The sequence below is a fragment of the Vigna unguiculata genome, chromosome 8 (assembly GCF_004118075.2).
Source record: "Vigna unguiculata cultivar IT97K-499-35 chromosome 8, ASM411807v1, whole genome shotgun sequence".
Classification (NCBI taxonomy): domain Eukaryota; kingdom Viridiplantae; phylum Streptophyta; class Magnoliopsida; order Fabales; family Fabaceae; genus Vigna; species Vigna unguiculata.
The window spans coordinates 10,715,378-10,787,466 of NC_040286.1; the positions used below are offsets into that span (position 1 = coordinate 10,715,378).

Genomic DNA, 72,089 nt, shown 5'->3' on the forward strand with positions numbered 1-72,089 from the left:
CAACTGAGGAGTGCAATCCATCTGGACCCATCCGTACTGGCCACAACCAGCACACTCACACCGGCAACACTCGTCAATCCGAGCCACAACTCCAGGGTTCCTCGTGTCCATCCGCCATCCCGAGCCACAACTCAAGAGATGCTATTCCGAGCCACAACTCAAGGAATACCACGTGCTTAACCCCTATCCCGAGCCACAACTCAAGGGATACGTTCCGAGCCACAACTCAAGGAACACCAGCAATCTCACCCTTAAAGCATCACTAGACGCACTGTAGATCACAATTTCCTAAGTAAAACTCAAAGCTACAGCAGTATAAATCGCCTGGCGGGGGACACGTGCCGCCAGGCGCTGCCAGCCTCCAGACCGCCTGGCGGGGAACACGTACCGCCAGGCGCCAAGCGCCTCAAAAAGAATTACAAAGTCTGCAACAACCGCCTGGCGGAAACGTTCACACGGCCAGGCGAACACGACCCCATATCGCCTCTGTTCGTTCTCTATCGCCTGGCGGGACCTCCCTCATCGCCAGGCGCCACCTGCATCATCCCCACTATTGCCTCGATATTGCCTGGCGGCCTAACCCCCACTGCCAGGCGCTGTATCAGTTACACCACTGGTTACTGTACTGTTCTGAATTACGTCACCGAAACTCATAACTAGACCAAATTAGTCTCTCAACCAAGTTTTCCACTCCCATCCATGTAACCTATCACCGTATGTTTTGATAAAATAAACAGATTTATCTTATGTTAACCTTCCTCACTTATCAATTCACAATTCACTCATTACCATTCCCAAGTTCATCTCTAGCTTTCCACTCTTAATCACCCAAGACCTGTCAACAAATTCTGCCACCTCAACCAATCCCTCGAACTGCTAAAATTCTCATTTTCCATCCTTAACCCTCCCAATTTCATTCGCTCTTCAACTTGACTTCAAGCTCCTCCCCACTTCCTCACTGTTCCGCGCAAACACCCAAGAACAGCACTGCCACGAAGGCGCCTGGCGGCAAGCCCGTGCCGCCAGGCGGCACATAGATTTCTGGGTAATTTCCCAGTTTTACAGCCCCTGCAAAAATTATTCTCATACCATATGGATGCCCGCTTTCCTTCCGAACCTCTCTAAGTACCTGATACGAGTGCCTTCAACCCGCGCTTAGTCTAATTCCAACACAGTAGTTTTATTATAATAAACTTTGTCCAGTTTAGTGCTACCAATTCGCCAATTCCCAAACCCTTCAACTCAATTTCACTGTTCCATCGGATTAACCTTTCATTACGATCAAAATCAATGGAAAACAATTTAGAACTTCCAGTAACCACTATCCTGTTGTTTTTCCCCGATCAACTCAATCCAACAACACCTAAAATCACCAGAAATCGAGCCCAACAGACTCGCATCGCCTGGCGGAAATTCATCACCGCCAGGTAATTCATCAGCGAAACCCAGAAAATATAAAAATTCACGCAGCGCCTGGCGACCGGGAACCCAAATCACATATATTTACATGCATCGCCTGGCGGCTATGAACAGCCTGCTAGGCGGTTTCTGGAAATTTTCCAGAAACACAAAGATTCAACCAGAAACGAACAATAATCACAATTATGCATATATCTATCAATTCAAATGCACTTACAAAAATTCTAACGTATAAAAGCTCCCCTAACCTGGATCCTTTTAAGCTTTTACCCTTGAAACTTTGGATAGTTCTCCTTCGCACCCTAGCCCTCCTTGGTTCCTCTCTTTTCAGCCTCTCAATCTCTCCCAAACCTCACCAAATTCTAGAATTTTTATGCTCTCTCTGTAAGTCAAATTTCCAGATTGCCAAACTACCTCACTATAGCCTTTTAAAGGTGCCCTAAAACTATGCCAATGTTTTAAAACGAAAATTACTTATTGAATGGAGTTTATTATCATTTACCAAACCATTATGGCTCCTTTCCAGCCGCCTCTCGGCTGCCATACCACTAGGGTTTCTTCCCAACCCTTTCATATTCAAGTCAAATCCAAAATGCCCAAAAATGTAAAATTAATGTAAGCTTTCCAAGGCTTAAACCCATAGCCATGCAATTGCCAAATCAATTTCAAACCATCATGCCAATTCATATTTCATGCTAGAAATCACAATTCAATTATCATAATATAGAAGAACCTGTTTTCATAGATTTAATAATAAAACCATAACATCAAAAGTTAACATACGTAGGACTCGAACCCAAGTCCTCTCGCACAATCAAAGTGCTCTCAACCACATGAGCTAGCACTTTTCCACGTCATACCAACCATAATTTAATGTCATAATTATTTCCCCTCCCGTATTTATTAATTAATTATTTATTTAATTAATTAAATTCTACGGGTCTTACAGACATCATGACCACCTTGAGAAAGACGGAAGCCATGTGCCTCAAGAAAAAGCCGAACAGTGGAAGCAAGCAGAGTTTCAATTGTGTGCCTTATTGTGGCAATCCATGGAGCCGAGACTGTTAATGTCTCTTAGGGCCTTCAAAACATGTCACTCGTTTTGGAAGAGGACTCAGAATATCTATGCCAACGATATCCAACGCCTATATGATTCGACGGACAAGTTGGCATCTCTGAAAATGACCAACCATGACATGATCTCCTTCATTAATGAAGCACAATCAGTCGTGGAAGACCTGCAGATGTTTCTCGAAGTCGACGCTTCAGATGAAATAAAGAAGAAGCTGGACAAATACTATATGGTGATGATTCTTCGCGCCATTCATCCAAACTTTAATCACATCAGAGATCAACTTCTGACCTCTCATGAGGTCCCTTCCATGGACACTCTGATCCAACGCATGATTCGTGTCCCGAAATTTCCAACACTTGAAATTCCAGAATCTCCTAGTCGAGTAGAATCATCTGTTATGGTCGCAACTCGATGAAGAGGAGGACGTGGACCTAGAGGAGGTGGACGTGGAGGTCGCAGGCATCCTCAATGCACGTATTGCAAGAGGATGGGTCACACTCAGGAAAACTGTTACTCCTTACATGGTTTTCCTTCTAAGATTGCCAATGTCTCTCAGGCTAACACTACTAAGTCCAAGTTCACTGAGGACGAGTATCGATAGTACCTGTCTCAAGTCTAACAGCTTGACACAATCATCTCAAGCTCCGATGATGAAGGCATGACCACCTCCTTAGAAGCTCCATCAAGAAGGATCACTAGAAGCATGTCTAGAGGGGAGTCTTCTATTCCATCACCTTTATCTTTGTGTTGCATTACTTTAGTTTGAATTCCCTAAGTTGGTTTCTAGTTGATTTATTTTGGTTGACTTGTTGACTTTGATCCAAAGTTGACCTTTGACCACGATTAGATTAACTTAAACCAACATGCTAATCCTTGTTTGTCTTGTTTTGTAGGTAATTAAGAGAAAGTAGAGCATGGCTAGGTGGCACTTGGTGATTGGAGCACTTGGATGAAGTGGAAGAGAGAGGAAAGTAAAAAGCATAAAGCAAAAGCAAAAGTAGACATGTACCTTGTTTCCTTTTGCCTTTGTGGTTTATGCCTTAGAAGGTCACTTGGTCTCCTTCCTCTTTTGGCCTAGAATCCTCATGGGAATGCCTCCACCAATCATCTCCCTTACTTGGCCAAGACTCACTCTCACATTAGGTTTAGGGTTTGCTAGTTAATCCTTTTTCATGTTTTTGTATTTGCTAAAGGACCCCTATGAACTCCTATTTAAAGGGTGCTCCTTGTCTTGTAAAAGGGTTGATCATTTTGTTTCTAAACTATTGTGTTTCAACCTTTAAATTTTCGTGAGCTCTCCTTCCTAGAAGTGAACTCACCTTTGCCTTATCTTGCTTGTAAGTGGCGGCACCATCACTCATCTCTAGGGCTTGGTTGGCTTAGATACCCCCTATGAGTGGCGTGCTTCTTCCATTCTTCATCTTCTATGCTTTCCATTTTTATTGTTTCTTCTTTCATTTTGCTCTTTAGTGTTGTTATTGCCGTGTGTGTTTAAGCTTGAATCCAACTCTCTTCTTCCTTTCATGAGCTTGAGAAATGAACCTTCACATCTAGATAGCATGCTATCTTAATGTCCAGTGGAAATTTTCAAAAAGCTTTCTTAAACAACTTCACCATATTCATAACTCTAAAAGGGAACAAGATAATCCTTCATCATCCGAGTACTTCAACAGCTTGCATTTCTCAATCTATTGAAAGTCACAATTCATGGGTAATTGATTCCGGTGCTTCTGACCACATCTCTGGTAATACCTCTTTGTTCTCAACCATTTCATTTCAAGACAAACCTCATTTTATAACCCTTGCAAATGGCTCTAAAACTTCCTCAAAGGGAGTCGGTCAAGTCATACTGTCTCCCTCCCTAACTCTAAAATCTGTCCTTTTTGTCCCTAATTGTCCCTTAAATTTAATTTCCTTAAGCTAGTTAACCAAATTGTTCAACTATTCAGTAACCTTTGATCACAAATCTTTTGTTATACATGAGCGTGGTTCAGGGAGACAGATTGGAGAAGGATATGAAGCCGATGGTTTATATCATTTTGGATCTCGTCCACGAGTGTCATGTGTTGCAGCCCCTAGTCCTAAAGTGTTACATGATCGGCTTGGTCACCCTCATCTGTCCAAGTTAAAAAAAATGTGTCCTGAACTTAGTGGTCTCCAGACCTTAGAATGTGAATAATGTCAACTAGGCAAACATGTTAGATCTGTTTTTCCTAAAAAGTCTTTATCACAATGTAATTCTAGTTTCTCTATCATTCATTCCGATATTTGGGGACCTAGTCGTATTTCGTCTTTTGGTTTTAGATATTTTGTTACTTTCATTGATGAATTTTCACGATGTACTTGGGTTTATCTTATGAAAGATCGTTTTGAATTGTTATCCATTTTCACATCTTTTTTACACGAAATCAAGAATCAATTCGGTCGAGTAATCAAAATCTTAAGAAGTGACAATGCCAAAGAGTACTTCTCATCTGCTTTGTCTGCAGTTTTAAGTTCACATGGTATCTTGCATCAGTCCACTTGTCCACACACACCACAGCAAAACGGTATAGCAGAAAGAAAAAATCGACACTTGATTGAAACTGGTCGTACACTTTTGCTTGGTGCTCATATTCTTGTCCATCATTGGAGAGAGGCCCTCTTAACTGCATGTTTTCTTATTAACCGGATGCCCTCCTTCTCTCTCAATCATAAAGTCCCTGTCTCCATCTTGTTTCCAGATAACCCTCTTTTTCACATTCCTCCTCGGGTTTTTGGTTGTGTATGTTTTGTTCACGACCTGTCTCTAGGTCTAGATAAGCTTTCTGCTCGTGCTCTCAAATGTGTCTTCTTGGGCTATTCCCGTCTTCAAAAAGGGTATCGGTGTTACTCTCCTAAAACTAAGAAATACTACATGTCTTCCAATGTCACATTCTTTGAACAAACCCCTTATTTCTCTTCCTATGTTCAAGACACTCATGTCATACAACAAGTCCTCCCTCTTCCTGTGGTTGAGTCCCCTATCTCAAATGTCTCTGTCAACCCGAGTCCTAATCAACGTCCTCCCGAGCCCCCATCCCCACCTACTGATACCTTTCCGAGTCCCGACCTCCAACACAGGACTCTGACGGATAGTCCACTTATCCAAGAATATGGTGAATCCTCGACTTCAGATCCTTCTCCTTCGTCTCTTGCTCTCATGCCTCCTGATGAAGGTAATTCTGGTTGGCCCATTGCTTTCAGAAAAGGTATTTGTTCCACTCGGAACCCCCATTCCATTTATAATTTTCTTAGTTATCACAGATTGTCACCTTCCTATTGTTCTCTTTTATCTTCAGTGTCTTCTATTCCTATTCCCAAAAATGTGAAGGAAGCACTTGATCATCCTGGATGGCGACAAGCCATGATTGCAGAAATGCAAGCTCTTGAACACAACAATACTTGGGAGCTCATGCCCCTCCCACCGGACAAGAAGGCGGTTGGTTGTCGATGGGTATATGCAGTTAAGGTTGGCTCCGACGGTCAGGTGGATAGGCTTAAAGCCCGATTAGTTGCCAAAGGATACACTCAAATTTATGGCCTTGATTATTGTGACACTTTCTCTCCTATGGCGAAAATGATTGCTATTCGACTCTTCTTTGCAATGGCCGCCATTCATCATTGGCCACTTCATCAATTGGATATCAAGAATGTTTTCCTTCATGGTGATCTTGAGGAGGAAGTCTACATGGAGCAACCTCCTTGATTTGTTGCTCAGGGGGAGTCTGGTATGGTGTGCAAATTGCATCGCTCTTTATTCGGCCTCAAACAATCACCACGTGCCTGGTTTGGAAAATTCAGCTCCATTGTTCAAATTTTTGGGTTAAGACGTAGTGAGGCAGATCACTCGGTCTTTTACTCACATACTTCTCCTGGGAAATGTATCTACCTAATAGTATATGTTGATGATATAGTCATTACAGGAAATGATATTGTTGGAATATCTCAATTAAAGGAGCACTTGTGTAGGCATTTTCAAACCAAGGATTTGGGAAGCCTTAAATACTTCTTAGGCATTGAAGTGGCACAGTCTAAACATGGCATTGTAATCTCTCAAAGGAAGTATGCTCTTGATATCCTACAAGAAACTGGTATGATTGATTGTAAACCAATAGAGAGTCCTATGGACCCAAATCAAAAGTTAACAACTAAAGAAGGTGAATTATTCTTGACCCTGAAAGATACAGGAGGCTGGTCGGAAAACTAATTTACCTCACCATAACAAGGCCAGATCTATCCTTTGCAGTTGGAGTGGTTAGTCAGTTTATGCAGTCTCCATGTGTTGGCCATTGGAATTCTATCATTCGCATTCTAAGGTACCTAAAAAAGGCTCCCAAGTAAGGGTTGTTATATGAAGATAGAGGAAGCTTTCATGTCTCTGGATATTGTGACGCGGATTGGGCAGGATCTCCTATGGACAGACCATCTACTACTAGATACTGTGTATTCCTTGGAGGTAATATTATTTCATGGAAAAGTAAGAAACAGAGTGTAGTAGCTAGATCGACAGTTGAAGCTGAATATAGAGCCATGGCATCACTAACATGTGAACTTATATGGGTGAAGCAATTTCTTTAAGAACTTAATTTTTGTGACATCAAGACTATGAAGATGTATTGCGATAATCAAGCTGCTCTCCACATTGCTTCAAATCCAGTGTTTCACGAGAGAACAAAACATATAGAAATAGACTGTCATTTTGTTCGTGAAAAGTTGTTGGTAAAGGAAATATGTACTGGGTTTGTGGGATTGAATGACCAACTCGCAGATATGTTGACCAAGTCATTAAGGGGACCTCGAATTGAGTTTATTTGTTCCAAGCTGGTTACATACAATTTGTATGCTCCAGCTTGAGGGGGAGTGTAGAAGTAATTAGTATATCTAGACAATCATGATGTGTAAGGTAGGAGGTTGAGTGTTAGATAACCTCTAAACTAGCACCTAGTTGTAGCCTTTAATGTTTCAACTTCCTTGTATCTCCTTTATCATTTATATAAATATCAGGAATAGTAGAGGGGACTAATTAAGCCCTCAAGCATATTTTTGTCTGTTTTAATCTCAACTTTATTATTATTGTTTTTATTATTATTGTTAGATACATATTTTACTTTTACTTACTATGTAGGAATCAAGTTTCAATTACTTGTTATTTTTATTTGTTTTGTTGTTCATTTATCTTTTCATTTGAACAATTATTTCAATTTTAAAAATAGTTACTAGAATTAGTAAAATAATAAAATTGAAAAATAATTTTTTTATTATAAATAATTATTTAAATTTAAAATATAATAATTAAGAGGATAAAATTTATAAAATAAAAAGGACACAAAAGATGTTTATCTCTTTATATATATAGTTGTATTAATATTAATATTAATATTATTATTATTATTAGTGGTATTAGTATTATTTTCTTTTATCACTACGTGATATTATTATAGTGGTATCATTATTATTATAGTTAGACACATATTTTACTTTTATTTACTAGAGAATCATATTTTAATTACTTGCTCTTTATATTTATTTTGTTATTCATTTTATCTTTATATCTTGATATTTTTTGAACTGAAAAAAAAATAGTTACTAAAACTAGTAGAATGATAAAACTAAAAAATAATTTTTATTATGAATAATTATTTAAATTTAATAAATAATAATTAAGATGATAAAATTGTAAAATCAAAAAAGGACATAAAAAATGTGTATCTCTTTATATATTTAGTTAGTGCATTATTATTATTATTATTATTATTATTATTATTATTATTATTATTATTATTATTATTATTATTATTATTATTATAGTTAGACACACATCTTAATTTTATTTATTACGATATCATATTTCAATTAGTTGTCCTTCTTAATTGTTTTGTTGCTCATTATATATCTTTATATATAATTATAGATTATTAGTATGTCAACTAGGGGTGGCAAAACGGGCCAGCCTGGCCCATTTTGGCCTGGCCCATATATGGCCCGACAAAAATGGGCTAGGCCGGGTCGGACTCGTCAACTAGAAACGGGCCAATAATCACAACCTGTCCTGTATAGAATGGGCTAATGGGCCGGGTCGGGCTGGCCCGTCCAATTTTTTTTTTCTTTTTTATTTTTTTAAAAGTTTTTTAATTTGTTTTCAAATTTTTCAAATTTTTTTACTTTTTAAATTTGTTTATATACATATAAATTATTATTAAAGTCATATTTAATCAAATAAATATGTTTTAAACTTTTAATTGATTAGTTAATGTTTTTAATTAGATAAGTTAAAATAATTATTAAATTTATATATTAAATTATTCAATTATAGTTAATAATTCAAACTTAAGTTGTAGGGGTTAATGATTTAAATTACAATACTATTATATATTTATACATTTAAAATATATAATATAAAAAATTAATCTTTTAAATTACTTTTATTTTATTTTATTTTAAAACGGGTCAACGGCTCAGTACAGGCTTACCCGTACTTTGGTCCGTCAAGTTGACGAACTATACGGGACGGACCAGAACGGGTTGACAGGTTGAAATCTTCAACCCAATCCGTTCCTTTTAACACAGGCTGACGGGCTGGCTTGTTGGGCCTAATCCGTTTTGCCACCCTTAATGTCAACATTAGCCTTAATATTTGCATTGACATTAATATTTATAGCATAAACATTATTATTATTATTATTATTATTATTATTTGTTTGTTGTTATTAATATCATTATCATTTTCATTATTATTATTACTATTCATAATAATGTTATTAGTATAAGTGTTTTTTTTTAATTATAAAAAACGTTATTATACTAAATACTTTTGTTAAATGGATTTTTAATCTTTTAAAAATTTTATTATTTATAATTTATATTAATATTATTATTATTATTAATAATGGTTAAATAAATATAATATTAATTATATTATTATTCTAAACAGATTTGAGATAAATAAAAAAATGTGCGTACATACACAGATCATATACTATTATAATTATTTTGTAAAATCAATTAACTGCACCATATTATGATATTAATTTTATTTATTATATTTAAAACCGAATTTACAACTTAATTTCATTTCATGATATTTATTATTTCATTTTTATGTTATTATTATTATTTATTAATTATAACTCTAATTATTATTATTATTATTATTATTATTATTATTATTATTATTATTATTATTATTATCAGCTCTAATAATAATAATTATTATTATTATTGTTATTAACTATAATTGTTGTTATCAACTATAATTATTATGATCAGTATTACTATCAATCAACTATAAGTATTATTATTATCATTATTAACTACAATTATTTTTATTATTATTACTATTATTATTAATTAGAACTATATTTATTATAATAGTTATTATTATTATTGTTGTTGTTGTTGTTTTTATTATTATGGTTATGTAGACATTTTACTTTTACTTATTATCTATGAATCATGTTTCAATTACGTTACCCTTTTATTTGTTTTGTTGTTTATTTATCTTTACATTTGAATAATTATTTCAATTCAAAAAAAAAATTACTAAAATTAGTAAAATAATAAAACTGAAAAATATTTTTTTTATTTTAAATAATTATTAAGTTTAAAATATAAAAATTAAGAGGTAAATTAAAAAAAAAAAGAACACCAAAGATCAAAGATGTTTATCTCTTTATATATGTAGTTGTATTATTATTATTACTATTATTATTATTATTTTTTATCACTCGCGATATTATTTTAGTGTTATTATTATTATTATCTATTATTATTATTGTTATTATTATTATTATTATTATTATTATTATTATTATAATCAAACACACATTTTACATTTATTTACTACGAGATCATATCTCAATTACTTACTTTTTATTTGTTTTGTTGTTCATTTTATTTTTATATCTGTGTAATTATTTGAATTAAAAAATAGTTATTAAAATTATTAAAATGATAAAATGCACAAATAATTTTTATTATGGATCATTATTTTAATTTAACAAATAATATTTAAGAGGATAAAATTGTATAAACAAAAGAGGACACAACAAATGTATATCTCTTTATTTATGTATTTATTGCATTATTATTATTATTATTTTTATCACTACGAGATATTATTATAATGGTATTATTATTATTATTATTATTATTATAGTTAGACACATCTTAAATTGATTTACTACGGGATTATGTTTAAATTACTTGTCATTTTTATTTGTTTTGTTGTTAATGTATATCTTTATATATAATTATGGATTATTATAATTGACATTAGCCTCAGTGTTAGCATTAATATTAATATTTATAGCATAAATATTATTATTATTGGTATCATAATTATTTTTATTGTTATTATTACTATTCATAATGGTATTATTATTATAAGTGTGCTTTTCTTTAATTATAGAAAAAGTTGTTATACTAAATACTTTTGCTAAATAGAGTTTTAATCTTTTAAAATTTTTATAATTTATATTAATATTATTATTAGTATTTTTAATGGTTAAATAAATATAATAACAATTATATTATTATTCTAAAAAAATGTAAAATAAAAAAAACAAAAAAAAAATGTTCGCATGGATTATAGGCTATTATAATTATTTCGTAAAATCAATTAACTGTATTATATTGTGATATCAATTCTATTTATTATATTTAAATTGAAATTATTATTGCATTACTTAGATTTACTATTTCATTACTTTAATAACAACATTTGTAAAAATAAAACTAGTTATTATTAAAATAATAAATAAAGTTAAAATAAACTAAAAAATTAACATACTTAAGACTTGAACCCATATCCTCTCAACACCACTCCATATGCTCAACCACTTGAGCTACCATTGCTCCTTATCATTAATTCCAGTATTAATTACCATAAAGGTTCCCATTACCCGTATTTATTAAATAATTATTTATTTAATTATTTAAATTTCTCAGGTCTTACACACACTATTACGAAGGCACTAGTTATGGTAAGCATTACTCATAATGATAGTGACAATTGATGATTGTGTGTCAACATGCATGTCTTGTGACTAACATTTGTATGGAGCCATTTGAACCACCCCATGCATATCAGGGTGGCCTCCTTCAAAGGGCATTTAACTTTAACGTACCTTCTGAATGACCTTGACAAATTGAGCTACATGAGAATGTACAAAACATAAATGTAATAACAAGTCAATGTTGACACATGTATAAAGTTTTTCCAACCACCTAATGCATGCCATTGTGGCATCCCATCAAAGGACATTTATGGTTACTATGTCTTTCAAGTGACATTAACAAGTTATGTACATGACATTGTGCACTAATCCATTATAGCACGTGTTTGTTAGTGTGACCTCCTATCAAAGGACATTTTCAGTACACTAGAACAATTCATATGAAACAATTTAAGATTATTTTCAATGAAGAATTCAATGCATATATTTCATTATTCACCATTATGGATTGTTAAGGTGGCATGCAATCATGTTATAGGCTTTTGAATATCATGACATTCAATTATTTGAAGATCATAATTGGCAACATATTATTAAGAATGGAGTTTTAACATATGTGCTCTATTGTTTCCTTAACCTTCGCTTTGGCGAAAGGCATGATAATGTTAGGATATCTAGTGACAAAGGTGTTATAAACATCATTGCTTGACATTCACAATTTCAGACGAAAAAGGTTGTGCTTTGTTTGTGAATCTTATGAAGGTTTAGTGAGAGGACATATACTACAAAGTTTCCACTAGTAATAGTAGTGGAGTAAAAAATTGATAACTCATTGTCAATCTATAATGGGGTGATATATGGCATGGAATGTGATCGTGATTGTAATTGTGATGCACAACAAGGGTTGGCTCAAGGGTTTGAGAGGCCTAAAGCAAACTTAAGAATGAAGTCTTTTATATAAAATTTATTTTTTGAGTTGTTTTTATGCAAAATTATCTATTGAATTGTAGTCATTAATTTCATATAGTGTTCATCACTTATTTCATTAAAGATTTAATCTCCATTATCCACCACCAAAAGGCTAAACCCTAACCTAGTTAATAGTTTTGTTATTCAATCCAAGCAAAAATTCCAGTTTCTCATCAAAATATATGTAGAAAAAATCTTGGAACTCAAATCGAAAAGTACTAAAAAATAAAACCGAACAAAAGAAACGAAATTCTAAGTTAATAGAGGAATATTGGGACAAATTTTTTTTTTTAGGCCTAAAGTGAGTGCTTTACATGCTTCACTCTTTATTAGTTATAGACTTTTGTTGACTTTATTTTAAGTTGACTAGGGTGTGATTTGTTATTTTGGTTCGCATATATTAGGGATACATTTTGTTCTTTCACTTAGATGTAAAAACATTTTCTCTAGTAATAATTTTTTTCTCCCGCTTCTGAACTCTAATATGGTATTAAAAGAATATTAACTTTTGTTATTCGGCTTGTTTCTTCGTTGATCTTTCTTTGTTCTTGTTTTACGTTCTTCCTTCTCTCTCACTTCTCCATGGCGAATCCCTCAAAGCTATCCACTCAAGATTTGAAGCATCTCCTCATCCAAGATCCAACACACCCGCTCTTCTTGCACCATTTTGATGGTCCTAGGCTCATTCTCTTGTGTCAACCGCTCCACAATCACAACTATTCCACCTGGAGTTACGCTATGGCAATGAGTCTCTTTGTGAAGATCCAAAGTAGGAAACTTTCTCTACCAGGTCTTGTGTCAACAATGTTTTCATCTCATGTTTCTACAATATGATGTCCAAGGAAATCCTCACTAGTATCCTCTTCGCCATAAGATTTTCAAGAAAGAATGATCCTTGTGTTTTTCATCTTCGTCGCCAATTAATGTCGCTTCAACAAGGAATGAATGATGTTAGCTCTTACTGCATTAAGCTTAAATCCATCTAGCAAGAATTGTTTGGATACAAACTAACCTTTCCACGTACTTGCGACGGTCTTCAACTTCTTCACCAACGCATGGAGTCTAAAATGTGTTGTCTTTCTTAGTAGGCTCAACGATTCTTTCTCCCAAATTCGTGGGCAGATCCTCCTTTAAGATCTCTTATCCATTATCAGTAATGTTTTCTTCCTTGTTCTTCAAAAGGAAGGATAACATGAATTTGTTTGTATACATAGCCTTTTACCTTTTTTCGACCGATAATGTTTCCTTTTCTATTGATAATGCATCTACTAAAATTGACACTCGTAGGCATACTTGTGTTAAGAAATCTAGGCCTAAGTGTGCTTATTGTCATATCTTGGGACACACTAAAGAGAAATGCTAGAAACTGGTTGGTTACCCCTCAAATTACTTTAAGAAATAACCTCAACCTTTTGTTAATAATGTTGATGATGCTTTTGAAAGCTAAACAAACACTCATGATCAAAATCTTACTCAATCAATGCCAACAACTTATTTCTTTTCTCACTAACAAATTGAATAACGATACTCATGTTGATGCTATTGCTACCAATGTCCTAGGTACAAGTTTAATTGTTGAGTCCTATAAAATTCCTAATTGTTGGATCATTGATTCCAGAGCTACTGCTCACATTTATTCTTTTTGAAGTTTATATGATTCTTATACTTCCATTTTCGATTCACATGTTATTGTACCTAACTCTATGAAAATGAAAGTGTTGAGTACTAATAGCATCAAACTTTTTGATGATATTCTCTTGCATAATGTTCTTCATATACCTACATTTGGTTTTAATCTTCAATCTCTTGTCACTTTATTTAAGGAACATGATTTTTAATTCATCATGCAACCTAATCAGTTTCTTTTGTAAGAAATGAAATCCTTAAGGATGATTGGCACTGCCAAAGCTCACCATGGATTACTAATTTTTTATTTTTCTTGCTAAAATCTCACATCTTTCCTCTATACATAGTAACATTCTTGCCTATGACATTTTGCATAGACATTTAAGGCATATACCATACAATGTTTACAAATCTATTGTTGCTAAAACCAATCTTTTGTTAATAAGTTTTTTAATTGCTCTATATGTCCTCTTGCTAAACAAAATAGATTACCGTTTCTGAATTCTAACAGTTTTAGACTAAATTCTTTTGATCTCATTCATTCTGACATATGGGGTCTTTGTCAACATCCCATATATGATGGTTTTCAATACTCTCTAACCTTGGTTGATGATAAAAGTAGGTTTACTTTTAATGTGTTGCATAATAAATATGATTGCATTCATATCATACCTCAATTTTTTTAATATGTTGAGACTCAACTTTAATATGAAATAAAAATGTTTCGATTAGACAATGCTAAAGAGTTTTTATTCAAAGACTTTTGTTTCTAAAACATGATGTTTTACATTATTTTCCTGTATTGAAAGACCTAAGCAAAACAATGTGGTTGAACACAAGCATTTGCATATTTTTAATGTGGCTTGCTCTTTATTTTTTTAGTTCAATATTCATATAAATTTTTGGAAGAATGTGTTAAAACGAATATTTTTATTATGAACAGAACCCCAAGCCCTGTTCTTAGCAATAAATCACCGTATGAAATCCTTTATGATAATATACTGTGTATTCTACTTTTAAAATATTTGGTTCTCTTTGCTATGCTTCTACTCTCATGTTTAACAAGCACAAATTTAGCCCTTGGGCCACTATAGATGTGTTCACAGGTTACCCCATTGGATAAAGAGGATATAAATATTTTAATATTTTCACTATAAGATTTTCATGTCCCATGATGTCAGGTTTTATGAACATATATTTCATTTCAAAACTAAAATTTCTATATCTCATGATACAATTTTTTTAGCACCCATGTTACATCAAATCTCCAGCCTCTTACTGGTTTTGTTGACTTTGCTCCACCTTCACCTACATCTATACCAAACCCTCAACCTTTTAATCCACCTAATCCACAAACACCTTCACCTAGCAAATCTGCTAGAACTTAAAAAGCTCCAAATTATCTCAATAACTATCACTATTATAACCTCACCAGTTAGCCTTCTACACCTTAACCTGTACAATATTACATGAGCTACTATTGACTTTCCCCTTCTCACATCTATTATGTTTGTCGGATTTCTGCCAATTGTGAACCTTTAACTTATTCCTAAGCCATCAGATTTTGCCATTGGAAACATGTTATTGACGATGAGCTGGTTTCCATTGAGATGAACAATACTTGGACTATCACAACCCTTCCTAGTGGTAAAATTAGTTGTAAATGGCTCTTCAAACTGAAACTTAACTCGGATGGCATTGTGGCTAAATATAAGGCTCACCTCGTGGCTTGTAGCTTCACTCAACAATACGGCCTTAATTTTCAAAAGACCTTATCCCTTGTTGCGAAAATCATAACCTCGCAGGTTCTTCTTTCTTTAGCTGTTTTAAAAAATGGCACATGGCTCAATTGGACATTAATAATGTTTTTCTCAATGGTGACCTCCAATGAGACATTTATATGCAACTTCCCTAAGGTTATAACCATAATTTTTCTCCTACTTCAAAAACATCTTTGGTATGCAAGCTCAACAAATCAATTTATGTTTTGAAGCAGTCTTCTCGCAATTAGTTTTCCAAGTTCAGTACCACTTTGTTGGCGTCGTGTTTAACCCAATCGAAGCATGACTACACTTTATTCACACAAAAAGTAACTCTACATTTTAACTATTCTCATTTATGTTGATGATATTGCTATTTCCAATCCTAACATAACCATTGTTACTAATGCTAAGCTTTTGTTTAAGGATCATTTTAAAGGATCTTAGAAACTTAAAGTTTTTCCTTGGGCTTGGAGTTCTCAAGATCTACAAGAGGTATATTTATGTTCCAAAGGCATTACATCGTGTCTCTTTTGTAAGACTATGGAATGCTTGCTTGCAAACCTTTAGCCATTCCTATGGAGCCTAAAACTTCATGCAACCTCTAATACCTTTCTCACTAATCCTATCATAAAATGCCAGTTTAATGATTGACTATTATACCTGACTATCTTTAAGCTAGACATCTCTTTCACCATTCATAAGTTAAGTTAATTTTGTATTTCATCCTCATTTTGATCATTTTAATGCTGCTTATACATTTCTACGTTACCTAAAACACATAATAGGTCAATGAATTATTTTTAAATCACAATCTGACCACAAACTTCATGCTTTTGTAGATGTAGATTGGGGGTCTTGTCCTGACACTAGAAGATCCATCTATGGTTCGTACATATTTTTAGTAAATTCTTTAATTTTATAAAAAGTCAAACGCCAACCTACTATCAACAAATCCTCAATCAAAGTTGAACATTTGTCATTGGCTTCGATTTTCACTAAACTTATTTGGATTCGAAATCTATTATCTGATTTTCACATATACCATATATTGTTGCTTATTGTGACAACAAAGCAGCCACAACATTGCTACAAACCCCATCTATCATGAAATGACCAAACACCTTGAGATTGACCTTCATTACATCCGTGAACAAGTTGATAAAGGCACTTTCAAGTTGTTCCATGTCCACAAACATCACCAACTTGCAAACATATTTACAAAAAGTCTATCCAAATCTACTTATCTCAACATCATCACTAAGTTGGGCAGCAAAACTATCTTCCTCCCATATTGAGAGGCGATATATTAATTATAGACATGGTAGTTATAATTGTATGATTCGTATCGCGATACGATTGAAATTTTTTGTCCCACGATACATATCAATAGATGAATTGTTTTCTCACTTGAATCGTGACATGAATCAGATGAATCATATTGGAATCGTATGATTCCCAATTCAGTTTCGTTTCACCCGATTCTGCCCACACTTACACTTCCCCAAAATATTCCCCAAAATGCACATCTCACGAAGTGACACATTGCCTACATGCTACTTAAACATGATACGCTTCATGCTGCATATAATACACATCGAAAATGAAAAAAACCAACAAATTGAAGAGTCACATTGGATGGATATTTGCTTATAAATTAAGAAGGGAATGAAATATGAGATGCATAAGAAGGTGGAGAAGAAGCGTAAAGTGGAAGAGAAAAGAAGAAGCAGAAAACCTAATTGCCCGAGAAGTTACTAGCACCATACAAGAAAGCAATCGTGAAGAACCATTTCCGTGAAGAAGAAAACACCATGAAAAATAAAACAACTCGAAACAAGTTTGCCTGTCCCACCTCTAAAATGGCTCAAATGTTTTCATTCTGAATCTATTTCAGCACTATTTTAATATCTTGCTTTTTGATGAAGTATCTAGATTTTGAATTTTAATAATATTTAATTTATTGTAAAATTAATTGTGTATCACATCAACCTTTTATTTCCCTTTTATTGAAATGTTCACGTGATCTTTCTTTACTTTTATATTACTTCTAGATTTCATGTGTTTCTTTTTCAAATGAAAAAAAGTTTCATATTTTATCCATAATGAATCTTTATGATCTCGTCACGTGAAATAAAACTTCATATTTTTATCCATGATCATGTCACGTGAAATTTTTCCAGCTTTATCCAGAATTATATTTTGACTTCAAAATTATATTTTGACTATTCTTTATACTTTTTTTATCCAAAATGTTAATTTATCTTTTTATATTTCTTTAGGAAGAAATATCAGTTTGAATTTATTCTTATTTGTAGAAGTAAAAAGAGTATAAGTCAAACAAAGAGAAAAAAAATAGATATTACATGGAATCATTGTGAGAGTGTTCCTCCTTATAGACTTGTAGTCAAGTGCAAATATTGTTCACATACTTGTTGGGGTGGTGTTACAAGAATGAAACATCATATTGCTGGAACAAATGAGAATGTCATTGCTTGTAGAGAAATGTTTTTGAAGTTGTTAGAAGATAAAAGAAATAAAAGAAGCAAATCGGGTAGACTCTTTTGAAGAAACATATATTCAATGTAGTAAGAAGGGGAAACAAGGAGTTACAAAATAGAAAACCATAAATGAAATGTTTAAAGATAGAGAGTTGGTGACTCAAGATATTTGCAATTGCATATATAGGAATGCTTTGCCATTTAATTTGATAAGAAACTCCTTATTTACCCAAATGTTGAAATTTGTTAGGGGAATATGGAAAGGGTTTAAAGCCTCCAACTTATCATGAAGTTAGAGTATCTTATCTGAAAAAAGAAATATACAATATTCAAGCTAGTTTGGAGAAATATAAGGTTGAATTGGAAAAATGGGGATGTACTTTGATGTGTGATGGTTGGACATATGGAAAAGGGAGGTCTGTTACAAAATTTTTAGTTAATAGTCCAAGCGGAACAATGTTCTTAAAATCTATTAATATTAGTAATGTGGTTAAGGATGCTAAACAAATGTTTGAACTGTTAGATTCTGTGATTGAAGAAATTGGGGAGGATAATGTCATGCAAGTTGTGACAGATGGTGCTACTAATTTTGTGGCAGCAGGAATGATGTTAGAAGAGAAGAGAACTAAATTATTTTGGTCTCCTTGTGCAGCTCATTGCCTTGACTTAATTCTTGAAGACATAAGTGAACTTCTAGGCTTTTACAATACGATGGCAAATGCCCAAAAAGTCACAACTTTCATTTATAAACACATATGAGACCTAAATTTATATAGAAAATATTCTAATGGAAAAGAATTAGCTCAACCAGTAGTCACAAGATTTGCAACTGCTTTGCTAACCCTTCAATGTATAGCACAATATAAAAATGCTCTTCGAGGTATGTTTGTTTCAAAAGAACGGACAACTAGTAAGCATGCTAGTAAGACTGAAGGTAAACAAGTAGTGGGCATTGTTTTATCTGATGATAGATTTTGGAAATCTATCCAATATTGCTTGAAGTGTGTCACTCCACTTGTGAAATTACTAAGGCTTGTGGATGGAGACTCAAAACCTACAATGTCATATATTTATGAAGCTATGGATAGAGCTAAAGAGCAAACAACTACAAATTTCAAGAATGAAGAATCTCGTTATATAAAGGTGTGGAAAATAATTGATACTCGTTGGAATTTGTAGCTGCTGCTTACTACCTCAATCATAAGTAAGTAACTATAACACTATACTTTCTTAGATTACAATTTCATAATGATAGATTTTAATACCTACTTTTTATTTTTATATTAGATTTCATTATGACAAAAACTTCAATCTGGATGAAGAGGTTTCATATGGTTTGTATGAGACCCTAGAAAAAATGATCCTTGATAGAAGGATTAGATTTAAACTTGATCAACAACTTGATAAATTTAAGAAAGCCCAAGGATTATTTGGAAGAAGCATGACAATTGACACTAGGGATAAGAAGCAACCTGGTATAATTTTTTTTTTTCAAGATTTTATTAAAAGCATAATTTCACAATTATAAATGTTAGTTTTTTATTTGACATTGCAGCTCTTTGGTGGGAAAGTTATGGTGTTGAGGGTAAAGAGTTGCAAAATCTAGCAATGAGGATTTTAAGTCTCACTTGTAGTGCTAATGGTTGTGAAAGAAACTAGAACATCTTTGATCAAGTCCATACCAAAAGAAGAAACCGCTTGGAACAATAAAGATTAAATGCTCTTGTCTTCGTTAAATATAATCTTCAACTTGAGATGAGACAAAAGGTTAAAGAAGAGAAAGGAGATACTTATGATCTTATATGTCTATCTAATATTGAATCAGATGATGAGTGGATTACTGAAAAAGAGGATCATTGTCTAGCAAACAATGTTTCATGGATGGATATACATGAATATTTTACTCTTGAAGAGGGAGCTCCAAGCAAGAAAAGGAAAAAGGGTCCAAGAAACTTAAACAAAAGGGAAAATATACTACAACAACAAATGATGATGGTTGAAGAAGTTGAGGAAGAGGATGAAGATGAAGATGAGTTGCCACAGAATGTTATATTAGATGAAGATGCTGATCTAAGTGACATTGATCTTGGAGATGATGAATGAAAGAATAAAATTAAGATGTAACATTTAAATCGAAGATCTTGACTTAATTATATTATATCATATTTTTAATGTTATTTTTTTCATATCACTTATTTTTACTTAAATATATTATATTTTATTTATCATGTATTTTACGATTCATAATAAAATTCGATTCACGATTCAAAAAAATTCACAATACAAATCTTGATTTGATAACCATGGTTATAGACCTTTTGTTGACTTTATTTTAACTTGACTAGGGTGTATTTTGTTATGGATAATGATATTTTGACCTACCTTTTTTGATTCACTTTTAAACTATCACTCCAATCACCCTTAGACTATCACATCATACCATTAAAACAAATTAAAATAGATGATCTAAGGGTAATTGAATTGATAGATTAAAAGAAGGTAAAAGAAAAAGTGATTAAAATATTATTATCCGTTTATTATATTGGTTCACATATATTAGGAACACATTTTTTTCTTTTGCTTAGATGTAAAAATACATTCTCTTGCAATAACCTTTTTTTTTCTTCCGCTTGTTATACTCTAATAAAATTCCAACTATAACTTTATATCCTATGAAGATTAATTAAAAACTGTAAATATATAACATATAATTTAATACTTATTTTGTCAAAGATGAAGAGATCTCCGATTAATCCTAATATACATATGTCCTAGCATTGTTATGGAGTCTCTCCTCCAAAGATTCTTCTCCTAGTGCCAAAATGTTTTAATCCAAATCCGAATTTATTTTTTCTTCTTTATTTTATACCACATTTAATTATATTTAAATCCTTATTTAAATTATTAATTTTATTAAACAACAAAATAATTAAAATTCGGTTTTTTCGTGTATTACATGTACAAGTTTTTTGAAATTAGAGTAATCTATCTTTTAATTTCTTCCATCATATTTAATAAACGTAAATTTTAGTTGTCCATATTTATCATATTTACAACACAAAAAACATGAACTTTTTACTCAATCAATTTTTCATTAACTTGCTACGTACACAATCTTTTTTAATTATTTACAAAATTTTAAATATCATCTACATATTTTACATTTTAATTACTTAATATCTTTATGAAAGTTTACATTTTATTATTTCAAAAATATTAAATATCAATTTTATTTTATGTTTCACTATAATTAAATCAATATTAATATTGAGTATTTTAATTCGTCACAAAAACTAATTAGTTACTTTCTAAAATAATTGTTACATTAATTTTATATTTTAATTTTAATATTTATTTAAATAAATAAAATTATGAGTGCACCATTTATACGTTAATACTTATTTCGTGAGATATAAGGCCCCTTCTTATTCCTCCCTTATAAATTTAGGGCTTGGCTTTTAGTGGACCCAAAGGTCAGCCCACACTTAGGGACTTTAGAACTCTAAGCTGTCTTTCACTTTTCATTATGCTCTCACTTTACAAACAGCTCACTTCTCAAACACCCTTTTTTCCTTACAAAAGTCATGCTAGGGTTTTGCTTCCACTTTTTGTTAAGCTAGAAGAACTTCATTTATTCCATGTAAGTTAACCTCCCAACTGATATTCCCTCAGTTCTAGCTATGTTGTCTTGGTTCCAACTAAGGTTCCTCATGATAACCTCGTTTCCTTTTTGTTTCACTGTTTTCCAGCTCATTAATCTGCTCCTAGAACTACTGTGCTTAACTGGTTAGGGTGTCTAAGTCGTTTCCTAGCCTTTTCCAGGTAAGGGAAGCTAAAGTTTCGTATTTTAAATTCATTTTGTCTAATTTTGGTTCTGTTTTGCATTTTTGGTGATTGTGTGGTGTTCACGATGAAATGAATATGCATTGTTTGCTGTTTTGGATGAATCTTTGGCTTTGCATGTGTGAAAATGTGAGGGACAACTATTATTTTCGCCAAGCCAGAAGTCTTGCCTAGGCGACCGTAGCAAAATCTTGCCTAGGGATTTTTGCTCGAGGACTCGCTCAAGCGGGAAAACTGAGTTTTGAGTGAAAAACCATCTCGCTCAAGCGAGATGGCCTCGTCTAAGCAAGCATTCACAAAACCTCCTAGGATCTTTGTTCGTAGTCTTGCCTAAGTAAGAGCATGCAGCTTGAGCGAGAGCACTCCTCTCGCCTGAGCGAGGGCTCCTAGCTTGAGCGAGACCTGACACAGGCCATTTTGTTTTCTTATATAATTATTTTTGGTTGAATGATTGGCTGGTTTGCTCTATTTGAAGTATGAAGTATGAAGTATGTGAATATGCATGTGATACCTAATTGGATAGTTAGTTATAAATGTTGGCATGGAATTGGTATGCCTGATAACTTTATGCTTGGTTGGCGAGACATGATTTTGGTGTGGTTTAGGACGTCATTCCACAAATCTCTAGGTGAGGTCTCATGGTGGTGTCTCATTGGTCAAGACATAATTCCACGATGGTTTCTTGGTGGTGCCTCATGGCCAGGATGTAATTCCATGACCCCTGTTAGTGGGAGCTCATGGTGGTACCTCATTGGTCAGGACGTAATTCTACGGGGTTTCGTGGTGGTGCCTCATTATATAATCTAGTAAGGATTCAAGTAAGGATTGCATCCTGACACTCTAGAGAATCAGTTAGTCTCACATAGAGGGTACTGACTCAAGTGGTAAGAGTAGCAGGAAGCCCTAGTCTTTGGCAGGATAATGGCCTTAGATGTTTGAAGGCTAACTTTGTGAGTGGTAGGGTAAAACCCACTGGAAATGGCTATGCAGAGCAGTAGAGGCCACCACAAGTGCAAGCATCCATTGAATCCGACTGATTATATGTATCCGGATAAAGTGTGTCTTTGAGTCTTAGTGTTTTGCTTGTCAGTCATTATATGTTTGGTTGATTTATGTACTCATGACTTTTGAATTGTATATTCAATTGTATGATAAAACATTTTTCCACTCTAGCTTAACCTTCCTGTTTTGCTTGTGTGTTTGTGTGTGATTTTCTTCTTTTGCGATGATCATCAATTTATTGATGTGAGTAGATGTGAGAACTCCTCGTGATCATCAGGGTGATAGAGATTCCGCTGCTTAGCTTATCTTGGGTCAGATCCCACTTCTTCTAGTTCTTCCTTTAGGGCTATAGCCTATGTATTACCTTGCTCTCTGAACATTTATTTTGAATACTGTTGAACTACTATTTTGTTTTGTTAATGGTATCGTGATGTGCCTTAGTTTTTCCTTCTAAGTATTCTTGGATAATTGTAAGGAGTGACATTATACTCCGTAACTCTGCTCTTTATATTATTCTGTGTGATCTTTCATTTAGTTATGTTATTTTTAAATGGAATGTTACATAAGACATTAAAACATCTTCGGTTAATCCTAGTATGTGTATGTTCTAACATCTGGCATAAAGGTTCTCCTCCTAGAGCCAACATGTTTTAATCCAAATCCAAATCGTTTTTCTTCTTCACCTTTTTGTTATATCATTTTCATTTTATGTTTTTACTATAATTAAATCAATATTAACATTGACTATTTTAATTCGTCACAGAACTAATTAATTAGTCTCTAAAACGATAATTATTACATTACTTTTATATTTTAGTCATAATATTCATTATATTTAAATCAGTAAATTTCGTTACTTTCGAAATAATTATTAAATTTATTTGTATTTTAATCATAATATCATACTGCTATACAATTTTTAATAATTATTATATTTACTTATTATATTATATTAATGTATAAAAAATCAAGTTAATTCATGGAAAATTGAATTCTAGTTGTTTTATGTGGAAAGTCAGATTTACAGTCAGAGTTCATTTTCAGGAAATAGATTTCTTTTACCAGAACAGTATATAATGCTACTTCTGAAAATAAAAAGACACAAATCACGGAACAGTACTCAAATAGCACGCTATAATCTAAAAATTACTTAAATAGTATATTATACTAAATCTTTATAGTATATTTTTTAAATAAAAATTCAGTTTGCAGAAAATTGAATTTTAAAATTTTTTATTTTTTACAATTTTTTTTTTCAAAAGTCTCTTCCTTCTTTCTTTTTATATGGAAAAGAAAAAAAAATCAAAATTCAGGTTTTCAAAAATTGAATTATGATTTCTTTTTTAATCATTTTTTTCTTAGAATTTGATTCCCGAAAATTTAATACTGATCTAAAAAAAAATACTATATATATATTCGGTGAAAAAGTCAGTCTGTGTATACCTCAAGAAATTAAGAAAAATATAGATATGATGAATAATTTAATATATCTAAATGGGCCTAGAAGGTTACGAACAAAAACTATTACTATTTCCATATATTCACATTTTCTTCAAACTTCATCCAAACACAAAATAGCTCTGTAACTGTTTCCATGGGAGAGAGAAAGAAAGAAAACGAAGATAACAAACAAAAAGAAACAGAAGCGACAATGGCTAACCTAACAAAACCATTATCAAAAGGAAAACTGTAAGAAGATCCAAATCATTGAGAAAACACAGAGACGACAACAAACAACAACAAAAGTATAAGCACTGTCGAAATCAAAGAGGTGGTCTTATATGTTCCTCTAGACGCGTTCCTCTTGAGGAGTTGTTCTATTGGAGTTGGTCTGGTTCTGGTTCGGCATCTCCACGGTTCCTTCTTCTTCTTCTGTTGCTGTTTCCTTCTTGGGATCACTTTTACTGTGACGGTATATAAAATAGAGTATGAGCTGCGTCGCTCCCAGCAGTGAACCCACGCCGTTAGGTACCTGCAGTACGTAACAAAACAGGGTTTGTCCAGTTACGAGTCTCCATCACCACAAAAAGGGTTTCTCTAAGAAAGTGATAAGAATCTGTGTGGTGTGCAACTTACAGCCACAAATGGGTCACGACCAATTAGACCGTAGATGAACCAGGAAGTGCCACACAGGAACACAAACAGTGACAGAAAGAAGGGCATAAACTCCACGCTCTTCGTTCTGATCACTAGCCTCTGCACCCACACATAATGCCAAACACAACAAAATTATGCTTTCAAATAATTGCAAACTTTTCAAATACAAAAATTATTTATATATACGCCAAAAATAATGACTAATACAGAAAAAATAATAATATAATGTGATAAGAAAAAAAATATTTAATAAATATATATATATATATATATATATATATATATATAAAATATGTATGTTTATTATTAGTCCTTAAAATAACGCTTGGTTCTTGATATTAGCCTTTGTGTGTGTGCGTGAAGAAAAAAACATTTTAGTATATATTTAACATTTACACAGAACTTTAGGTCTTATTCTCTGTTATTTTTGTAATTGTGTGCATCAAAAATATCTTATTGCTTCTTCTTGTCATCTTTATAAGAAAATAAAATGGAAATGAAGTCAATGATGTAATGAAAAGAAAGATAAAATTGTTACAAATTTTGAATAAAAACAGCTTTGTAAAACACAGTGCTAGGCCAAATTAAACCTAGTTATCTATAACTATTCTATTAATAGAAAAATGCCAATATTTGGTGCACATTTTTTTTTGACATTTTGTATCTTTCTACTTATTTTTTATCTTTCTTATTTATTTTTTACATAATAAATCTCAAGATATCCTCAAACCTTTTTATAACCAGAGAGGAAAGAATTGACGGTGAATTTATGAAATTGATTGTTTAAAATAACATTTATTTGTTGTTTTTGGCTGAATGAATGATTAAGAGTTACGAAATCCAATCAAGTGAGAGTGATGTTAGATTCAGTGAATTTAAGAAAAGGAGAAAAAAACAATGTAAAACACTCTTAAAATAATGATTAACAACAAAGACAACATGAGAAAAGGTAACTTGCCAAAAGAGGAAAAGGGAAAACGAAGAGACAGGGGCAAGCTGGCCATGCCATGATGACATGATAAGGATGTGATGAAATTATTCGATGTAGAAATTGAACTTTGCTTACCATGATGGAGAGAGGTGACCCATACATGATGATGGAAAATATTGCAGCAGCGAAACCACAGAAGAGTGTTCTGGTGTTTCCATGCAGAGCCAACAGAGACACCAGAACAACACCAGAAAACACCGCCACCACGAACGAGAAAAGACCAAGAATCTTTGCTTTCTCTCTCTTGGGTGCAAACAACACGAAGATGAAAACGTATATGATTTCAATCACTGCTCCTGTGCCATTGACTATTGATACTAGAATGTTGTGTGGGGACACAAAAGGTAAACCATACCTGTGTATTGCAGAATACGATCAAAAGAATTAATCAGACCATGGAATATCAAACTTTCATTTCTCAGATTGAACCTGCTAAAGAAAATATGCAGAAAGATAGAAAGAACAGGAATAACCTCTAAGAAACTTTCATTTCTCAGATTGAACTCACTGTTAGAAAATATGCAGAAAGATGTATCTTATTAGAAAGAACTAAGAAAAGATTTAGCCAACGAGAGGGAAAATTCAACCATGATTTGACAAAATTGTGCAACTTTTTTTGCCTTAACTGAAACTACTATCTGCGGATAAATATTATGTCCCTCTTCCCATATGAAATTTGATGCAAAATAGAATGAAAAAGCGGTTGATTCTGAGTGAGAAAGGTACCAAGTTGAAAGGAGACAGTTGAGAAGTGTCATAGGGTAAGGAACGCCAGAGAATTTCTCTGTGGATTTGTTCGCAATGACCCTCTTGAATGTTACCCTGCAAAAACCAAACTTGTCACGAATTTTGTCAAATGGGTAACCTACACACACAAAAAGATGATTTTTTTGTGTGCATAGATGATGAAAAAAACATGGGGTGGGGGAGATAAAGATAACAGTTATGAGAAGCATACGTTGGGGCCAAGAAGAGGAACAAACCAGAAGCATTCCCTGCACCACAGAAAAAAAAAGTTGAGAAACCAAGAACAAAGACAAGAAGGGTATGCAAATGATGCAAATGCAACCATTGTAAGAGAAACCCCTATGCGAGCAAACCTCACCAAATATGCCGAACAAGAAATGCGCAATATTCATGGTGTTGAAGCTTGGAAAAATGAGAGAAAACTCAATGGGGGTTGAAGAAGGGAAAGAAAGTGGTCTAAAGAACTAGTAGTTTCTTTAGAAACGGTAGGTAACTCATAACTGGCTACAATGAGGGGTAGTTTTGCAGAGGTTGTGGGATGATTATTTATATATGTGTGTGGAAATGGAAGAATTGAAAGGTAACTTCTTTGGGCACTAAAAAAAAGAAAAAGAAATTATTTGATCTTATCCATGGGGATTCAATGGAGAACCGTTTATGAACTTCAAAAGACAGTGTGTGTCTTTTATATATTAATTGCACCAAACCCAAATGAATGCAGGTGATAATGTAACATTCATGCGGTGGAGGCCAATATGCAAAGTGTTCAAGGTTCATCTCTCATTGTCTACAATAAATTTGTTTATTGAAGAAAAGGCAGAATAATTGAATCAGAAAAGTAAAAGATATTTGGGGTTATTTAAAATGATTTTTCACTTTGTTTTAATTACTCACATCAAACAACTGAATCAGCCATGATCACTAGCAGTCAAAACTTACCAATATTTTTTTTCTCTTCAATTTTGTCAAGTTTTTATTTATTTATCTTTACTTATAATAATGAAGTAAAGATATTTCAATTTCTTAATTATCGATTAATTTTATTTACTCTTTATATTTATGTATACTTTTTTTTCTTTCTTTTTTTCTGCCATGCAGACCCTGACAAGTGATTTTGTTTCGGAAAATTATAAACATATACACCTCTCAATTTTCCTACATCTACTTAATATTTAATAAAACTTAATTTTTTAACTTTTCTACTTTATTCATTTCAATTTGTTTTATATTTTAAAATAAAATATACATTTTTGGTGTTGAATAGATATAGAATAAAAAAATGTGATGTTTGTGTGTCACTCTTTTGTTTGTTCTTTAAATATATTACAAGTGTAGTATGAATTCTCTTTGAAATACTAGAGTCTATCCACTGGGGGATTAATTGGTATGTGTGAAAGGTAGTTTTGCCATTAGTAATACTAATACTTTTTTATCAAAAAAATATGATTGAATTATTTATAATAAAAAGAAGGTATAATTATTGGTATTTCGATTTTTTGTTAATTTCAATTTGGTACTCATACTTTTAATTTGTTTAATTTAGTATCTTAATTTTTTAAAGAGATTTAATTTGGTCATTTTCGTCAAGTTGGAGTTAATGCCGTGTTCCTACAGGACACGTGCCAAACCATGAATTTTTTTTTTAATTTTTAATTTTTAATTTTTTTTAAAAAAATTTAAAAAAGAAATTATTTCTTTTTCAAAAAAAATTTTAAAACTGCCACATGTCAGTTTATCATCGTGTCACGTGGCAGCTTACAATCATGACATGTGGTAGTGGTAATAGTTATTTTCAATTTAGTACCCCAATTTAAATTTTTGGTTCAATTTAATACCCTAATTTTTTAAAATGATCCAATTTCATCCTCTCCAATTTGAGACCAAATTAGTAAATAAGCTTAATTACAACTTATATATACATGTTACAATAAATTTTTCTAATATATACATCAAATCATTTCACCTAAATACTTAAATTATTTTATTTTTACATTTTAACCTTTGTAATTTTTTACACATGGAATTTTTTATACTTGTAAAAAATAAAATAATTTGAATGTTTAGGTGTAGTGATTTGATGTATAAATTCAAAACAATTATTTTAACATGTATATATAAGTTATAATTAAACTTAATTACTAATTTGGTCTCAAATTAGAGGGGACGAAATTGGATCATTTTAAAAAATTGGGATACTAAATTGAACCAAAAATTTAAATTGAGGTACCAAATTGAAAACAACTATTATCACTACCACGTGTCATGATGGTAAGCTGCCACGTGACATGATGATAAACTGACACGTGGCAATTTTTAAATTTTTTGAAAAAAGAATAAAGTTTTTTGAAAAAAAAAATATTTAAAAAAAAATTAATTTAAAAAAATTAAAAATTTCATGGCTTGACCCGTGTCCTGTACGGACACGGTGTTAACTTCAACTTAACGGAAAGAACCAAATTGAATCATTTTAGATAATTGGGGTACTAAATTTAACAAACTAAAAATATGGGTACCAAATTAAACTTAACCAAAAAGTTGGGATAAATAAGTAATTATACCTAAAAAGAATTTCTTTCGATACTTTTTTATACAAATGTTAGAGACTCATATGATAAAACATCACTTTATGTAACATTTTTTTAAATACTAGTATAATAGACCATGTGACAATGTATATAATAACGACAGTTTAGTATGTATTTTTGTCCAATATTTATTAAAATATGATTCTTTGATTTTTTTTTTCTTAATTTAATTTTATTTTAATTAAAATGAATCCGTGTGCTCTTTTTCGTTAAACTTGAATCACCTCTAGAAGATCTTAGTCTCATCTATTTTTGATGGGTTTATATATTTTTTCATATATGGTTGTAGTCATTGAGTTATGGTCATTGAGAAATTGTGATTATATATATATATATATATATATATATATGACATTTGTATTACACATATACAAGGCATTTGACATCACTTTTATCCCAAAACCTCAAGACAGTGATGTTATGAGTCTTTATTCTTATATAGTGTTTAATTTTGTCTATTCTATCCAATGTAGGACTTTTTGACTCGCACTTGGACTATTCTTGAACAACTATTTAATCATTCAAGAAGATTTTAGCCTTACCAACTCTTGTTGTAAACCACACAACCATTGCAAAACATTCCAGCCAAATAACAACATTTACACCATTGGAAACACTCTAGCAAAATAATAAAATGAGAGTTTAACAATGATTCAATACACAACAAAAGCACGACACTTAGACCTCTTGTAAATAGGACATTCTTTATTGAAAAAAGTTCTTAAAGATAAATATTAATTTTCTATTTATTAGATTTTGAAAACACAATTCAGAAAATTAACGTATTTAATTGATTATCTTAAGCATGTAATTATTTGTTTAACAAAATTTTTAGTTTTAAGTCTCTATGAAATAATCATTTATTACACCATTTAATTGGTTAAAATGCTCCTTATTAATTACAAAAAAACATATTTAATCTATTATAAAACATCCTAATCAATTATTTGGCTGGGAACATTAAAACTTGAAAAAGCACTATGTTTTAATCTATTATTTCTATGCATAATCCATTATTCCATTCTTAATTAGAACCTCTTAAAGAGAAAAGTTAATTGATTACTTAATCGATTAACAAGATTAATTTCCACTTTACAATTTATTTTAATTTTAAGAAAAAAAAATGTTTGACTCATTTTATCTAATTATTATAGGCTTTGTGTTGCATTTTAGACTCTAAAACTTGAATCTTAATCATCAACATCATCAAACATTATCAAAATATCTTCATCTTCATTTGGTCAATTGAGGCTGACTTTAATCTTCATCAAGATCAACATGTGTTCTTTTGGTTCAAAAAGGCCTCCTTAAAACTTTGGAAGATGAATCAAAGTTTCATGTAGAAATGATAGAGAAGGACAAGAAAATTCTATTGGAGAAGACTTTCATTGTGATTTCTTTAGCCTTAATGATATCGTGTTGAGGCCAATCTTGAAAAAGGAGACTACGAAGTAAGCTTGAGAATTTGTATGTAATGAAGTTTTGGTGAATCATATAAATTTAAAATAATTGTTTTACTCATATAAGACGAGTTGTGAACATGCAATTAATGAACTACTGGATGAATTCAACAAGTCGATCATTTTTTTATAAACAAATGCTAACTGTTAGTATTTTGTTAGTGGGGGAGTTGAACCCACAATCTCTTCCACCCTCACTTCCTAACCCATCAAACCTACTTTATATCTCTCAAATGTTAGTGGGGGGAGTTGAACCCACAACTTGTCCCTCCCTTCCCTTCCACTTTGAGACACATGATCATATCAAGAAAACCCTTTTGTATGGAAGAGAGATCTTCAGGAGGTTCAAGTTGCTTTGATCTCAAAGGAGTTGAATGAGAAGTTTGACGTTCGACCATCTAGTGTCGGAGATGGCCTTATAGTAACGGGTAGATCATTTACTAGTGATGACATAGAGGGCAGAAGGAGGTCAAAGTCGAGGACGCGTGATATCACATATTTATATCTTTATTATACATTGATTACACTTTCTACCTGCTTCATTTTCAGTTTTCATTTCATTTTCTTTTGTTAATAATAAATTTTCCTTTTCTATTTTTTACAATTTTTAGAAGTTGTGTAAGATTTATTATAAATGGACCCCACAAGATTTGGACGTTTTTAATTAAGCTTCTAGACCTAATTATGCCTATTATTCTTTGATTGTAACATTAGAGTTGAGATTTAGAGTCTATTTCAAGGGCTTATTTTGCTTAGCGCAAGACACACAAATTAATTGAAAATCTTTTAGGGTTTCATATTATTTCTTCATTCTACATTCTACTAATGGAGAACTAAATCCCTAAGGATCAATTCATGAAGTCAAAATCAAAAAATGTGAATCGATTTTTGCTTTGATTGTTCATCGATTTGAGTTTATTTATCTTTTCCTTAATTTTGATTTTTCTCTTTGTGATATAAATTTGCTCTGAAAGTAGAATTCGAATTAAAAGTTGATTAAATCTTAATTTGATAATACAAATTGGATAGAATGATACTAAGATGTAATTTGTATAAATTTATTTAGTCGATTGATTGAATTACCTAATTGTTCAACTTGAATCTAATATTGAGAATTGTGATCTTTGGATTGTTTGGTTGTTTGAATCTATAAATTGATCTATCTTGATTATTATTGATTTTGAATTTGCTATACATCTTTGTTTTCTAATTTTTGTTTATAGTTTTTAATCGTTAAACCCCTAATATGAATTTTTACCAAGGAAATGCTAAATATAGAATACAATTCAATATGTTTCATTGGGAAATCAACCAAGGTAGTACTCTATACTCCATAATCACATAATTTAGAGAACTCTAGTATATTTGAGTTTCACGTATGACAATGAAACATCAATGCGTAATGGTGGAAATACATCGTCTATTAGATAGTACCATTGCAAGAAGGATGGTCATATCATAAGATTTTATCTTGAGGGACATAGCCAAAGAGCTAAAGGTGCAAAAACAAATTGTCATTGTCTACTATGACAATACTAGTGCAATACAACTATCCAAGAACCAAGTCTACCATGAATTAATTAGGACATTGATGTTAAGTTACATTTCGTAAGAGAAGAGATTACACAAGGACTTGTGAAAGTGATGAAGGTCTTATAAATCATAACCCTTTAATAAGATTACAAAGATTATTCTAAACAATCAGTTCTTTCATTGCTTGGATTTGATCTAGCTTATTAGTGATTAAGCCCATAATAGACTTACTAACAAGTAGTGATAGGTAGTGACTCTTTCTTAGAAGATTTGATTTGAATCAAAGTGATTTTTTGTTAAGAAAGTGAGCTTTTAAGCCCTACTTATATATATATATATATATATATATATATATATATATATATATATATATATATATATATATTATGAAATTGTCTTATCTCTAGTTGACGTGAGACCAACTTCTACCACATGTAGTGGATAGTCTTAGTAGAATGTCTAGTCTCTTAGCATCTACTAAGAATTGAATCATATGCAAAAATCATCTAAGTAACTTTCTAACTTAGTAATGACAAGTATTGTTCACATGTCTTCCTTGTTGGTCTAGACATGTTTCATGTGAGTGAGTTATAATGGTATTGTTTTATAAATATTAACATTGTATGTTTGAGTTGTGCTTGACTAAGAGTTTGAGTGAGAATTTGTTGTAAGAAAAACTAGAAGTTGTAGAGTTGTAATATTTGATTCTAATGAATTCTATTGAATCATATTATTTATGTGTGATTTTATTTTTCTCTTGTATTTAATCTGTACTAGTTACGTATGTGGACTCTTTAAGAAGTCTGATTTAATAGGATATTTGAGTTTGTTGGATCTACTTGTTAGTGTATGATATTAAGCCATACATCAAAATACAAATAGATGAAGAGATTAACATACCTTAATGTGTACCCTATTAGAGTTTTTTTGATATGCTTTCGCAGGGTAAAAATTCATTTTGGTCGTGCAATATAATCCAACAAAATTTATCATATACACAAAATCATATTTAATGCATGCCACTTAAATCCTAACTACTTTGAATGTGCACCAATTCTATTTTGGATACTTCAATATTAACCATTAATGTAATATGGAATTTAAATGAAAACAAAAAACAGTTTTTAGTCATAATTCAAGTCTTTTTGTTGCTATAGTACAATACATTAACAAAAAAAAATCAGTACATATATTTTCACTCTCTTCTTTATTCGTTTACTAATACTAATGTATCAAGTAGACAAAATCAAGGGGAAGAATAAATGATAAAAAAAACATATGAAAAAAAAGTTGGAAAAGAAAAATTGTGAATGAACTTTAATTATTTAATGTAGTCCTATACACGGCATTAGTAGTACATGACACTTAGCATGTCATATTAGCATCATTAAGAATGTAATTAACGAAACTTTTATTTAAGAACCAACGTTGATGGTGAGATGTATTTTCAGAATTTATATTTTATATTTCTATTTATTGTTTGTTATACATTTCTATATGCTTTTAAGATCCTGATTGAATTTTCTTTTTAGATTACAGACTATCTGATTTACATAAATTTATATAAAAACAAAATTACCTTCTTGAAATGATTGGGATTTTTTAAGGAAAAAACAAAAACACCCACGATGCATTATTAACATGTCTCGTGTTTTTTCTTCCTTTCCCGATTAGAAGAGAATGCTTCCAAAGTAACCACCCGATGCAACACTTTTGGTCTCTTGCAATTCATTCTTTTAAAAAGAATTATTTTTAGTGTATTAAATATAATTTTGGAAAGTTGATTCTTTCTTAAACGATATCGATTGGATGCTTACTTACGTCACGTATAAATGAATATTTATTTATAATTATGAAAAAAAAATAATTAGGTTCTCATTATTAAACTTGGTCTTAGAAAGGTAGGTTGTTATTTTTAGTAAGTTTGTCTCTAATCTAATTTTATAGTTTGTTATATAAGATTTGTACTTCATTTATATATTATGATTTAATTGTATTTCTAATTGATGTGTGATCTTTAACATACTTCTCAAGAAATAAGTATCTTAAACATGAGATTAAATATTGGTAGGTGTTTTAACATGAGTCCGATAAGAGGTAACTCAACAATCTCAATGAACTTAATTAGAATAGACTCGTAATAGTTCTATCATTGAGTATAAAAAAAGTGTCAAAAGGACAACTGAATTTGGTCTTATATTGGTCCTTTGGTACAATATATATATATATATATATATAATCTCAAAGTCCAACAAGAAAACAATAATGTGATTTAATTGCCAATGTCTCCAAGATACGAATAATGAATAGGAGAGAGGAGTAGTCCTTCCTAGTAGCCTTGGTCAAGTAATTGATAATCAATACATACTCTCCAATTGTTTGCAACTTGAGTAGGCACTAACTTATTATCTTTTCTTTTTACTATAATTATTTCAGACTTCTTAAAAATCATTTGAAGATGTGAAACCCATGTGTTACTTAGAACAGATGATCCCAATTGTTAATAGCTTTGTCATCTCTTTCTTCACAAAATCAATAATGACAAGATTGATTCTCTTGATAATGGAAGTATAGGAACATCAACATGTATGTTAGCAATTGCTACAATCACCTCTAACATAGCATTTATAAAAGTTAGTTCACCTATAATATATGGAATATTAAAAATGTCAACATCATCACACTTCTACAAAAGGCTAGACTAAAATAGGGAGGCAACATGTTTACTTTGTATAAGTGAAAACACATTCTTTCCCATCTTTTAAATCTACTTATCTTTCAAACTCCTTTTGTAACCATACATTTCTTTAAGAAAGTTTGCATATTTAGGATTCTTTTAAATTACATCAAGGAGAGGAGTGCTTATCTCCACTTTTTTAAAAGTCATAAATAGCTCATTATCAAAATTTAATTTCCTTAACTTAATGGCCTTGGAAAGAAACTAGTGTAGGACCTAAAGTTTATTGATATGGTGATGTCTTCTAATTCAGCTCTCTACCATTCCTCATGGTAATGACCCTTATGTTTCCCTTTGGATTTAAAACAGGAACTTTTTCAATAACATGTTGGAAATCAAATATGTAATGGTTGTCATGTTTTCAATAACATGCCATCAAAACTTTGTTGCTAGTTGCATCATCATGGTTCTCTCCATAGGCATAAATCCCCACCACCATGTTCATCCACGTTCTAGAACCTCAGATGATGACCTTAATATATCCTTTGCTGCCATAAGCCACAACTCGTGGTTCCACCATCTATAAGCCACAACTCATAGATACACGTGCGAGACTATGTTGTTATGAACCACCATTCGTAATGCTAGGTGGAGTTCCTAATACGAACCACAGTTCGTACTCTCGACTCAATCAAATGGAGACCATCCATACGAGCCACAACTCGCATACTCACACTGGTTACCAACATCACCAAGCCACAACCCGGGATCGTCACGTGTTTACCCTCCACTCCGAGCCACAACTCAAGTAATAGCATTCCGAGCAATAACTCAAGGAATGCTTCAGGAAATCTCCACCCTAAAGCCATCATCCAAAGCATTTAAAATTAACTCGACCCCTTCTAAAAACCTCCACCCTCATGCACTAGAAATCACAGTCACCACCATGCGCATCCCGATTATACACACACTGATAATATTCTTAAGATGACTCTTGTTGCCACAAGCTCCAACTTATGGTCCCTCCATCTACCGGCCACCACTTGTAGATCACACACGGGAATTATCCAGTTACGGACTACAATCCATAACACCGAGTGAAACTCCCCAATACGAACCACAATTCGTATTTATCACAAGACAACCAACAAGGGAAATCAAGTGAACTAATCTGTACTAGTCACAATTAGGACACTCATACTGGAATTCCAATTACCATCAAGCTCCAACTTAGGATGGTCACGTGTTTAACTCCCCATTACAAGCTACAACTCGTAAATGGGCCTCCAACAAGTCCCCTTCTCAAGGAATTCATCAAAGCTGTGTAAAATCCTCCAATGTAGCCCCACTTTTCACGCATAATCGCCTGACACAATTCTAGTGTCGCCAAGCGAATTACCGCTCCAGACTGCCTAGCGGGCAACCTGACGCCGCCAGGCGCCAACCCATTGGATTTTGATCCAAGCCCAATTGCTCAACACACCGCTTGGTGAAACCACCCTACGTAGCCAAGCGCCAGCTCTCAAATTTTGCTCGAGAGCTCTCATTCTAGCCTATCGCTTGGCAATTCAATCTGCACTGTCAAGCACCACATCAATAGTGTGACAACTAATTATTTTTCCTCCATCAAATTAGGTTCCAATGAACCCAATTCCAAAACCACACAATCCAGTATAATAAATACATGTTCATACATTTCAATGTGACTAAAAATTTCACTATCACAACTCATATGCATCAATCATATATACACACACACACACATGAATCCACCAATTAAGACCATAACAACACTTGGTTTTAACAAGAAATCAAATATGCTCAAAAAATCACTCACAGACCAATAACCAACTATTGCATACTACTCATCCAAGTCAATACTTACCTCACCAGCCCCATCCAATAATCCCTTTTTATATAAATTCAAGTTTAACATCATCACATAGTCCTATATTCTTGCACATTAGACTCACCATAGATTCCTTAGATCCATTTTATGTCAATATAACATGCATTCCAAAAGGTGGACTCACATAGCAATTCAATTGCCACCAATCATGCAACCAAACATATACTCTCTATTGCACACTAGGTGTGCCTGGCGGTGCATTCCTACCTCCAGGTGTTAATCAGGTTTCAGGTGCAGAACTCCTTAATTCCTCCCCCACGCGACCCCAAAACCCCAAACCTAAACTAAACATTCAATTTCCCTACATTCGCATTCAATCATGCTTTTGCAATTCATATATTATTCAATAATCGCGTGCAAACATAAAAGTCATCCTCATTTACACATTAATCATATCCAAATTCATTTCTCAGAAGCGCTCCTAGAACCCTTATGAGCATGTATTGTTCAATCACCACATTAGCATCATCTTTAGCAAATTATCAGTAATTGATCATGAAAAACATACACTACCATTGCGCATAATAATTCCAAGACATCACCATTGCCCCAGAATCCATAAAATAAAATAAAAAATCGAACCATAAATCTCGCATCACCTGGCAGTAAAGGAGGCCCATCAGGTAGTTTATGGGCAAAACCCAAAAACTACGTTTAAGCTACATGCATCGCCTGAAGGGTCGTCAAAATTGCCAAGCGCTATCTGGAAAATTTCCAGAAATACGAACAATCCAGATATATGATAGAACCCAAAATCCACATGCATTTTGATACATCCCAAAATTATATTCCACAAATTAATAGACGAGATGCAACTCTCTTAACCAGGATTTCCTTGCTCAAAATGCCCTTCTATGATTACACTTGTCCAAGTTTTCATCTATTTTTGACCTCTAGCAATGGCAGCCCTCTTCCTAGCCTTTCACCCTCCTAGTAGGTCCAAAATGGTGTTCTGGAAACTCTCTTACATTGCCACCCTCAAATTGCCTCTCTCTTTTGCACTAAACTCCCTTTTTTTTCCCCACTTTTCAGCCTTTTAATTTTACTTAATACACATTAAAACGAAAATGAAACTCATATGTTATCAATGACATTAATCTGATGGTTTCAGCTCATCAAAGTCCATAAATCCCACCTTTCTACCTCCTCCACAAACAGCTAGGGTTTCTAGGTTTTCCCTACCTTAGCAAAAATGATAAAATGTTAAAAGAAACTATTTTGCACTAGCCAAGGTTCAAACTCACAACCTCCCAATTACCAAGCGAATGCTCAACCATCAGGCTAATAGATGTTTCTTGGCATTTTATGCACACCATCCTTTATAATTTCATATCCCCCAACCATGCACGCATGCAAAACCATAAAGTAATAAAATTAACACACTAATGACATACATAAGACTCTAACCCAAGTCTTCTCAACACCACTCCACACACTCAACCACTTAAGCTACCATTGCTCCTTTTCATAATTCCCTTCATTAATTACCATAAAGATCCCTTTAATTGCATTTATACTAAATAAATATTTATTTATTTATTTTTCCCAGATCTTACATTCCCTAAACTTACAAGAATTTTCATCCTCAAAAATTGTACTTACCTGGAAACAACTATGGATATGATTGTCTCATGAGGTCTTCCATTTACCACGTCTTCTCATGTGTAGCTTAGTCCCAAAGGACCTTCACTGATTGAATCTCCTTCCCCTTAGCTTCATGACATGAGAATGCAATATTCTCACTAACCTCCCTTCCAAAGTCATATCCTCCCTAATATGGCCCTCATCCTGATCTGACATCCTCCTCCTCTAGCACATGAATGGGACTTGCAATTTATTTCCTTAGTTGTGATACTTGAAACACATTGTGCAAGTTCGCCCGATATGGTGGTACGATGATGTCATATACGACCGAACCGATCCTCCGATTAGTCTAATACTTCCCAATAGACTTTTGAGTCAACTTTCTAGATTGATCGCTCCTTCAATGCTTATAGTTGAGGTAACTCTAAGAATCACGTGCTCTACTGCGTCAAACTATCACAATCATTTCCTCTTATCTGCATACAACTTGTGTCTATTTTGTGTCGCGTACATCTAATCATGGATAAAATTGACCTTCTTTGTTGTATGTTGTAACAACCCAGTCCAATAGTAACCAACTCCCCATCCTGATACTAGCACAACGACATTCTACCCCTTTTACCATCTAATGCCTCATACGGTAACCTTCCAATCTTAGTCAATACTTCACCTGGATGATTTAACTCACCAATTTCTCCTTAAAGATCCACTAAAACTTGCAATCATTATGGTGTTTACACTGAGTCCTTGCCATTATGTCCTCAATATTTTTTTCTCCTAATTCTCTTACTTCCCACTTCAAGCCAAAACTATCCAATTAGAACGTATTGGCACAAGCTCGACTTCAAGCACTAATGCAATAGTGGAATTTACCTATCCAACGAGAAATTCTAGTATCTCCTTTCGAACTTATCTATAGACTTTTCCACCACCGAGACCCTTTGCATTTATTCTTCGCTTGCCTTTGTCTGATACACTGGTTCACCTGACACTGTACCCTCACATTCCAGCTTGATCTACACTTGATACATCGTCACCAACTTATCTCTTTGAATTGTAGAACCTCACTTTATTGAGAATTGCATCGCTCGGAAAAAGGAATTTGAAAACAACCAATTCCCCACAAGTTTATGTACTAACCTTGCCAATGAATCACTTCCAATTACATTGAATTTGACCCTTTGATTCACCATGAACACAAGCCTCTCGTAAGCAAGCTTCCCTTAATTGCAATTGTAGCAAAACCAGTATCTCATTATCAATTCCCTCTTGCAAACAATTGTGACTCATTCACTATACCGGCAACCCCAAGGGACGTACAATCCCAAAAAAAACTAAACCCATATCCAGACACTACTTTTATATCTTATGTCCTTGAATTTGGTCATCTACGTTAATCACTTTAGCACTAACACTCACGGACACCCCTTTTAGCTACCCCAAAACTTTCTTTTTTCGTTCCTCCTCGCTTGTGCTCGGACAGTACCAACTACCTTTCCCATAAGACCAACTTAACGATGTACTTCTTCTTTCGATACTCGATACCGTTCATCTCGTGTCACAAGTCAAACCTTTCTCTCTTGTGAGCCACCTCACATAGGCATCCCTTCTACTCTTGCCTTGGATAACTACTATTGTCGAGAAAATATAACTACTTCTTCTTGATATTGATATGGTATACAACCCCTAGTAGACTTCCTTCTTATAACACATCAACATGTATGGCTGATCTTCACAATTCTACCTCATCTTAGCCTTTCATTAACACATGTCATCCTTATGCACATTCGTTGTTTCCACCCTTCATAGCTTGCTCAATGCCCAATAACCCTACCATTTTCTGCCACCTAGTACCTGCCAACCGCTTCTCTTTCATCAAAGGAAATCACCAGAGGGTCATATGACTACCTCTAAGAACATATTCTCCTTAACCACTGTGTACCTCTGAACCCCAATGCTGGCGGGAGGTAGAACCAAGTTCATCTTCTCAACGTCGCTCCACTAACACGCCCTAATATTTCCCTTTTGTTCTAATGTTTATCTCCTTTTACATACTAGAGATATCGGATCCCAACTTGTCCTTGAAGCTCCCTTAGTTCAAACGTTGTTATAAAACTCTAGCATCTTCTCCCAGCCTACTAACCCAAAACTTAGCTTTCCCCGTTCATCGATATAAATCATACCACAACTTCCTATCTTTGCGGTAATACGTTGTCTTAGAGATCCCGTCCAATCCTTGTAAGAGTAATCACGTCAAGTTTAACCTTGAATTTGCATTCCCTTACCATTACCGAGACTGAACACATACCACAAAAACGCGAACATAACAAGAAAAGGTATAGGAGACAAACTCAAACTATATCCTCATCTCTCTTCCCAAAACCTTTAGAATTAAAAAAGAATTATCTCTGATATAGTCATGAGTGTGCACCCTCATCACTCTACCTAGATATTTTCTGTTCTTAATGCTTCCAGTTTCACCAAGAAGTCCATAAAATTTGAACTCTTAATTAAGAGACATGACAGTCCAACAACCTGTCTTTTTATGGAAACACCACTATGCACTTTCCATAATCAATAACAACATGATTGATAGACAACCAATCCATTCCTACAAAGTTTCGCAATCGAAACACGACAAGCTCACTCCCCAAAGCCCAAAAATCTTTTGAAAACCATTGCTCTGATATCAAATGTAACATCCTGGTCGGATATTACTAATTTAAACAAAACAAAAGAATACTAATTATAAAACTACATTTAAAACACGAGAAAATCTTGGCTTTATTAAAACGTCGCAATTTAAAATTACATAAGCTTATCTCAACTTTTACAACTTCAAAGTCTAGTTATAAATAAACTTTACAAAATAATAAATATAATTCATATAAAAGTTCCCATGATGCCCCTCTCCGACATTATGCCTCACTAGCTTCACCTGAAACATCATCTACTCCCGTGTAACGAGTTACACGATCATCGCCAAACACAAACAGATAGGGTGAGCTAACAAAATAAATAATAACAATTATCATAAGGTAAAATGAACACACACACAATCGTCGAAGGACCTCCATCCTCTAGTTTCAGTATACATGGCCACCACCATGTTTATCCACGTTCTAGAACCTCAGATGATGACCTTAAGATATCATTTGCTGCCACAAGCCACAATTCGTGGTTCCACCATCTACAACCCACCACCTGTAGATCACACGCGAGAATTATCTAGTTACGGACTATAATCCGTAACACTGATTAGAGCTCCCCAATAAGAACCACAATCCATATTTATCACAAGACTAATAACCTCACTGACTCCGACCGTGAAGGCCAAGGAAGTGAACCAATATGTATTAGCCATAATAAGCACCCTCACACCGGAATTCCAATTACCATCAGGCTCCAACCTAGAATTGTCACGTGTTTAACTCCTCATTACAAGCTACAACTCATAAATGGGCCCCAACAAGTCATCCCCTCAAGGACTTCATTCAAAGTTGTGTAAAATCCTCCAATGCAACCCTACTTTGCACGCCTAGACTGCCTGGTAGGACACTTGGCGCTCTTAGGCTCCAGCCCACTAGATTATGATCCAAGCCCAATTGTTCAACACACTGCCTAACAGAATCCCCACTATGTCTCCAGGCGCCAATTCTCGAGTTTTGCTCCGGAGCTCTCATTGTGGTTTATCGCCTGACGGTTCAACCTTCACCACCAAGCACTACACTAGTAGTTTGACAACTACTGATTTTTCCTCCATCAAATCATATTCCAATGAACCTAATTCCCAAACCACATAATCCAGTATAATGAATACATTTCATAAACGTGATTGAAATTTTCACTACCATAACTCATATGCAAAAACCATATATATATATATATGTATATATATATATATATATACATATATCTATATATATATATAGATACATATATATATACATATATCTATATATATCTATATATACATATATATATATATATGTATATATAGATATATATAGATATATGTATATATAAATTCATGAATTAAGACCATGCCAATACTTGGCTTTAACCAGGAATTAAACATGCTCAGAAAATCACTCACAAACTAGCAACTAACTACTGCATACGACTCATGCAAGTCACAACTTACTTCACCAATCCCATGCAATAGTCCCTTTTTACTCCAATTCAACTTTAACATCATCACACAGACCATATTATTGCACATTAGACTCATTACAAATTCCTTATGTCCATTTTTTTGTCAATATAACATGCATTTCAAGAGGTGAACTCACATAACAATTCAATTCCCACCAATCACGCAACCAAACATATATTCTCTACTGCACATTGGGCGTCGCCTAGTGGTGCATACCTGCCGCTAGGCGATGCATTAGGTTTCAAGTGCAAAACTCCTTAATTCCTCCCTTATGCAACCCCAAAACCCCAAACCTAAACTAAACATGCAATTTCCCTACATTCGCATTCAATCATGGTTCCCAAATTCATATATTATTAAATTATTGCATACAAACATAAAAGTCATCCTTAGTCTCACATTAATCATATCCAAATTCATTTCTCAAAAGTATTCCTAGAACCCTTATGAATATGTATTGTTCGATCACCACATTAGCATCAACTTTAGCAAATTATTAGTAATTGATCATGAAAAACATATAATACCATCGCGCATAATAATTCCAAGACATCACCATTGCCCCAAAGTCCATATAACTCAAACAAACCGAACCACGAGGCTCACGTCGCCTGGCGGTAAGGGAGACCTACCAGGCGATTTCTGGGTAAAACCCAAAAACTACGTTTAAGCTGCATGCGTCGCTTGATGGATCTTCGAGACTGTTAGGCGATTTCTGGAAAATTTCCAAAAACACGAACAGTCCAAATATTTGGTAGAACCCAAAGACCCACATGCATTTCATACATCCCAGAATTATATTCCAAGAATAAAAGCATGGGATGCAGCTCCCCTAACCTGGATTTCGTTGCTCCAAAAGCCCTTCTATGATTGCACTTGTCCCTGTTTTGGTCTACTCTTGACCTCTAGCAACGACAACCCTCTTCCTAGCGTTTCACTCTCCTTGTAGGTCCAAAATGGTGCTCTGGAAACTCTCTTACGTTGCCACCCTCAAATTACCCCTCTCTTTTCCACTAAATTCCCCTTTTCCCCCAATTTTTAGCCCTTTAGTTTTACTTAATGCACATTAAAACAAAAATGAAATTCATATGACATTAATCTGATGGTTTTAGCTCATCAAAGTTCGTAATGCCCACCTTTCTACCTTCTCCATAAACGACTAGGGTTTCTAGGTTTTCCCTAGCTTAGTAAAATCTACCTTCTCCATAGACGGCTAGGGTTTCTAGGTTTTCCCTAGCTTAGCAAAAATGATAAAACATGAAAAGAAGCTAGTTCACACACTAGCCAAGGTTCTAACTCACAACCTCCCAATTACTAGGAGAATGCTTAACCATCAAGCTAATATATGTTTCTTAGCATTTCATGCACACCATGCTTTATAATTTAATATCCCCCAACCATGCGTGCATGCAAAACCATTAAATAATAAAATTAACACACTAATGGCATACATAGGTCTCAAACCCAAGTCCTCTCAACACCACTCCACACACTCAACGACTTGAGCTACCATTACTCCTTTTCATAATTTCCTACATTAATTACCATAAAGATCCCTTTAATTGCATTTATATTAAATAAATATTTATTTATTTATTTATTTTTCTTGAGTCTTACACCACATCGTAGTAGATTACATCCAAACACTTTAAACACATCGTAGCACTTCAAATTACATATTTATATTATTCAAATGATTGGTTATGACAAATGAATTGATTTTCCTTTTAAGGTTCTTCAAAATTGAAAGTGGACAAGATGAAACTTAATACAATACTAGAGGAGATAATTGATGATGATGTTAGTATTTTTCTTTGTATTATTTTATTCTAATTTTACTAACAGTGTCACTATGTCATTTATTGATGAATTTATTTGTGTGTTATTTGTTTGAGGAATCAAGTGGTCAACATGAAGATATTGGAAAAGAAACATAGATCTTAAAGTGTTATTTTAGAAAAATTAATTTTTAAATTTCATATATTTGGATGTATGTTTTATGTACTATTAATTTGAATTTATGTTTTAAGTTTTATATAGTTGTTCATTAACTTCTACTCAGATGTATGCTTAAATATTATTTGTTTTTTTTTTCGCAATTTAATTTGGACCCCATTTAAAAACATAATTTTTTTTAAATATGCACGAATATACAATAGGTACCCGTGAGTTCAAAAATATCCCCGGGCATTTTTTTTGCGAGTATCCAGTGGGTAACGGGTAGGCATTATCTGTGTCCGACCCAACCTATTGCCATCCCTACTCACTGGACAACCCTTGTCAAAAAGACCTATAGGGGTTGGGCTTGCTAGGTGATTAAAACTCCCATTGGGGGATTAAAATTCTCGCTGAGAAAAATATTTTATGAAATTTCTAGATACCTCGCAGTGGATGAGCTGTTGAACGAGTATAGTCTCATTGGGCAAATTTATCTAATTTTTCTCTTAGGAAATAGTAATTAAGTGAGTTAATTCCCTTGTAGAGTGAAATTTTGACGAAAATCTAAAAGCCTAGAGGGAATTGGTCTTGAGTTGTTAAAACTCTAAACTTTGCCTTGGTAGACGAGTTTATGTTCTCGATGGAGAGATTTTTGGATTTCAAAACCAGTGGCTAAGATTTTAAAAAGAAAATGTGTTAAAGGTGAAGTAGAACCAAAATAGTAGCCATTTTATGCGTGAGGGAGAGGTTAAGTAGAGCCAGGGCATGTGCCACAATCAATATAGATTATTCGTTTATGTGATGTGAACATAGTTATTTTCAAGGACAAAATATTATGTTGTGTGATTTTAGGATGTGTATTGAATGGGAATTCCTTGATGAGCTTATCTTGACTCTACTAATTATTAGACTCAATATATATATATATATATATATATATATATATATATATATATATATATATATATTTTAAATTCTTCCTAGTTAGATGAAAGTTTATGTTTTGAAAATTTTATACGAGGAGTACTGCAAACATATTATAGTATTACAATTATACACAATTAACTGCTTTTTTATATGTTTAGTAAAAGGTTTAATATAATGTTAATGTTGTACATAAATTTTATAAACTAAATAATATTTTTAGTTGATCATATAAATACGTTAACAAGTTAAATTAAAAAGATAATAAATATTTTATTATTTAATTTATCATTTCAAATATTATGCTAATTGTATCAATAAAAATATGTCATATTTTAACAAATAAACAACAATACAAAATATTTAATGAATATTGTAGTTTAGTCAAGATGTCGGAATCAAATTATAATAAAAATTTTAGGTCTAAGTTGTTTTGGATAAGATTGAGTTAAGTCAGTCTGGACTCATAGTCAAGCTGAGTCGGTACGAATTAGATGTCTAGGTCCTTAGATCTGTTTTGTCTTACTCTTTCGTAGTTGAGTCTAATCTTCAACAAAATTATTTTAGTGATATAAGTTATGTTTAAAGCATTAGTCTGCATCTGTTTTTTTATTTATGATGCATCAATGTGATCTCATCTAATCTAACATCTTATAGTGGAGGTAAAACATTAATCGTGTCAACTCTCATCTTATACCATTTTCTACATTTACTAACATATATTTTACACTAGATAACTTAAATTAGACCACTACAAAAAATTGAAGTAATTACGACGGTTTTAATATGACGGTTCTAGAAAACTGCCATAATTTGCTTTATAATACGACAGTTTTAAAACCGCCATATTTTATATGTAAATTATGGCATTTTAAAACGTTTTATACTATTTCCTCATTCACGCCCATCTTTTCCTTCCTCTCATCTTTCCCTCTCAGTTTTATTAATTTTTTTGTCATTTATTTTTTTATTAAAATAAAACTTATAACCCCTAAAAGAAAAAGAAAATAATTATCATCACAAGAACCCTTAAGTTGATTGACCTATCCACTTTTCAAGGAATACATATAATGGTATTAGAGTTAAGGATTCAACTCAAAAGTGAGTTTTCACTATCTTCTAAACTAATTTTCATATTTGGTGTGATTCTTAGTTTATCTTTGCTTATTATAAAGGCGAAATCAATAATATAGCAACAATTTAAGATATGTTCTTGTAAAAAAAGGAAACATTTACTAGAAGAGGTGGAAGTAGTTCAATATTCAAGTCTTAACAATGACGAAGGAGCATCAAATATCAGATATTTCCATTGCAAGAATAAAGGTCACATAAGAGGGTTTTGTCTTGAGAGAAAAAAGAAAGCTAACAATCTTGATATATATGACTATTTGTAGTCAAGTGTCTAGTATTGATAGATTGTGAATGTCTCGTGCAACAACGTTGGTGGGAGAAGATTATGAATCATCAAAGATTATTATGACTTCAGTTAGTATTGATTATGTTGAGTGGATAATGGATTATGGTTTCTCATTACCTATGAAACTTAATTGCTAATTGTAACATCTTGTCTAGATGTTACTTGGTACAATTTAAATTCAATTAAAATCATTTCGTACACATCTGATACCATCCTATTAACATAGGAAAAATTTAAAACTTTCCATTCACAATACCCGTTAATTTCTTTCAAATAAAATTTTGTACAAAAATATTTATAAATTAACCTCAATGGTTAATATAATTAAACTTAAGTCGTACAAAATTTCCAAAACTCAACATAAAACAATTTCCAAAATCTTTTACAAAAGTTATCCAAATAAAATCCCAAAGCTTTTCCCAATGCATCTCTCCTTGTCTAATCAACATCAATGGCACCTATATCATCCATTGCTCCCGTATAACACAAATTATACGTTCATCGCACAAACATAACCAAGAGAAAGGGTGAGTTGACATCAATCACAAATAACATCAATTAGCCAAACAGGTTTTCACCCAATCCAAATAACATCATCAAGGTACAAATCAAAACATCACAAATCCTTACATAGCCATTGCCTCATAATGTCATACAATTACACTAGGTGTTCCACACAATCCACACATGTTACAACCACAAATGATACAACTACCAGTAAACTCGGTATCAAGAACCGAGTTGTAATTCTCGTGCATAAATTACCAATGGCGCCACTTCCCATTACTCCCCTAAAGAGCCCCAACAAAGTACACAAGTGTCGCACTTTCCATTATTCTCCTCGAAAGCCCTGACAAAGTACATTGTCGGCACAACTACGCAAAGATTACCAAAACATATTCACATGTCATGCTACAACATGACCACACCTCATTAACTACAACAACAGTTTATGCAACCCAGCATAAGGAACCATGAGTTATAACTCTCGCACAAAACTTAGCAAGGATGCCACTTCCCAGTACTCTCATAGCGAGCCCCCGGCAAAGTATACAACTTTCTATTACTTATACCGAGAGCCTCGACGAGATACATAATCTCTCATTACTCTTATCGAGAGCCCTAATGAAGTCCACCTCCAACACATTTACACAAAGTTACCCTTCCCACTGCTTTCCTAGAGAAACTTACAGACGAAGTCAACACTCAAGCTCACTACTAGAGACTAATAGAGTGTCTCACTTTTTGTTGAGAATAAAGAAAATAGGGTTTGATATTAATCTCCCTTGTGTATAAACCACACATAGGGTAATCTATTTATAATAGAGAGGGGTACAATTAAAAAGAGTAACTGAAAATAAATAGAGTAAATAGAAGATATTGTTTGATATTGTGATTAAAAATATCTAACAATATCTTAATAATATCAAACACTATCTAACACTCCCCCTCAAGCTGGAGCATACAAATCGTATGTGCCAAGCTTGTTACAAATATAATCATTTATAGGCCCCCATAAAGACTTAGTAAAAATATCTGCTAACTGATCACTTGAGTTAACAAACTTAGTCTTGATGTCTCCAAACGATGTTTGCTGGAACTGGAGGATGGAGGTCCTCTGACGAGTGTGTGTGCACTTTACCTTATGATGATTATTATTGTTTATTTTGTTAGCTCATCCTATTTGCTTGTGTTTGGCGATGATCGTGTAACTCGTGACACGAGAGCAAAGGATATTTCATGTGGAGGTGGTGAGGCATAGTGTCGGAGAGGGACAACATGACAACTTTTATATGAATTATATTTATTATTTTGTAAAGTTTATTTATAACTAGACTTTGAAATTGTAATAGTTGAGATAAGCTTATGTAATTTTAAATTGCGATATTTTAAGAAAGCTAAAATTTTCCAGCGTTTTGATATTAAATAAAATTTTATTATTAGTATTATTTTATTTAAATGTCCAAGATATTACATGGAAAGTAAGAAATTGACCACCAGTACTAAAAGAAGACTTAAAAGCAACTTTTGAGATAGGAATGGCTAGAAAATCTTTTGCAATCATTTGCAAAATTGGATATTTTAACCCATTAGCCTTCTACCAAACTAAAATGTCAAATTATTCATGTGAATCAAGTAGTGTCGGTTCCTCCTAGTCAAGTTCCAGCTTATAATTTGATGGTTCACTTTTCTTTGTAATTTGATGTTTTGCAAATCTCTCATCCAACCATCTTTTCTTCCATCAACACTTTGACATACATTTATGTTTGGATTTGGACATGAAGAAACTAACTTCTTACCTTTCATGTTCATTTCATACTCTCTTACCAAGTCCTTAAAAAGATTATTCACCTTTTCAATTTCACAATCAGATTGATCACCATATATCTTAGGGAAAAAATAATTCGACAAATCAATATTATCCATGAGGTCTAACACAATAACTTTAGCCATCACTCCACTGATCACACCCCAATACTCATAAAACTTTAAAACCATAAATGTAACTATTTGATGAATAATAGAATTGGAAGAGTTAAGCCATTCCATCAAAGCCAACTTAATTTGACATACATTTGGAAAGAAAATGTTGGCAGTTGGATAAGAAGTACTAGAAAACAAGAGTGTCACATCATAAAATATTTCCAACTTTTAACAAATTTCATTTGCCAATTTCCAATCATGTGTGTTGGGCAAAGCTTTATACTGACTCTCTTCGTTGTGAGAAACGATGAAATATATCTTTGTATTGTATGGCTACTTGAAGCATTAAAAATGTAGAATTCCACCTAGTTTTGCAATCAACAACTAATTTTCTTCTAAACGGAATATTTAATTGAGCATGTCTCTATAAATTTCTCTTCTCTTTTAGATATAGCTATCCAAAAATTAGCACAGTCTCTAACCTTTTAAATGACATTAGCAATTATAGACAAATCATTGATGAGTTTTTCTCAACAACCATTTCCCAGCAAGTGTACTGGTATGTAGTAGTATCAACATATGTCGTATCCACATAGATTTAGCAAGTATATTGGTAGTTTGAATTTTGGGTTTTATGTTTATGATAGAGAATGCAAGTAAAAATAGATAGTAGTTATGAGATAGATTGAGTGGAGTAGAGGCTATGGATTGATTTCAACTCATCTTCTATTACACCACTACCATCTTGTTTACTAACTTTGCAAATCATTCAATCTCTTGGAAGTACCCTTTCTATGTAGATCTAGGTTCATCCCTGATACACTAGAACCTAAGGACTCCAAACGTAGTGTGATTCCTCAACTCCTGGTAGAATGAGTCATCGCTTTAATGTGCAAGACTCTCTCCTCTAGCATCAACTCTGGTATGCCATGGAGCATCTAGTACATGTATGATGATTTTATTGGATCACAGTTTGAGACCGATTTCCAAACTCAAAATCCAAACCACTTAAATAGATGAGTGATCAAGTCATCATTAAGCATAAATCAAACCACAAACAACTGAATGAAAACAAAGACAAATACCCAAGGAGTATAAGTGAATAGAATCAGAATTGATTACATCAAACCTGCACACGAGTGAGTTCAGTTACTCATAGAATATTACAATGCAATTCAACAACATTTACACATAAGATTTACACTAGAAGCACCTCCCTCGTGCCTCACAGACCATATTCTATCCTACTACTACATTGTGGAGCCTCTACTCAATGCTTAGAATGAAGTCCAAGGTCTTTATTTACAAGAATTTTTGGGCGGTGCTCAACACAACTTTTAGTGCTCAGCCACAAGGGTTACTTCACAAGTTGGTTTCCTTCTCAACTTAGCCCTTTGTCCTGGTCTTAGCACGTGACCTTTTCTTCTTGGAAGGGTTTTCCTGGCTGCTAAGCCTCATGGATTTGAGCTCAAGGTTTCCTTGCAAAGAGGGTTCCTCACGAGGCTCAACTCCATTTCTTGTGCTCAATCAGAAAGTCCAGATATGTTGTCTTGTCTTTTCTACTTCCATGGCTTAGTTCCAAAATTGTGGCTCAGCTGCATACTTGATTTTTTTTACTATAAAATAGAAAAATACCATTACAATTCATAAAACTTCATTTCTCAATATCTCATTATGTATATAAATAACATCATTTCATACATGATAAGTGTCAATTTCAAATGGAAATTTCATTTATTCTTAACACTTATCACCACACCCCACTTTAGCTCTTTGCTTGCCCTCAAGCAAAGCATAACAAGACAAATTGGAAAAATGAGTTTTATTGGTTGTCAAAGAACTAGTTTCAACATGTTAAAGGTAAGTGAAGGAAAAATAAAATAATCCACCCATTCTTAAACCAATACCCACACATAGCAGTTCATAGTTTTGGAACCTACATGGATTTTCACTCATGTTTTTCAATCTGGTTTATATTGAATGATCTCCCCAGCTTAAGTATCTTTACACTCCAAACAACCTTTCAAGCTTTCACTTTATTTTGTATCTCATTTCCAAGCACTATCTACACACAATAAGCATGGATCACTTAGGGCTTTCTTGAGCTTATAACTTGGCTAGGCTGTGAAGGAACTTTGTTTTACAAGACAAGCAAGACTCACTGATGAAAAGAGTTAAAAACAACATGTACATATCATGAGTCATTCAACTTTTATTCAGCTTAGCTCTATCTTACTGCGCTTTCTTTTCCACCTCAAACTCTGATGCAATTTTTTCTTTAGTTTTTTCTATGTTTTGTATTCACATCAGATTCAGTCCTTTGGACTGCATTGTTGTTTTCCCTAGGCAATTTAGCCTTCATCCTTGCCTTTTATTCCATCACATATGTTTTTATCTTCCTTATCAATGACAAAAGGTAAGATGTACTTTTTTGCGCTAAGGTGTGCATTGTGAGGCTAAGGTTCAAAAAAGGATATTATAATTCAATTCGAGGTAGGCTATTTGGCTCTAGGTATGGATATTCAACAAAGAACATGCCTTTATCCTTTCCATGCTTTTTCATGTGTTTGAAAGTTTTCAGAGAATTAAAACAAAACTAGTGGCAAATCCTCAAGGTGTTTTCACTTAGCTCTCAATTTAGTGTTTGGCTGCTCTCTTCTCACTAGTTAGGTGCACTCATCCATGTTCAGTTTTCAACTATGGTCCTACTAGCATTGTTGGTCTATCATTTAAGCATTGGGATTCCTAAATCATAAATCATAAATAGAATGAGTTGTTATAGTCATGTAGCCTCTATTTTTATTAGTAGCAGTCTTTATATCAGTTGTAATTGCAACTCGACTTTGAATCCTTGACAACATTAATCTCATTTTCTCTTTTTTTTTTGCATTGTAATCCTTCATAATATCCTTTTTTAAGGTGTTTCAAGAAACCACCTTGAATAGAGGTTGTACAACATCACAAAATTCTTTAAAGCCTATGTGATCAACCATTGGCATTGGATACTCATGTAAAATTATCATCTTACAGAGTGTATCTCTAGTTGTTTGTTGATTGAACACATAATTGCCAACAACTACGATTTCACCACCTTCTTTATGAGTTTTTAGAAAAGATTGTTTGATGTCCTGTGTTGTTCGAAGCTTGCAACTCTTGAAATGACTTCTCAAATGTGATGTACCTTGCCTCGTGTCACCCAAACGACTTTTGGCACAATAATTGCATATCGCTTTCCATTTTCCATCTACCTTTTGTCTCTTGAAGTGATTCCAAACATCTAACAGTAATCTTCTTGAGTTAACAGTTGGAGTTGAACTTTCAGTTTCTCCTGGAATTGAATTTATAGGAACATAATTTTGATTTGAATCTCCTATATTTGTATTTGGTTCTACGAATTGTCCTTGCTGGCCATCATCCATAGGGGAAAATGTATCTTGATTAGACAGTCTATACATATTAAAACACAACAAAAAAAAAGTTAAATTTTGGATATAAAAGAAAAAACCCATTCATGTTTAATATAAAAGAAAGTGAAATATACTATAATGGAATAAGCTTAAACTAGATTGAAAGTCTACAAAGATACTTTAGGCATTAATTTATTCACTAAGTTTTCTATGTTCACTAAGTTTTCTAAATTTAAAGATTGAAAGTCTATTGGACATTTCTTTCAATTTAAAGGTATTGACAATGAAATTATAAATTTCAATGATTTGACATTTGCTTCTAATTGAAGGAATCATTCATGCATAAAAAAATGAAGGGAACTCGAATTGAAACAGTGAAAAAACTAGGTTCATGTGAGTTCAAAAGTTTTTTGAATCATCTGAGAGTCTGTACCAAATTAGTGACTAAATACATTGCACGCGATAGGCATATTTGTAACGTCCCATTTAATAGAGAATAAATTCTATAAATGAAACATCACTTAATATAATATGAAAGAGCAACACCATGAAGTATATATGTATCACCATTATAGTTATCTATGAATATACTAGAAGAAAAGATTAGGCACACCACGATGCCATGAACAAAATATAAGAAAGTTCAACAGTTTCCCACAAGTGTGCTCATAGAGCAAGAGATTACAAAACAACAAGGTCCTTCAAACATGAGCCCAACATTGACCCATGACCAACTACGCTACAACATTCTCATCGTCACTACAATCTCCAAGGGTTCCTATACCTGCTCACACCAAGGAATTTAGTGATCATTGCAAAAAGGAAAAGCCGCACACAAGACAAACACAAGCAAACACAAAAGGTAAGCTAGAGTAAAAGGTTTTTATCATACACTTAAGCATGCAATTTAAAAGTCAAGAACACATCAATCAACCAAGCATGTGATAGCAAACAACAAGACTTTAAGACTCAATTTATCCGGATACATATAATCGGTCGGATTCACCGAATGCTTGCACTTGTGGTGGCCTCTACTGCTTTGCAGAGCCATTGCCAATGGGTTTCACCCTACCACGCACAAGGTTAGCCTTCAAACATCTAAGACCATTATCCTGCCAAAGACTAGGGCCTCTTGCTACTCTCACCACTTGAGTCAGTCCGCCCTACGTGAGACTAATTGACTCTTTAGAGTTTCAGGATGCAATCCTTACTTGAATCCTTACCTAATTATATACACTACGGCACCACCATGAGATCTCACCAAGAGGTTCATGGAATTACGTCCATCACATCCAACACCACCATGAAATCTCACCAAGAGTTTCATGGAATTACGTCAATCTCATACCATAGCCATGTCTCACTAACCAACCATAGATTTATCATGCATAACAATCTCATGCTAATATCTAGCCAACCACCCAATCATGCTTCATGAATTTATTCATACCAATCTCATCAATTCAAATCCCAATATATCATATAGAACATACAAGCATCATACCTAAACTGTTTAAAGCAACAAATCATCCAATCATGTGAAACATACACGTATCCAATCAACTTTGTCAATCTCGCTCAAGCTAAGGAATTCTCGCTCAGGCGAGAGGAACCCCTCGCTCAAGCTACCAGCTCTTGCCTGGGCGAGACTGCAAACAGAGGACACGTCGATGTCTCGCTCAAGCTAGCCCATCTTGCTTAGGCGAGATTATTCTCGCTCAGGCGAGAGGCCTTCGCTTAGGCGAGCCCTCAAAACAGAGAGGGAGATGGGTTGCTGGTGTTCTCGCTCAAGCGAGAGCTCCTCGCTTAAACGAGAGCTTTTTGTTTGGGCGACCACCCAGCTCGCTTGGGTGAGTTCAGCAGAACCTACCCGCTCTCAAGCATGCAAAACCCGATTCGAACCATAACAACAGTAGAAACATGTTATCACACAACCAACAATATACATCAAGCACCCAAACGTAAAACAAACCAAACAGGCAGATTAATTTAAAAATAGTTAAGCCATAACTTCCCTTATCTTGGTTAATCGCTAACTCGAAGAGAATGAGATCCTTAGCAGACTAGCACCTAAAGCAGGAGCGGCTAACGAAACTGAAAACAACATATAGGTGAACAAAGATGAAGCTATGATAGAGACTAGCGTGAAACCAAAACTTGGAAACAGAAAAGAGCTTGAGATTCAAGTCCTACTTACCCGGTGAGGAAGTGTTTAGCAGATTCAGAGGGGAAAAACTATGCCCTAGCAGAGCTCGTTGCTTCAGCAGTGGGAGGAGAAGAGGAATAGTTTTCTGAGAATGGGCAGAGTGAGAGGGTTAGGGCTGGTTTTGGGGCACCCATTAGGCTGGCCTTAGGCCCAACAGAAGCGGTTAGGCCCTTAAACATTAAGGACATAAAAAGTGGGCCTTACAATATTCACTCCTTATCTTTTTTGTTTAGAATTCTTGAGCAAGAGTCCCCAGACCCAGAGACTAACTTAATCCGACATGAAAAAATAACTGGATAATTTAGTTTATTCAATAAGAAATTATCATAGTCATGAATAGTTCATGTATTAACCTAGAATTGAAATAAGAGAAAGAAAACATACCCCTTTTGGAGCTTTACTCAAAATTTGAAGGATTGGAGGACCAACTTCGAAAGATTCAATACGAGATTAGATCAAAATTGGGAGTAGAGAATGAAAGGAAAATGGGTTAACGAAAAGGATAATACCCCAAAAGGGTTGTTGAGTAAAACCGAAGATTTGGAGGGAGTAAGACCAATTTTTAGACATGAATGTTAAGTGTGAAAGAAGAAGTAGGGGTTTACATGTTCGAAAATCCCCTTCAGAAAAGAACAAGGAGCACTTGGACGATAGAAGTGAGCTGAAAAAAGAAATGAACTTCAACATCAACCTAATATCTCATAACCTAATAGGGATAAATATGTAATTTCATTTTCTTAACAATTGGAGGACTAACTTCGAAAGATTCAGTACGAGATTAGATCAAAATTGGGAGTAGATAATGAAAGAAAAATGGGTTAACGAAAAGGATAATACCCCAAAAAGGGTTGTTGAGTAAAAACGAAGCTTTGGACATAGCAAGACCAATTTTTGGAGATGAATGTTAAGTGTTAAAGAGAGGAAATGAAAGAAAAAGTAGGCGTTTACCTATTCAAAAATCCCTTTCAGCAAATAGCAAAGAGCACTTGGATGACAATAGTGAGCCAAAAAAAGAAATGAACTTCAGCATCAACCTAATATCTCATAACCTAATAGGGATAAATACGCAATTTCATTTTCTTAACGAGTAATGAGTACCCACGAGTACGGGTTGTATGATACCCGATCCCGACCAGTTAAGGAACAAGTATTAAACTTCCTACTACCCGCTACCCACGGGTACCAACTATCCACAATGGATTTTATCCCTAGGTACCCGTGGGCGTGAGTTTTTTTGTCATCCCTACTTGTGGGTAGAACAATCTAAGCTCTATTAATTTTAAATTTTAGAATTTTGCTTTAGCAAGTGTTGACTTCCCTAACGAATTTGCATAGTTTAAACATTTTGAGAGATTAATTTGATTTATGGGCTCCATTTGATCTCTTTTACATGTTAGAATACGTATAATCCAATTCTAAAATATGTTATTGTTAAGAAGTGGACTTTAAGTCTAACTCAGACCCAAAAAATTGGCTTGTAAGGTGAGATTTGCACCCCACTTAGGAGCTATAATATCAAAGCATAAGACTTGAGTCACAAAGGAAACCCAACTAGGAAGGAAACCTTTACAAGTGGAGCCATAAGTGCACTATTGAGCACCACCCTGGACAATTTATAAAACCGGAATTGCACCCCTATTTAACAGACTTTTTGAAGGGTTTTTTTTAGAACTTTTTGTCAACACTTAGCTCTGTACTTAGTGAACATTAATAGAAGACTTAAGAGGGGATTATTCTTAAATATCTTGCATTCTTTTCATCTATTATGAAGAGTGATGTGACCCCAACAAGCCCAACCTCAAATGCATCAACAAGCCCAAGCCCACATAAAGGCCCAATCACTAGAAGCATGATGAGAAAGATTCACATGGGCCTCTCACAAGATGATCAAGTCAATCATGGGCTTTTTACATTATTCACATGGGCTAAAGAAATATCTAAAATATGAGATGATGCATGAAGGAAGTAGTCTAGATTTAAATTGGGCCATCGTTTGGGCTTTGTTTTCAATAAAAGCTAGAACACTTTTTGGGATCAATTGGGCTGAGCCCAATTTGCTACCTTTGGCCAAGAATTACTTGAGTGACTCTCCATTTGGATGCAAGCAAAACATGAACTAAGCAAGGAGAATGTGATGGAAGCATGGTGCGTGTGACTTGGGCAAGGAGAGTGTGATATGTCACTTGGCATCATCAAGACTCATCTACTACATCACATGGTCTACAATCAAGCTTCTTTTCCAAGCTACATTTGCATTTCATCTTTGTTACATTTTCTCTTCATTTGGCCGGCCATGTGCCTATAAATAGAGCCACTCATTTATTGTAATGGTAACTCTTGAAATTTCTAATAAAATATTTGTGTTGAGATCATTCCACTCTTCTATTATTTTGAGAGCACACATGGCTAACCTTCTCCTTCATCTCCTTTAGCCACCTTCCATACCATAGCTCCACTTCTACTCTTCATCTTCACCAAAAACCTCCATTGCCTAGAGCTCTTCTTGCTCTTATCTTCATTTCTGCTGCATTTCATCTTCTTTTTGGTGTCTTCCATGGATCTCCTTCCTCTCCTACACCAAGGACGTCCATCAAGGAGCTAAACCTCTTTAATTGTTGAAGCAAAGATGTAATCCTTTGGAACTCCCTTGTATTGGTATTGTTACATTTATCAAAGTATGCTTTTATTACATGTTTTTGAATTGGTTTATGCTTGTTGTTGGATGAACTGACTACTCATATGATTTCACTAGCATGGAATTGAGTGGGAACTGGTTCCAAGTTGTTGTCCAACTAATTCTCCTCCTGCTTTTTTATGCTAGGAATAGATTTAAGGCTCTAGCTTGTTATAGAGTCCTTATCGGAATGCAGGAGATTCATTCAAGTAATCACTAAGGAATCATAGTGAAGTTTGATAATCTTAGGCCCTAGGTGTCAAGAATTAACTAGAGTTACATTTAAAGAGCATTCTCAAAACATGAATATTTGCATCTTTGTAAATGATGGTTGCATCGGTACAAAACAGGGACAAAGTAGTGAAATCTAGCTTTAACAATTCTTTATTATCTTAAAGTGAACCTTTTCCTCAAAATTATTTCATTACATCTTTATTGCTTTGAGACAACACTTTTTTACACATTGGATTTGTTTCCATACTTCTCGTGTATCCCAAACACTATTTTATTCGAATCAAACTAGTTTAAATTTTGTGTATTCTATCAAATCTGTGTGGATACAACACTTGTACTACAAATTACCCAGTATATTTGTTGAAAATTTTGATTGCATTGGAGCATCAACACTATGCTAAGATTTTTATAGCGAGTCTTTGATATGAAAAATGATCAACATAAAGATAAGAATCTTAGCAAGAAGGAAAACTATTCCTGTAGAGAACAAACAAGATAAGTTAGACACGAGCGTCACCTTACCTATGCATTCTGCTATCTCCTCAGTTGGCCTCTTCCCGGTTGGTACATGTCTGCTTGGACCCAGGAGGGGTTACTTGCAGAAGGGACTTCGAAGCTCAAGTCAGCTAAAGCTCTCAAAAAGTCAAATCAGGTGATTAATGGAGTAATGAATGCGTACCTTTAATTACTGGGGTCCACGTGTATTTATAAAGTATTAATTATGTCTGGTTATGCCATGGGCCGGGCCTTAGCTTGGGCCCTAGTTTGGGCTGTAAGTGGGCCTAGCCCTAACCCAGGCCCTTAGATTGATTACTATGGACTTATTGAATATAAGGGGGGTTTTGCTAAGTGTACTAAGGTAGTCAGCCTAAACCGATTGTTCCTGTAGAGAACAAACAAGATAAGTTAGGCACGAGCGTCACCTTACCTATGCAGTCCACTATCTCCTCAGTTGGCCTCTTCCCGGTTGGTACATGTCTGCTTGGACCCAAGAGGGGTTACCTGCAAAAGGGACTCCGAAGCTCAAGTCAGCTAAAGCTCTCAAAAATTCAAATCAGGTGATTAATGGAGTAATGAATGCATACCTTTAATTACTGGGGTCCACGTGTATTTATAGAGTATTAATTATGTCTGGTTATGCCATGGGCCGTGCCTTAGCTTGGGCCCTAGTTTGGGCTGTAAGTGGGCCTGGCCCTAACCTAGGCCCTTAGATTGATTATTGTGGACTTATTGAATATAAGGGGGGTTTTGCTAAGTGTACTAAGGTAGTCGGCCTAAACCGATTATTCCTGCAGAGAACAAACAAGATAAGTTAGGCACGAGCATCGCCTTACCTATGCAGTCCGTTATCTCCTCAGTTGGCCTCTTCCCGGTTGGTACATGTCTGCTTGGACCCAGGAGGGATTACTTGTAGAAGGGACTCCGAAGCTCAAGTGAGCTAAAGCTCTCAAAAAGTCAAATCATGTGATTAATGGAGTAATGAATGCGTACCTTTAATTACTGGGGTCCACGTGTATTTATAGAGTATTAATTATGTCTGGTTATGCCATGGGCCGAGCCTTAGCTTGGGCCCTAGTTTGGGCTGTAAGTGGGCCTGACCCTAACCCAAGCCCTTAGATTGATTACTGTGTACTTATTGAATATAAAATATAAGGGGGGTTTTGCTAAGTGTACTAAGGTAGTCGGCCTAAACCGATTGTTCCTGCAGAGAACAAACAAGATAAGTTAGGCACGAGCGTCACCTTACCTGTGGAGTCCGCTATCTCCTCAGTTGGCCTCTTCCCGGTTGGTACATGTCTGCTTGGACCCAGGAGGGGTTACCTACAGAAGGGACTCCGAAGCTCAAGTCAGCTAAAGCTCTCAAAAAGTCAAATCAGGTGATTAATGGAGTAATGAATGCGTACCTTTAATTACTGGGGTCCACGTGTATTTATAGAGTATTAATTATGTCTGGTTATGCCATGGGCTGGGCCTTAGCTTGGGCCGTGATTTGGGCTGTAAGTGGGCCTGGCCCTAACCCAGGCCCTTAGATTGATTACGGTGGACTTATTGAATATAAGGGGGTTTTGCTAAGTGTACTAAGGTAGTCGGCCTAAACCGACTACTTCCCTTGACAGTTTGTGTTGCTTATATGCTCTCTTAAGCAGGTTATTCCTCTGGATGTTTATGTTACCGGTTCCGGTCGGCTAGGCTTATATCAGCCCAGCCTAAGCTGGTTACTTGAATGTTTTGGTGTATAGGTATGGTGATTGTTTTATTATTATTTTGTTAAGTTGGCTTGGTGTGGTAAAAAAGAAAAAAAAAAGAAAATTTTAGAAATATTGTCTTTATAAAACAAAATTTGAGTAAAGAGTTTTTTATTTATAAACTTTCATATTTTAATAATACAATATTCAAACTGTATTTTTAAAAAATACCACTTTTTATTCTTGTTAGATATATTAGATATCTTAAATATTTTATCTTTATTTTCTATCTTTATTTTTTTGTTATTATTTTTTATCTTGTATATTAGGCTTAATTTATGTTTCCTTTATTTCTAAACCGATTTTTCACTCTATTGAATAATTCTTAATTATTTTCTAAACTCTTACATTATACAATTTAATTTAAATAAATTTATTTAGTAAAGTAGTTTTTCAACCTTTTATATTATAAATACATCTAATATAAATTATAAATATAAAGTCCAAGGAAAAGTGAAAATTGACAAATGGAATAACCATAAATATAATAATTTTAACAATATTTCTGAAATTGTAGTTATGGATGGCTAAGTTTTGGGTATTGCCTATACGTCACTCTGAATATATATATATATATATATATATATATATATATATATATATATATATATATATATATATATATATATGAGCATATGGATACAAGTAGGTACTTTGTTTTCAGATAAAATACTAATTTTAAAGCATATTTCATATAAAATTACATAATAAAATATTAATATAAATTAAAAAAATATATTTAAAAACAGCTTTAATATTATAATTTGAAATAAAAATAAAAATAAAAATATACAACTTTTAAAAAATTATTATTTAATAATTAATATCTCTCCGTCAGCAACTTTATTTTCTTACAATGTCTATTAAAAGTTCATTGAGAATGAGCAGTTGACACTCGTACCCATTATTTATGAATAGGAAAAAGAAGAGAAAAAATAGGGAAAAAGAAAACCTCACTACAAAAAATTATTTTCAGAATGTATTTTATGTCTTCTATAAAGCCCTTTCTGGAACATATAAAACTCGTTTGAAAGATGTTATATGCATTATGAAAAGTTTTCTCTGAAAATTTCATTCTGGAAAAACTTGTTCCTAAATGCATTTCATACGTTTCATGAATTTAGTTTTGGAAATTTCATTTTGAAAATCTTGTTCGGAAATTATATTTCAAAAACCTTATTTTTCAAATTTCGGAAAACTTGTTTCGTAAAATTTCCGGAACTTGTAATCGGAAATTTTGAAATTTTGAGAGGTTGCGTGAAGAAATTCTGCGATGCTGAAAGTAAAAGCCCTACGTTCTTGCTTCGTACACCCCCATCAAATTTCTCCCTCCATCTCATAAAATAGCTCCCAGAAATTTCTTTCTGTGATTATTTTCTAAAAAAAAAAAATTCTGGAATTGGTTATAGTATTTCGGAAAACAAATCCGCAAGTGATAGGGTGCTGAAAGAAATATGATAGGGTGCAGGAAGCTTATATTTTGGGCTGACCCATAATATTAGAATGTCTGGCCCATGGGTTTAGAAGGAAAAAAAAAGACCGTACCCGATCCATAACCTTAGAAGTTTAAAAAAAATGTTTCTGCATCATTAATTCGAATCATGCCCCAAGCAGTAGCCGCTGGGAGAATGACTTCCTCTGAAACCTTTCGAAGTGTTGAAGAAGATGATTCTACTGCTAACAAAAAACGCGACGTGTTCTACGATGTTTATGGACCCGAAGTACATTTTCTTATCTTTATTTTCCTTTTCAATGTATCCTTTTCAAGTTTCCTTAACTTCTTGTTCAGGAGAATGTTTTCTTTTCGTTCCTCTCTTGTGTGTTATGTCCGAGCTTTTATAAAGAAAAGAAAAAAAAAATGTGGTTTTAATCACGTGTATGATTAAAGGAGTTGATTAATCGTTGTGCTTTTTGCAGGGTAAGGCAGATGTTGTTTTCAAGTCACCAGAAGATAATTCAGTTCTTGATCTAAAGGTAAGTCTTTGCAAGCATTGGTGAATTGAAATTTGAATCAAAAGTAGTCATGACCGAGGTGGTGAAGCAGGATATTCAAGGACTTGTAACTTGGGTGCTTGGTGAAGGATTTATGCCGTCATGGGTTTTTATCAAGGTATACTTGTCTTTTATTTCAACGGATACCTTTGTAAAAGGAAATATGATAGAAAAAATTATTTCTAGCTGTTTAGAACTTGTATTCCAAACTGCTTCCGTGGTTGTGGGAACCGTGTGAATTGTATCATGTTAATACTGTGGGATAGCAAGGTAAACAACCACTGTGCAGTGACAAACCTAGCACTCGCTGTTCAGATGGACACAGACAAAATGTACCACTGATCAGGACATGGGGGCACCTGGTCACATCAGCAGTGGCAAGCCTCAGTTGGTTTGGCAGTCTCGCCTTTGTGTAAAGGGTTGTGGGAGGTAAAATGCAACATGAAAGAGACATTTGTATATATGAGATAGACAATGGAAAAGGCAGGGTTTTAAATACTGTGCTATAGTGACACTATAACATAGCATCGTAATTGAGCAGTTTAGTTTAGTGGTAAATAGCAGCTGTTGCAGATTGGGGTAGCAGCATTATGTGATTCCAAAGAAAGCCATGTGAACAACATTAGATTTCAATTTCAAAGAATGAGATCTCCATCTGTAATTGTAGTGAGAATGATAAAGAAGACTTGATTTAGAAGATGTAGGATGTCGTGAATTTTATGTAGGCTTTCCAGAATTTGAGAATATATATATATATGCACACACATACTAAACTATGTTAAAATTTTCAGAATAGTCACTAGTGGTCACCATACGATATTTAAAACACTGGGCAAAGGAGAGAGAAAACAGACGAATGAAAACAAAAAAGAAAAAAGTGATTTTTACTTGCAAGTTTTAAATTTCATTTATGGGAGATTTTCATTGAAAAATTTCAATTATGGATGTGATAACAAAATAAATAAAACTTTATTCTTAATTTACACATTCAGTATAATATGCTTTAGGACATTCCTTTTATTGGAGGAATGTTGCCAAATGTTAATGTGATACATTATTGTTATTTTGGAGAGAAAGAGAATACCCGGAGGTTGCATAGCATCCAATTATTGCTTCTATAAATGCATTACTGGAAGATGCACTTGATTTTAGAAATTGAAAATAGGGATTAATACAAAATTGGTTAGGATCAAAGTATTTGCTTGAAAGGCTTAGTTTTTTATTCATGTTGCAAAACTATATCCTTTGGTATATATGACATGTAAATGCCACTTAAAATCACACCTGCTATTGGTGCATGACCTAATCATATATGGGGGGTATTCCCTCTCCCTTCCTACTAGATGATATTACTAATGATGGATATAGACGGTGAATATTTGTTACAACAGACTTTCTCTGTTTCACTGGAAGTGATCTGAATTTTCTTTGTTATTTGGCTATTCTTTGCGGTAAAATGTTGTACATCTTCATTTGTTTCTCTATGTTCAGCGAGTTATAGTCTATGCAGTTTAGTGGTTCTGCTTAACATTGATTTTCTGGGGCCTGTAACAGACTTTGAATGTTTAACACAGCAAGTTTTATGTTAGTTTAACAAAAAGATTATTTTTATCAATCTTTATGCTTGTTTAAGAAAGCATGTCATTGAATTTGGAAAAGGTTGTTAGACTACCCTAAAGAGCTTTAAGCTAAGAATAAATACATGTTGGCTGATCCAATAAATAAAAGAATTAGTTGATCACTCTTGTCGATTTAAAAATAGCTATACTTTTGAATTCTGGACCTTTGATTTGTACCTCATATAGCATATTACATTTTATTTCAACACGATCACTAATGTAGCACTCTCATTATTTGCAGAATAAACCTCTTATTCCCAAAGTGGTTATGCTCTATATGCCAGGCCTAGATGCAGCCTTGTTTTTGTCGCTGTCTAAAATGCTTCATAATTTAAAGAAAATCTGTGGTAAACCAAGGCCTGTCCTGGCTCTTAGGTATGTAGAAAATGTATTTACTTGTTTCCTTCAAAATGTTGTTTCTCTGCACTTAAACTTTTATATTTTCTCTCCCTGGCTAGCTGTGTGTCAGATAGTATGCAGACGATAGATGCACTCCTAACATGCAAGATGAAAAGAAAAAGGGATGAGAATAGACCTGCTCTGACATCACATCAAGGTTTTCATTATTCAAACCAATATATGCAAATGTCTCCTATTAGGGAAATGGGTGTTGAATTTGAGGGTCTTTAGATAAGTTATTGATACAAAAGTTCCTGGACTGGCATGGACTGGCAATTTCCTCAAATGTTATCTTGCTGGAACCTGAAGTCCTGAAATTGTTTATATGTATTTTGCCTGCTAATTAAATTCTTAAAGAGTTTGGTAACACAGCAAAAGGAAATAGCTTTAATCTGGAATCCTTTCTGCTTAATTATTGTGTATAATTGATGCATATTGACTGATGAAGTTGCAAAAGTAAGCTATTAAATCCAAAGGATGGCTAGTCTTTTGGATCATATATCTGTAATATTTGGGGGGTGGGGAATCGATAAAGGTCTTCAATGATGGTTTATGATATTTTCTTATAAATACTTTATAATATTTATGAATATATATTCACATGATTGTTAGTTATCAAGAATGGAAACCCTGTTAAATAAGCAAGGAAAAGTAGTCTCCTTGGCATTAGGAATTTTTCTGGCTTCTGATATATGTACTCAGACTGCTGATAATATACATACACACACACACACACACACACACACACACATATATATATATATATATATATATATATATATATATATATTTACACACACATACATATATGTGTGTGAGTGTACACAGACCACCTATATATGTTTTGTAACTTTTCTCGTTGTTCATTCTCAATTATGGTGTAAGTTTGTGAGATTTCATATCTTAATTTTGAATTCGTTTTAAGATTACCACTATTCTATAAATTAAACAAAAAAGGTTTTTAATGACAATTCAAATTAAACCCTATAGTGTTGTTTTTCCATTTGGAGCAACTTTATTTTACCTGTTCTTTATGGCACAAACATTAATGCGTTGCAATCGCTATAAATTTGAATTACTTTATGAAATGTGAAATCTTGATGCAGAAGAAGGTTGTCATGATACAGACAGTCTAACATTTAAAGAGCTTACGAAAGACATACCTTTCCCTGTTACGTACTATACACTAACTGAGAAAGAGCTGGAAGAGAATGGATATTCTTTCAATCAACCAGGTGAATTTTACTCTGCTACCGATTATATATGTGAATCTTTATGAAGTTGTTCTTACTGGACAAGTTTTTTATCTGCCCGGTTGATTACAGGTTTTCTTTCTACTTTGCCTGCACCTCCAGGATCTTCTTTTTATGAGATGTTGGCACTTGATTGTGAGATGGTATGTTAATCAATACCAGTTTGGTTTAAAGCTAATGCTGTTTTTATCACCGAGAAATGAAGTTCTGGATGATGGTGATGATGATAAACTTGTCCAAACTTTTTGAATTCCTAGAACAAATTCATTTAACATGTGGTACTTGAACTGCCAGAATAGCTTAAAATTATACTGACAGTCGTTTTATTGGCATGCATGACCAAAAACTTCATTCTATATCGAGACAAATTAAACTAGTTATGTCCTTTTTTATTTATATCCTTGACATATGCAATTTTGATCAATCTATTTTTTACCATTTGCTTAGTGCATAACAAATGAAGGTTTTGAGCTGACAAGAATTACTCTAGTGGACATCAAAGGAAAGGTATTCGCTGATTTTTTTTTTTTTCCGAACTACTTGTTTGTTAAGCAAATGCATCTATTATCGATTTTAAGAGGAATGGTCATTATTTTTAAAATTTCATTAAATGTTCATCATTATTCTAATTTTCATATCTTGTGTTTGTTTCTGTAAGAATAACTGTTTCTGATATTATTCATAAAGGAGCAGCAATTGCCCTTAAATAGAATACAAAGACTTAATAACTGCAAATCCTAATTTATGATGGATATAATCTATCCTACAATTCAGGATCAATGATTCTGAGCAATAAATATAAAATATTATCAGTCTATTAATCCTCCTAATTATGGGATGTAATTAAATCTCCTAATTGTGTAATTAAAGCCGTACAAGGAAATATTAACTACAGCATAATTCATGAGTTTCTGACTGTTTCTATGTATCTATTTCCACTGAGATGTATACAAATTACCATCTCCTTCCCTTCCTGAAGCGTGTTGTTCTTGGAAGCAGTTATAAATCTCATTCTTGGGCGTAGTGACTGCCTCAAGACTGCTACAGTGGGATAGTACATGGCATGATGACCACTATTTTAAAGGACTACAAATACAATTAAACAATTTAACAGCACACATAAGTGCTCAAGTGGAAAAATTAGGTAAACAATATTATAATTAATATTCAAAACTCATAGGCTAGAGCTTAGTACGTAAGGGACATGAAAATCAAGGAACATGAGATCAACATAGACACCTCTTAAAAAACGTGGAGACGCATTATAACCTGTCTGAAAATAAAAATAATAAAACACGAGGCCCTGCCACTCCGAACTTGATATGGAAAGAAACAAAGATGCTATATAAAATTTAGAATTGGCCTGAAGTGATGCTTGAGTGAAGGTGCAGTGGCAGATATGGAGGTCTGCCATAGCCAAGTGTCTGGGTTGTATCACTCAAATACTAGCCAAGTGTGAAAGGTGTTATCCTAAATCAGATGTCAAACACGGGTGTACAAAAAAGATACCCCAAGAAAAATAGATTTGTTCTTGTGTTGTGAAAGAATAGCAGCTATAAAGTCTGGTTTTCCATGGTAGCAGCAATAAACTCCTTCAAAACAGTTTGACTGTAAATAAATAGCTTGACAAAGGTGCTCCCAGTGCTCCTCTACAGCAATGGCACTATAGTGTGCAGTACATCAATAGGAAGTGGTTTCCTTAGAATGCTTCATGACAAAACCCTTTATGTTATGTCGCTTGTAATTGCATTTTAACAACAATTCTGTGTTATTTTGGCCATTTTAGAAAAGAGCCTAGCTTTTTAATTGTTAATGAAGCTACCTATATATATATATATAAATATATATATATATATATATATATATATATATATGTCTGTAAAAGACTAAATCCTATTGGTTAGAGATTCTGTTTTGCTTGTCTTTTATTCTGTTTCATTTACAATCTTTAAGAAATTGAAGTAACCAAGTTATATATTGAGACTCAGTCAGTTCTTTAAAATTCGGAACATTTAATTGCACAGTGATGGCTTAATTTCTAATATTTATCTTTTCAGGTTTTGATAGATAGATTGGTTAAACCCTCAAATGCTATCATTGACTACAACACAAGGTAGGGTTTTGTTTGAGTATCAGTCAATGTGCCTGAATAAGCTCAGTACTTAATATTGGAAATTAAAAATGCTATTGCTTAATAAATTCATGAGTTGATCTAATCAACACCCATATTATTTGAGTCCCTATTTTTCAATTTGAGGATATCTATACATATAATCTCAAATGATTTTTTTCATATTTTTTTAGAATTTGCTTGACCGTAGGAGAAAATATTAAACGAGGAGGATTTTTTTCCCTTCCATTCTATAAAATTGAACCAAACAGTAAAAGTTTATAAAAATCCCTCCCTCTTCCTTTCAGTTCCCTCCTATCGAAAATGGTGTTATTGCAAAGTTGGCTTGCGGGTTTGGTTTCCATTTTATATTTGATTGTCTTTTCTTTTATAAAAATGAATATAGATTAAATGGATGTTGTTAGCTACCCAAATGATCCTGGGAAAATACTGAGAGGAACGTATCAGGATGTTGTCAACTTCCTAGTGCTAGAAATCCTTGAATAGATTTAGAGTATTATATGTTGTTGTTTGGTCTTCGTGGAATACTCTTTGCAATTAAAATAAAGCTGTACAAAACCTGAAAATAAGTTTAAATCTAAAACAACAAAGTTGAAGCTTTTCTGTATGATCTATTTTTCTTCATTGGATTTGGAACAAAAGTGTCCGCATCAACTAAAAATTATGCTGTGCAGATTTAGTGGAATAACGCCTGAGATGTTAGATGGGGTGACAACAAGTCTGAGAGACATTCAGGTTCTATTACTTTAGTTGTCTTGGTTTTGGTCTTTTGTCTTATTTCAGCTAATAATAGGCTCAAACTTCTGGTGCTATGCTGAACCATTTAAGTTGAAACTATTTGTTTTGCTGATTGAATTTCATTTGCTTTGCATTTTCAGCAACTGTTCCTAAAGTTTGTTTACGAGGAGACTATCCTTGTTGGGCATTCTCTGGAAAATGATTTATTAGCATTGAAGATATCCCATGACTTGATCATAGACACGGCAGTGTTGTACAGACACCCCCGAGGAACATCTCATAAAAAAGCTCTACGGTTTCTTGCTAAGAAATTTCTTGCAAGGGAGATACAACAATCAGCGAATGGACATGACAGCATTGAAGATGCTAGAGCTACCCTGGAATTGGCACTATTGAAGATAAAAAATGGCAAGTAGTTCTTCTTCATGCATTATTGCTGCTGCTGCAATCTTTGTATTAGAAGTTTTGAATGCATTATAGTTTAAGTACATTTCCAGTTTCTGTATATAATCTGTAAAAGCGGATGATTTGCTTCACGTGTAGAGCTGTTACCCTTTTACGTGAGTGTGTAGGGTAGATGCAGCCACCATAGCAGCAAGGTAATAATATGTATAAAATATAGAATGTATATAATAATTTTGCAAGCACAATTGGGGAGGGGAAACAGAGAAGAATATACTTCAGTGTCAAATAAAGAAATTTTCTACCAACAAGCTTTTGGTTTGACATATACCTCTTGAAACAGGGCCTGACTTTGGTTCCCCTCCATCCTTTACAAGGAAAAAGTTCCTTTCTATTCTGAGTGAATCTGGCAAAACTTCGTCATTGATTGATGATATATCCATAGTAAAACGGTATGCCTCTGAGTCCTCTAATGCAATTCCAGTGATCTCTGATGATGAAGCACTTGCAAAGACCAAGAAGGAGGTACTCATGTCCTAAGCTGGTTATATTTCCTAGCTTTTTCCTTTCCGTTTAACATTTGTGACTACTTTATGGTCTTGTTTCATTCCTTGTGTTTTTTTTTTTTTTTTTGTTTTAGGTGAAGAATGACAAGGTACATTTTATCTGGACACAGTTTTCGGAGCTACACTCGTACCTGAAGAAGCAAGCTGAAGATTCTGATAGTTTGAATGAAAGACTTGCCGAGATGATGGCATTGCAAACGTGTCAGAACAATTCTGCTAAACAGAAAGGCTTCAAGTTGAAAGCACCTGCTGAACTGAAGGAAATTATGGCTCGCATGGATGCTAGAATTTATAATCTCTACTCGTCATTACCCACAAATGCTATGATGATAATTTTTACTGGTCACGGAGACACTGCTATTGTCCGCAGGTAGACATGCTTACCTTTTTCTATTCCAAGTATTCTATCTTTCTCTTTGTTTTAATTGCAATGCACTGGCCACTTAACAATAATGTTGGAATAAATTAAAATATGACCCTAGAATGATGCATTTTTTCGTACGAGTCCTCAATCCTCGTACACAATTTCCATAAAAGTTTCCAGTTGTCCAAATCTAGAAATTCCACCTACTCTAGTTAAATTTGAGAGCCAGATTCGCTCATATAACTTGTTCATTCCTCATGTGGTTAATGGACCTTGGATCACATTGAACTAACTGATTTGCATATGTGAATGCAATGGTGCTGTGTAGTTGTTGTGCCAACAAATTAAATGGCTGGAGTTCTATTTTATTACACGTTGATTGGAAAAGTATATGATAATTAGGCTAGAGATGAGCATGAACCAGCTCATCCCACCAATCTGGCCTGGTTCGAGGTTTGTTTTGACTGGTTTGAGTTTTGAAATTAGACATTTTAAGGATGAGTTGGGGTTATGTTTGGAGTCATTTTAACACAGTTTGTGTACTGTTCTCTTACAAAATATAAGTTTCTTGAACAATCGTGTAGTGTACAAATGACTCGGTGGAACTTTCGAGTCGGGTAGGGACACAGGTAAACTTGTCCCAACTTGCCCTTTTTCACCCTTGAATTAACCAAGAAAAAACTATTTTTTAGCATCTTTTTAGTGGAAACCCCTTAACTTTGGAACTATGATTTTCGAGCACATTTACTACTTTTGGTGAATTAACATTTTTTTTTTGTTTATTCTGCATGTTATGTTTTTGTTTTTTATTATGTTTGACCCGCCACACCCCCTTTTGAAGGTTGAGGAGAATGCTTGCAGAGCAGAATGAAAGTAATTTATGTCGAGAAAAGATCGTGGAAATTTTGGCAGAATTTCAGGCCCACGCAGAAGTAGCATTGTGTTTTGTAGGCGTAAAGCATTGAGTATTGAGTATAATGAAAATGAACTTAAATTAATTTTTGATTGTGAACGTTGTAAATATAGTGGCAGAGGCCTTAGAGTAGTTATACGTGTATAATATTGAAATGCCCCAAATGTATTGAGTTAAATAGTTTTGCATCCGTTAAAATTACTTGGTCATTATTTATTCTTGTCCTCGTCTACATTCTTTCTTATATATAGTGTGTAACACCTCATTTAAATAATAATATAATTAAATAAAATCTTACACTGGATAATATAAAGAGTCAAGTTGCGGAGTATAAGTTGGATAACTAAGAGTCAAGTTGTGGAGTATAAATTGGATAACTTATATATCACTCCTTATATATCACTCCTTATATAGTTATATAGTTACCCAAGGTATTTAAAAGGGAATACTAAAGTTCATTACCATGCCTACAATAACTCAAAGGAGTAAGGGATAGCCAACATTCAAAAGAAAACCTTATGAACTTCGAATCAATACACTAATCTTGAGTTGCTCATCCTTGAGCTATGTATGTGTTAGAAGCATCCTGTTAGAGTTTATAGATGGGACACCACCATGGACATCCATTAACCCCATTTATCTAGAGAAGGAATTATGTACTGACCATAGACCAATCATAATCAAACAAGTAATGTATTCATCATGCATATATATCCCATGTCAACCTTTATAATCAACCTCTTTTATATTCCAGGTCAAACCTATACCAACTCCTCATACTCCATCCATGAATATAGAATTTTAGCTCATCTCATTACCATGCCACTTTCATAGCCAATCATCTCATGTTCATTATATGTCAAGAATTTATCCAGTTCCTTATTCATAACCCATACACCCTCCCATTCATGCATATTTATCCCTTTCATGACATTATTCAATAATCCAATCAATTTCATGCCAAAATCACATCAACACATCAATCCAATTTCATAACCACAGATTTCCATGCATTTTCCAAGCCTCATATTTTAAATCGCGTAGATCCATTAATCAAACAGTCCATAACTACCAAGCGAAGGAAAACAGCGTGACCTGCAGTGGGTCTCGCTCAAGCCAGACGTCCTCGCTTAGGCGAGAGGAGTACCCTCGCTCAAGCTGCAGACTCTCGCTTAGGCGAGACTACGACAGTGGCCTTGGGAGATTTTGCGGGCACTGGCTTAGGCAAGGCCATCTTGCCTGAACGAGATGGTTTTTCGCTCAAAAATCAGTTCACTCGCTTGAGCGAGTACTCACGCAATACTCCTGGGCGAGTTTCTGCAACTCTCGC

General features: G+C 33.7%; 3 protein-coding genes across 3 annotated transcripts; 2 read left to right on the plus strand and 1 right to left on the minus strand.

The window, feature by feature from the left end:
- Nucleotides 1-18,784: 18,784 nt before the first annotated feature.
- On the plus strand, nt 18,785-20,431 carry LOC114194822. The gene is made up of 5 exons (XM_028085233.1): nt 18,785-18,936; nt 19,105-19,503; nt 19,616-19,803; nt 19,884-19,970; nt 20,154-20,431. Exons 1-5 carry the CDS (start codon nt 18,785-18,787, stop codon nt 20,429-20,431), a joined length of 1,104 nt encoding a protein of 367 aa, XP_027941034.1.
- Nucleotides 20,432-24,681: 4,250 nt separating this feature from the next.
- LOC114193711 (bidirectional sugar transporter SWEET1-like) lies at nt 24,682-27,753 on the minus strand. Its single transcript, XM_028083612.1, has 6 exons — nt 27,367-27,753; nt 27,220-27,256; nt 26,988-27,083; nt 26,337-26,616; nt 25,250-25,369; nt 24,682-25,145 (listed from the first exon to the last, which is right to left on the minus strand). The coding sequence occupies exons 1-6, from the start codon at nt 27,398-27,400 to the stop codon at nt 24,963-24,965; spliced, it is 750 nt and encodes a 249-aa protein (XP_027939413.1). The 5' UTR covers nt 27,401-27,753; the 3' UTR covers nt 24,682-24,962.
- A 34,226-nt stretch (nt 27,754-61,979) lies between these two features.
- On the plus strand, nt 61,980-70,979 carry LOC114193099 (small RNA degrading nuclease 5). The gene is made up of 14 exons (XM_028082798.1): nt 61,980-62,103; nt 62,300-62,356; nt 62,427-62,492; nt 64,235-64,368; nt 64,452-64,549; nt 65,499-65,627; nt 65,718-65,788; nt 66,093-66,152; nt 67,703-67,758; nt 68,451-68,511; nt 68,655-68,922; nt 69,260-69,441; nt 69,557-69,852; nt 70,688-70,979. The coding sequence occupies exons 1-14, from the start codon at nt 61,984-61,986 to the stop codon at nt 70,809-70,811; spliced, it is 1,722 nt and encodes a 573-aa protein (XP_027938599.1). The 5' UTR covers nt 61,980-61,983; the 3' UTR covers nt 70,812-70,979.
- Nucleotides 70,980-72,089: the final 1,110 nt, after the last annotated feature.

Excerpts from the sequence above, each read along its gene's own strand:
- LOC114194822 (XM_028085233.1), top strand. The coding sequence starts at position 18,785 with ATGTTCTTAAAATCTATTAATATTAGTAATGTGGTTAAGGATGCTAAA. Across the intron at positions 18,937-19,104 it reads TTTGTGGCAGCAGGAATGAT|AAAATATTCTAATGGAAAAG; the intron begins GTTAGAAGAGAA and ends AAATTTATATAG. Across the intron at positions 19,504-19,615 it reads ATTGATACTCGTTGGAATTT|ATTTCATTATGACAAAAACT; the intron begins GTAGCTGCTGCT and ends TTTTTATATTAG.
- LOC114193711 (XM_028083612.1), bottom strand. The coding sequence starts at position 27,400 with ATGAATATTGCGCATTTCTTGTTCGGCATATTTG. Across the intron at positions 26,617-26,987 it reads AACTGTCTCCTTTCAACTTG|GTATGGTTTACCTTTTGTGT; the intron begins GTACCTTTCTCA and ends TGCAATACACAG. Across the intron at positions 25,370-26,336 it reads GGTCACCTCTCTCCATCATG|AGGCTAGTGATCAGAACGAA; the intron begins GTAAGCAAAGTT and ends GTGTGGGTGCAG.
- LOC114193099 (XM_028082798.1), top strand. The coding sequence starts at position 61,984 with ATGCCCCAAGCAGTAGCCGCTGGGAGAATGACTTCCTCTGAAACCTTT. Across the intron at positions 64,369-64,451 it reads AGGCCTGTCCTGGCTCTTAG|CTGTGTGTCAGATAGTATGC; the intron begins GTATGTAGAAAA and ends CTCCCTGGCTAG. Across the intron at positions 68,923-69,259 it reads ACTATTGAAGATAAAAAATG|GGCCTGACTTTGGTTCCCCT; the intron begins GCAAGTAGTTCT and ends CTCTTGAAACAG.